This window comes from Lygodium microphyllum, chromosome 28 (assembly GCF_053477565.2).
Source record: "Lygodium microphyllum isolate KBCC chromosome 28, Lygodium_microphyllum_v1.1.10, whole genome shotgun sequence".
Classification (NCBI taxonomy): Eukaryota; Viridiplantae; Streptophyta; class Polypodiopsida; order Schizaeales; family Lygodiaceae; genus Lygodium; species Lygodium microphyllum.
In genome coordinates, this window is record NC_141162.1 from 26,354,657 (window position 1) to 26,426,745 (window position 72,089).

Genomic DNA, 72,089 nt, shown 5'->3' on the forward strand with positions numbered 1-72,089 from the left:
TCTCTCTCTCTCTCTCTCTCTCTCTCTCTCTCTCTCTCTCTCTCTCTCTCTCTCTCTCTCTCTCTCTCTCTCTCTCTCTCTCTCTCTCTCTCAAAGCTAGGATTGCAGATGAGGCTTTCCCTTGCCTCTCGAGGTCTCAAACCCTTGTTGGGCACAACCTTAATCTTCCCAATCACTCCCCTTGCAATTCCAACACATCTAAGCACTCATTTTTTCCATTTTTTTCATGTTCATGCCTTTGTTTGGGCCTGTTTTATAGCAACAAACCCTAAGCTTTTCACTTCAATTTCTCGATCCTAACCTACTCTAAATGCAACAAAAATCAAAAGTAAAGTACTGAAATGATTTCTCCCACTCAACTAATCATCAAAAACCAAAAATACTTACTTGTAGCATGGATTAAAAACCCAAAACCTCCTATCTAACTCAAGCTCCGACACCAAAGAATGAGTTCTCCTTCAATTTTTGGAGTTTATATAGATGCCTTAAAATCCCTTGGGTACCCATCCCTTTTTTACATGACCAACCATTATGGCAAGGTCCCCTTTTCCATTTCCATTCTATTTGCCCTATTCTTTAGCCTATGCCCACCTATCTCTTACATTTTGCACAGGAGGGAGCCTGGCACTCTTTTACAACAGTTTTTAGGGCGCCTTGCATTTAAACATGTGCTTTTTGCCTTTGACTTGATTTTTTAGGAGGCCACCCTTGTGCCTTGCTTGTTCTCCACCGTGTTGCTTCTTCCATTGCATCCGTATTTTACTTCTTTTTTCTTCCGTCTTAGGCTGGGGTTAACACTTGGCTAGTTCTTTCAAGGAAACTTGAAAGAATTCCATAGGGTACCCATCTATGCTAGGGGCCTTCTTTCTTTTTCATCCTATGAACAATGAATTCATGCTCTTCTTCAATAAAGGGCCTATTTAGTAGCAATTTCACCTCTCAAGGCACTCAAAATGTGATGTATCCAAATAGGAATCTAACTCTATATTAGGGGTTAAAGGTTGCATGTGCATGGCTACCTACATTTAGTTGTATACAATACCTACAAACCTGTACATTGCAAGTGGTGGGCACTCCTCACTATCACTTTATTCTTTATTCTTTTAGTAACAATAGAATAAGGAAAGGTGGGTCACACATTGTGACTATTAGAGTTCCCACTCACTAGTCTCTCTCTTATTTGCTTGAAGCTTTATAGCTCTTGCTTCCACCTTCCACTCAACTTTCAATTAGTATCAAAGTGGATATCTGAGGAGCTTCATCATCACTTAATTCAGCCCAAGAAGAGAGCTTGACTTAAGCTTTCATGGCAAACCCATTTTAGTCCATTTGAGGTATGCATTTACTTCCCTACCTTTAGCATTTGTTCTAGGCTAGTTCAAGAGCTTTCAAGGACTTAGTTAAGCCTTGTTGAGTACTCACTGAGCTAAGAAGTAGTCATTCTATCTATCTTAAGTGGATACATAGTATGCTACAGAAGTCATGGACAACTATGGCAGCTTGACAACACTTTCATACATAATTTTTGCATACAATATTGGATTGAGGTATTCTATAGCTAGAAATAAAGAGCGTGACAATAAATATAGACATGAGCACTCATAAAGTTTATTATGTACAATTTTCAATTCTCTATTTTACACAAAACATAATTGTTTTGGTTTAGACAGTAAGCTTATAAGTTACAAAACTTCATGTATTGCATGTCTACATGCTATTCGAGTCTTCTATATGCTTATGTTAATGCTCGGATATGTTTATGGTGGCCTCTGAATCTTGGATTTGAGTTGTTTTGGATGTATTTTGATGTTAGCCATTTGCTTTAGTGATTCTTCACTTGCAAATTGAAGACATAATGGATGTATATGCTCTCGAATATATCATTTATGCACTTGGGCTTCCTGAATGTTATATGCTTGATGCATTGAGCCTTGTGTTCTTTAATGATCTAGATTTTCTTCCAATGGGAGACACTTCTATCTACTTTTTAGAGCTTGATAATTTAGAGAAAATAGGAGTCTCTTGGTCATGTATATGCTCAGTTGATATAAGCATATACTATTCTTGCAAATTATGGCTCTTGTGGGCTAATTTGATTTTGAGAATTTGGCTACCTAGTACCTATCATTGTCGATGGGTTGTTAGTGGAAAAATGCTTGATATGTATTGGTTGTATGCATCTATGTATGTGACATTTTGTATGCTTTGACAATTCTTGGTACTCGATTGCTACACAACTAGTTGTATTCTATGTATGTTGCATTGTTATTTGAATATTTCTGGCAATGGGAGCTTACTCCATTGGTCATTTTTCTACTAATTTATGGTCATGTACTATAGTTTTATGGATAAAAATGCTGAATACTATTTATGAGCAATTTCTCTAAGAGAAAACACCTTGTTTGAGAACTCTACTACATACTACATACTATTTATGAGCAATTTCTTTAAGTGCAAACACCTTGTCTGAGAACTCTACTACATACTATTTGTGGACATGTGCATACACTTTTGTTTCCACCATTTGTCCATCCTTTTGGCTTAGTTTTGGGTCTATTTTGTTGTAATTATAGCAACCTATACTCTCATCATTTGCAATTGTTCGTTGTCATTATGGCAAGTGCTTCTCATGCATCAATTGATAGTGCTATTTTCAACTTTGAAAAGCTTGATAGTAATAACTTCTAATACTGGAAGATGCAAATATGCCAAGTATTGGTATAGAAGAAGCAAGTTAGACCATTGAAAACAAAGGACATAATGCTAGAAGGTTGGGATAGAGATGATTGGGATGAGTTTGATGAGTTATGCAAGTCCACTATCATACTATCTTTGTCTAACCATGTGTATTTCGATATAATCTCTATATGAGGGTGGTGTATATAAGTTATAGAAGAAGATCCTTGATTTTGATAACAAGTAGAGCCATGCACCTTAGCTGTATTGGTTGAAAAATCTTGTGGATCTTTGCATGAAGGAGCGCACCCCATGTCTACTCATTTGAATGAGTTCCACTCTATTTTCAGCCTGCTTATCTCACAAGACAGCAAGTTTGAAGATAATTTAAATATATTTTTCCTGCTTGTCATACTACGAGAATCATGGGATACATTTCATACTACTACGAGTGCTAATCCCCCTGAGGGTGGTTTTAAATGTAGTGATATAGAGAGTAATTTACTCACAAAAGAAGTAAAGTAAACATGAAGAATATTGATGCAGTCTGGACATTTCATGCACTTACTGTTAGAGTCAAAAATGGTGAAAATGGTAATAATAACTGTGATCGAGACTTGCAACTCAACAAAGGCAAGTCTTAGCTTGGTGGACAGTCCCGTAGTAAGTCCCATAGTCATAAGTCCTCTTTGACATGTCATTATTGTGAACAACATGGTCACATTAGGCCACAGTGCCATAAAATGCACAATGACAAGCTCAATGAGAAAGACATGGGGAAAGTAAAGGAAAATGTAAAGTCCACACCAAGATTGTACTTAAGTCTATATGAAGATTGAGGAGATAAATGCATTGGAGTATATTTCTAATGACCACATTCTTGCAACTTCATCTCTTGATGCCACTCAATTGACTGATGCGCCCTCCACTCACTCTCAACATTGACTTCTTGATTTAGGGGCTTCGATCCATGTTATCTCACATCACCATTGGTTTCATAGCTACCATACTATTACAACTTTTGTTAGATTGGGAGATTACATTGCATTGGATATCATTGGTATAGGTAATGTTAGACTATAGTTTGGTACCGATGCTCCTTCTGTGCTTCAGGATGTACCTCATGTCTAGCTTTAATAAAAATCCTTATTTCAATTGAACTGTTGGATGATGACAAATACTATGTATCCTTTGGTGATTTTTCATGGAAGATCACCCATGGTAGCCTTATTTTTGCTAAAGGTGTTAAGGTTGTCTGCCTCTACCCTTTGCTTGTTTCTAGGTCTATTGACCATATATTAGATGTGACCAATCTTCCACATGTATCTTTATGGCATTGTTGCCTTAGACATGTGTCTTTGAAAGGAATCAAAGTATGAACATATTTGGAGTATCTCCCACCATTGGATTATTCTTATTTTGATTCATGTGATCATTGTCTTTATGTTAGGCAAACTTGTAATTCACATTATAAGTCTAGTTCTATGCATGTAGATGAGCCTTTAGCTCTTTTATATTCAAATGTTTGTGGCTCTTGCCCATTCTTGGGTAGCATGAAGTATTTTGTTACATTCATAGATGCTTATTTGCATAAGGTTTGGGCCTATCCTATTAAGCAGAAATTGGATGTTTTGTCTATATTTCAATGCTTTTGCCATGGTTGAGAACCAATCTAGATATAGATTGAAATACCTACAATCTAATAATGGGGATGAATATGTCATGAAGGTTTTTGAACAACTATGTGATGAGAGGGATATCAACCATCAATTGATCACCCCATACATCCCACCTTAGAATGGTATTACAGAGCATATGAACATCAGTATTTAAAAAAGAGTTTGTAGTATACTTAACCAGGTAGGCTTACCATAGTAATTTTGGGCTAAGGCAGTTATCATCATTTTGCATCTCATTAATAGATCCCCATATAGTGCTCTTGGTGGTAGATTGTAGAGGAGGTATGGTATGGGAAACCTCCCTTGCATGCACACTTGTAGGTCTTTGGATGTGAAGTTTTGTGCCATATTCTCAAAGACAAGCACAATAAGTTGGATCCAAAGTCCATTAAATGTATCTTTCTTGGATATGGGGATGTACGTGATATGGGCTATTGTCTTTGGGATCTGTAGGCTCAAAAGGTTATCCACAACCATGATTTTATTTTCCATGAGGATAAGATGCATATGAAACCAAAGCAGTTGATTGAGGTACACATGGTAATCTTCTAGAAGGAGCCTCCTATCACAGTAAAACCAACTGCAATGAGATAACATGCTGTAGTTATTGATGATGTAGTGGCCCAGGAACCACTTGTTGTGCAGAGAGGACATGACATCCTTGTCCCCCATCCAGTTTTAAGGGGCACTGTGCTAGATCTTCACATCCTCCTAATGGCTATGAGCCCTCTATAGATTATGCCATGCTATGACTGATTCTACTAAGCCACTTACCTATGAGGAGACTGTTTGTAGATGCGATTCTCACTCTTGGGAAAGGGCTATGTAATCTGAGTTTGATTTATTAGAGAAGAATTTATACGGGACTTAGTTTCCTTGCCTGATGGAAAGCATGCATTTTCATACAAGTGGGTGTACAAGTTGAAGATTAGCCATGGTCACCCTAAGCTAGCATGTAAGGCTAGATTGTTTGCTAATGGATTTAAGCAAGAAAAGGGAAATATTTTGATGAGTTCTTCTCTCTTTGTGGTCAAGATGACTATCCTTCACTTGGTCTTAGCCTTGGTTGCTCATTTGGAATTGGATCTTTATCAAATGTATGTTAAGATGGCTTTTCTACATTGACACTTGCATGAGGACATTTATATGTAGGAGCCTAAGGGCTTTCTAGAGAAAGGCAAGGAACACCTAGTGTGCAAATTGAAGAAGAGTTTTTCTGGGCTTAAGCAGGCATCTAGGGAGTGGTATCACAAGTTGATGATATGCTTATTACTAGGAGTGCTTATGCTATGATGGATGCTTTAAAGACTCGGCTCAAGAAAAGCTTTGAGATGAAGGACATGGGACATGCCTTACACATGCTTGGTATATGCATTACATGCAATCATTCTAAGGGACTTCTCTACTTGTCCCAAAAGGAGTACATTTACAGAGTACTTGAGCGATTCTATATGCAGGATGGTATGCCTATTGGCTTTCTTTTATCTTCTCATGTAAAGGTTAGTCAGGTCAATTGTCCACAGTCAGATGATGAGAGGGCCTATATGGCTCTTGTTTCCGCTTGTGCTTTCACCTTCTACTCACCTTTCACTCTAGCCTCCACATGCCCGTAACCTTCAGAGGCAGGTTCCACTATCCTAAATATATAATCATATCACATCCATGGAAAGTGGTCTTGAGTGTGCAAGGTTGTAAGATTGCAAGAGAGTGAGGGAGCTGGTGTGAGGTGAAACTCTTCTCTGTCTTCTTTCTATCCTTCTTCTTTCAACATTGGCTTACCTAGTGCTGAATGCAAAGGAGCAAGGTATCATATTGTGCTAGTTGGGCTTTAGAACCATCTTTGAGTCTTTGAGCTTTTAGACTACAACATGGGAAGGTAAGTTGGTGAGTTCACTACACCTCAAAGCTAGTCTTGTATTTTTGCTTTCTTGGGTTGGAGAGAATGATGCATGGTTAGCTAGAGTGGACTATTGAGAAGACAAGGTGAGATGTTGTCATTAAAGTGAGTTGTAGCTTCTAAAAATAATAAAATTTTGCCAATGGCATGACTATTGTATATTTAGCGTAACATTTTGGTTCCATTGTCGGGACAAGATATGGTGCATTTGTTGAGGTTCTCACACTCCTACCATGTGATGAAATAGGAGACTTGTCTACTTTAGTGTGGATAGGATTGAGGGAATATCGATAATCTAGGTTCTCAACTTGCATACTCCGAAACACATGCGACTAGTTTAAGAAGATCAAATAAAAAAGAACCAGTTCATTTGATTGAGATTAGAAAGATTAGATTTGTTAGAGTTGAAGAAACACACAAAACTCAAACTCAATTATATAAAATTTAAAAAAACATGCACACATACCCACAAAAACGTAAAAATGCAAAACTCAAAACTCAAACTTTTATTGCTTAAACTGTGGATTTAATGATACATTATGCTTGTCATGATTGTTTGGTTGTGTGTGTATTGAAGCAAAAACAATACCAAAGTGCAAACCACAAAACCATAAAATGCAAAACTCAAAACTCGACGCTTCTTACATAAACAATTCGTGCATCAATATTGTAGATGCATCTTGCCTATTCTGTGTGATTGATAATGTGTATTGAAGGAATTTGAGAACAACTCCCAAAAAAAAACTCAATCTCCCCCCCCCCCCCCCCCCCCCCTCAACACACACCACCCCACCCCCCCCCCCCAACACACACCACACAACCCCTCCCCCCCCCTCAAAAATTCCCCGCCCCCCCCTCAACACACACCACACCACCCCTCCCCCCCCCCCCTCAAAAATCCCCCCCCCCCTCAACACACACCACATCACACCACCCCTCCCCCCCCCCTCCAAAAATTGCCCCCCCCCAAAAATTTCCCACCCCTCCCCCCTCAACACACACCACCCCACCCCCCCCCCAACACACACCACTCCACCTTCCCCCCAAAAAAAATTCGGCCACCCCCCTCAACACACACGACACCACACCACACCACACCACCCCTCCCCTTCCCCCCCTCCAAATTTCGCCTTCCCCTCAACACACACCACCCCACCCCTCCCCCCCCCCAAAAAATTCGCCCCCCCCGTCCAAATTTCGCCCCTTCCCCCCCCAAAAATTCGCCCCCCCCCCCCCCCCCTCAACACACACCACGCCACACCACCCCACCCCACCCCCCCCCCCCCCCCTCAACACACACCACCCCACACCACCCCTCCCCCCCCCCCTCCCCCCCTCAACACACACCACACCACCCCTCCCCCCCCTCAAAAATCCCCCCCCCCCCCCCCCCCCCCCCCTCAACACACACCACACCACCCCTCCCCTTCCCCCCCTCCAAATTTCGCCCCCCCCTCAACACACACCACCCCACCCCTCCCCCGCCCCCGCCCCCAAAAAATTCGCCCCCCCCCAACACACACCACTTATCACAAGCTCTCGTCATACACTCTTGTCACAAACTCTTATCACTAGTTCTTGACATAAGCTCTCATCATACCCTCATCACAACCTCTCATCATAAGCTCTCCTCACAACCTTTCATCATACTTGCTCATCACAACATAGTGTCACAAGCTTTCATCACAAGCTTTTGTCATACCCTCTCATCTCACAACTTCTCATCACTAGCTCTCATCACTAGCTCTCGTCACAAGCTTTTGTCCACTAGCTCTCATCATAACCTTTCATCCACTACGGCTCGTCCACATTCACTCATACACTTACCATCTTACACCTATTTACACGAACACATACCCTTGTACACCATCATCCAACTCTAAACCATGCTATTCACCACACCATAGGACATGAACTTAATATCCACACACTAGCGATACATGCATTTCAATTGCATTTAGGAGCCCCATCCTTGCATTGCATAGTAGCACCATTCAACATAGGCTAACATCTGCAAGGTCAAAGCCACAAACATTGACCTGAAAGATGATGAGTTGATACCTCGAGCATCCCATAGGGTTAGACTAACTACTAACAACAATGATGCTCTCGTTGGCAAAGGTTCACATTATAAAATTTGGAATGAGATCAGTCAACTTCATCTCATTATGACAAATGCAGCTATTAAACAATATGGAGGGTCACCATATTCTCTCCTAGGAAGGTGCAAGTGTCTCTTGACTAAAGAGACTAAAATCATACACCTCATGTTATATGTCCTCCCAAATCAGGAAGATATGGGAAAGGAAGTTCTAGTTGAAAGACATTTCAAGTGTAAACCAAACACAAAGTGAACTATGTAGCACATTGGATATACTTGAGCTTGCCAAGCATCAAGCTAATCACTGCTTTCAACAAAGGTGACCTTGTCTCTTCTCTAGGGAAAGGGAAGAAGCCTAACTCAAACTCAACTAGGAGCCTTAGTGAGGACAACCAAATGATTTTTGAAGGAACTACTCAAGGCACATGAGGGCAAGAGGGAACTACTCGTAAATAGAAATCCTCTTGGAACCAACATAACAACTCAATAGCTACTAAAGCTATCGATAATAAAATTGTATCTACAAGATAGAGGACACCTAGGGCATATAATTGGAAGCATAGACAAAGATTTAACACAAAGCTATGATGGATTCCCAAAGCATTTTTATGTGCTTAAGGATTTTATACATGAACTTGTTAGATATGGCTGTTAAAACCACTTGCACAACCACCTATGTTGATGATAGCCCAAGTCCCATCATAATCAATAAGAAAGAGAAAGCAATCCAAACATAAGTCTAGGTCAAGGACTAAGAAAAATGACAAGACAAAACCAGTACAATCAAGACCAAGAAGCTAGTCTTTGAGATTGAAAAGTTATTTCTTATCTATCAAGAAAGGACACTTGAGTCTACAATCTTGGATGTACAACATCATAAGGCAATCGCTAATCCATGTGAGGAACCTATGGTGTAGGAGAAGTCATTAATCCAAGATAAAAGAAAAAATAAGTCACATACTAGTGGCATTGCTCGAGATGAAGGAGGCAATCCAACAAAGGAGAAGATAGATCCATCTAGTCTTAATAAGCAACAACCCAAGGATGTTGCTGAACTATCCAAGTAGTCAAAGTCTCTCAGGAAAAAAGAGCCTTTGTCGCCTAAGCCTAAATAAAAGATCCAACAACAACAAGATAATGCAACAGCTTAATCCACTAAAAAGGATCCACAACTAATAGCCAAGAAAACATCTAATGAGCAACAACCTCCCTCTAAGATCATTGTTCAAAGCACAGGTAGAAATACTAAAATTGAGACTACTTCCAATCATTCCATGGATCCAAGTATGAAGTCACCTTTTATTGAAAAGATTGACTAATCCACTAAATTAGAAGTTACTACTTCCAATTCTAAAAAAGTGGAAACCACATGGTCACATCCTTCAGCTTTGCGACCAAGACTATCACTTCACCTAAAGGCATAAGCCTCTCATGCACCTGCCTCACAAAGGAACATGAACTTTAGCAAAAAGAGCCCAATGAATCTAATGATTCACAATACATGTTCTTCTTGGCCTAAAATCCTAGCTTACTTGAAGCCTAAGCCATCTCTCACAAAGAAGTTAGGTAAGCTAGCGTAACAGGAAGATCAAGTGGAGGTTGAGCATCAGAAGGAATCAGAAGACAAAATGTTATTACTTGCTCATGCATATATTCATGCCAACATTGGAATTCAAATTGAAGAGTATGATAATCTCTTACAAAGGCCTTTGACATGGGTAAAGCAAGAACAAATCTATTGATGTTATCCAAAAATTGTGAGAGAAGTCATGAAGCAAATCACCAAGGGTGAGCAAGTGAAGTATTGCTTAATTCCTGTGTTCCACAACTGGGCATTATAAGATAAGCAAGGAGAAAGTTGTAGCATTGGCTAGAAAGTAGAAGGACGTGATGCATTTGAGCAAAAATGGCATTTTAGCTAGGATCTAGCTACAATATATGACAACCACCTAATGCCTATTACTAAGCAAAGAAAGGCCCTCTAGACTTCAATGCATGATCTCATATATGTGGCCCTTGGATCCTTGAGACTCCTTGCAATTTTTTGTGATGTCAACCTTTCTAAACTTACCCAAAAGAATCCCTTGTGTGACAAAATCCTTTTGAACAAATAGCTACATGTTGCAAGTCAATTAGGATAAGATAACACAACCCTTGATATCATTAGATGTGTCTTTTGCATCACTTGAGACTCACAAATTCTTAGTATATATGCTTCTCTTAAATACAAACCTGATTTGTATGAATGGTTTATTCCAAAGTCTTTGCTTCTGCTACCACACAGAATGAATGTTCATCAAATGATGTGAAGCAATGTCATGTACATAAAACTTCAACTAACAAAGACATAGTAGCAAGAAGCATTGTGCTTAAGACTCTAGATCCTAATCCTAGAGCTACTAATGTCCCTACTAAATCCACCCACTAATTAAACCAATTCAAGCCAAATAAACTCTAAATTAATTTAGAGGAGGTTGCCTAAAGCCACTCATTGATTAGTGCCACAAAGCTTAATGTGCCTACTCATATGGACTCTTTATTTTAATAGTCTTTGAGTAGCATGGCTACTACTGATTTGACCCTCCCCCCCCACCCCCCCAAAAAAAAAAGAGTGATTCCTCTAAAGCAGAATGGCTATCAAATTCGACTCCATATTCACTACTTATGGCAAGCTATTTGCAATGATTGATTTGGGCCTTGCCACATTCCGATTGGGAAGAGAGTGATTGAACACTTGTTTCACAAAAGCCTCCTAGTTCAAGCCGAGGATACTAAGACCCTCTCTCAAAAGCAATTGTAGTCATAGCAACTAATTCCTTATTATGCTATTGTGACCAAAGTCAAAGACCAATTAGTACTTGATCAACTAACTGGTCAACTTGCGCATAATTGTGATTTCTTGAGCCCATTCTTGTAGAAGTGGTTTTCTCATTAACTTATAGAAGTTCTTATTGCAGTCCATCAACTTGAGCAATTTAGCTTCTATAAGAATGGTCCATCATTCTTATTACCAATCAATGAGACTTGTAAAAGCTCAAATTGACTTCTATAAGAATGGTCCATCATTCTTATAGAAGTGGGTTTTTCATTGACTTGATGACAATGTGACTGAGCAATGAGGTATAATCTCTAATCTTCAATCTGACCCAACTTACTCTAGGACCACTTCACTACGATTCATCATCCTCACTCAGAATTTGGACATGCCATCATAGCTACAATATCATCCATTGATTGGTAAGATTTTAAGAGGAATTACACATAGTCTATCACTTTGCATGACCTTCCGTGCTTTGTTATTTGATTACTTACCTTTGTGGACTAGCTATCAAACCAACTGACTTAGATGCTTTTACTAAATTGGAGCATAATTTGAATTTCTATAATTGGTGGATTTCCAAAATCGAATAAAAACAATTTCTCTTATATATAACTAATCTTAGTTAGTATTGTATATATTTTATTTTGTAGCTCAAAGTTTTGCACTAGCAAGAGCCAAAGCCCCTCCAACTTTTCAAACGATTCTACATCTTATTATGTAATGTCCATATTAGAGGTATGGGCTCTAAACTTGTGTTCTTGGTACGATGGTAAAGTGCAGCAAATATTTTGTCACTTCTTTCTATCTTTTTCAATGTATGGTGTTCTCAAAGTTTCACCAAGTGAATGTAGGAACATGATAGATCACATTAGTGACAAAGCCCAACCATGAATATCTAAGATTTGATGATGGAACTAGCATTAGAAACTTACCTAAAAATCTAAAGTCCCAGAAGTATCCAATTTGCATATCATTAAAATATCAAGCTACCAATATCATTTAAGAGACTCCAACAAGAGACAAAGGCATCAAAAATCCATTGACCATGATATCCCAATTACTTCAACCATAACATATCTGATGGTAGTATGGTCATTCACTTCCGTGGGAGAAGTTCAAATTGCCCCATCTATGAGCACCCAAGCCTTTATCGACAATTCAGTTATTCTTCAATAATAACGATGCATTGTGCCTTTAATGTCCAGGCTTAATATTCAATCTTCAACACGTACACTTTAGTGCACAACTTCACTATTTGTGCACAACTTCACTATTTGGGCCAAATTTACTATTTGTGGTCAACCTTCAAATCTTTCATATATCAATTTATATTTGTAAGGCCACATGCCTAGTTGTATGGTAATGTGTTCATTCATAGTAGTAATAAGAAAGGAAAGAGAAAAAAAAAGGAAAAACAAATGAGAAACTTAACAAGAAAAAGAGAGAGGAATAATAGGGTAAATTTTTAAAAAGAATTTAGGAAAAAGAAAAATGCACTCACCTGCACAACTGCATTGCACCTAGGGGTCCTCGAGTTGGATGCATCTAGTGACCTTGGTAGGTCCATCTCTAGTCCCCCTAGCTTTCTCTCATTTTCCCTCACTTCTGCTTAGGGCACATCAAGGTCAAGATATACATAGGGAGTCTCGACTCACCTTGGTTAGACCTGTCTCCGTGAGTTGCACTTTTTCCCTTCTCCCTTCATCATCTCATTTCCTCAGTACCAACCACTCATTCAACTCCAAAACAAGGTGGAAAAGATTCTTTACCATAAATGTTGCAATTCCATCAACTACCACATGTGGTTGATCTCATGAAGAATCGTGTGCTTTAAGAGCTTATTGGATTGGCTCTAACTTATGTCCATCTCATGATTGGTGTCTCTCTTGCATCTTCTTCAAAAACTCCATTTTCCCTCATCAATAATATTTTTTTTCATTTTCATAAGTTCAAGGTTCCTTGCTTTATTAACCATCGTCAATTGTAGACATATAGTCTTCTAATTAAGTATTATCCTATGTATGCACATGCACTTGCATAGTATTTGTACCATAATCTATATAGGGTTTTGGGCCCCCAAGTGTGGAAGAACACTTTAGGCTTGCTTGGAGTTCGACCCATCTCCCAAACTAACAATATTCTAAGTCTTGTGCACAAGATAGAATAGTAGTACTCTCCCCTAAGAAATGAATGCATGTAAGGGTTTTACCTTGTAAGTACATGGAAAATCATGAGTCGTGACTTCTTCATCACAACCGAATCTATCATCTTCTGCAACCTCCAATTCCTTTTCTTTAGCCATTTAAGCTTTATCCAACACGAAGGATCAACAATCTAGCATACCAACATCAACACCACCAACTTTTACAAGTTTTGCTATCATCTACCACAATACATACAATATCATCTGTACCATCCATAGGATATCATCATCATCAGAGCCACCACGATTATTCACCACAATAGGCATTGCTCCTCCATCAAAGCTTCCTTATTAATCATCCCAACCTTTCACGTCTACCTCTAACATGAGTACCATGGGATTGGCACTCATCTCAAAGGGGGATAATATTAATAGGAAATATGAAATGTTACAATCAAAGGCAAAGTCAAAGGTCAAATGCAATTAAAGCACAAGTGTTGGCATTGTTTTTGGAAGGATATTATTTTTACAACACATCATCATATTATTTATTGTCATGGTTGTATTATCTTGTGAGAGGTAGGCTCAGTACACCTATGCACATTGTATTTATCACCCACAGTCATAATTGTCATACTCACAATTGTTGCATGGATTGTGCACATGAATATGTAATTGCAATAGCATAGGCTAGGTCTAATTAAGTCAAGGTATAAGCATGCTTCATAGATGGATTGGCCTAAATTCCACAAAGTGGATGAGATGGCCAAAAGAGGGTGCAAACCCTAATTCACAGTTGTGAAAATCCTAAAATGCAAAGTGGGATGTGAACCCTATAATACAAATGGAGTGCCATCCTAGAGAAGTGACCTATTAACCCTAATCTTGATCTAGATAAGATTGGAAGGTCTCAATTGTATTTACCTTTTTGGTGCATTCATGCTACAAAAGCTTTGTTAGTGCAACTATTGAAGCTTTCCATTCACTTTTGTTATTCTAACATCTTGTCTCCATTGTTAAGTGTGAGGAAAAGAGAGAGTGAGAGGTGTACTGAGTTGGGGACTAAGGGAAAGTGAATCTCTGCATCTTCTTCTTCTTTCCATCCATGGTAAGAGAGTTTGAAGTTATGTATGAGGTTGTGAGATTGCGAGAGAGTGAGGGATCTGGTAAGGTGAAGCTCTTCTCCATCTTCTTCTTTCAATGTGGGCATACTTGGTGGTGGATGCAAATGACAACAACAACATCAAATTGTGTTGTTTGGGTCATGGAACCCTTTTTAAGCCTTCAAGCTTTCGAACTACAATGTGAGAAGGTAAGTTAGGGAGTTCACTACACCTTGAAGCTAGTCTTATATTCTTGCTTTCGTGGAATGGAGATAATGATGCATGGTTAGCTAGAGTGGAGTGTCAAGAAGATAAGGTGAGAGATTGTCACCAAAGTGAGTCGCAACTTTTGAGATAATAGAAGTCTATCCAATGTCATGACTCTTGTGTGTTTAGCCCAATAGTTTGGATGCTTCTTTACTTGGACATTTGCTCTATTGTTGATTGCTTATGGCTTCTAAGTACATAATCCAATAGGCTTGTCATGCTCCTTTGGGGTGCTTTGTTGAGTGTGGACATTGGCTTGAGTTGGTTGGTCTACTTGTTGCTTATTGGAAGCCAACTCTCCCTTAGACTTCTTCCCATTACAATTAGCTTATGCTATGCATGGTGATTAGAGTATGCCCATGCAATGTGGTCATAGGATTTGCACACATAGCAAGCGTTTGGGAGAAAACTTAACTTCAGTGAAAATTTTGAGCCTGTTGTTGTAGCAGCTAAGCATCGCAATGTGGAGAATAAATATTTCCCTACAGAGTCATTTTAACACAGTGTGGCCCTTGATTGGAAGGGTATACTTGAACCATCACTCAAACTTGAGCTCACTCGAAACATGCCCCACGAATTATAGATGAACCCCGATAGCAACAAAGAACAAATGAAATATGCTATTGAGCTTAGGGAGGAAAAAGGCAAAAGGTTGCTAGCATGTGCATAACTTTCTTATCAAAGCTCAAGTCCTTTATTTCCTTCTTGTTAAGTTTTTGTAGATTCTTTCATAACTCCTTCTCAATAGCTTCCATATCTATCTATTCATTGCATACAATTGCACCATAGCCCACCCCCATATCATTTCCAAGCTCTTTCAACGTCCTCATATCTACCTCATGCTAGCCATCACCATTGCTCTCATTTGGCATAACAACCTCTATTGATTGTTTGTGTGTAGATGGATTTTGTATGCAACCATGCATGGAAGGTAGTCACATAGCATCATGTAGAAGCTACTAAGTGCTTTTATAGTAATAACTATGAACATTGCCATGTTGTAGGCCCGCGACTCTCCTATCTCAAAACCTTTATGAACACAATAATCTAGGAAAGAATTTGTTGTTCCAAAAGTAGTCAACGTCTTAACCTTCCAACTTCTCAATATTATAAAAATATATGTATAAAAGTTTCTAATGTTGATAGGATGTGCATGACATGATATAGCTCGATGTATGTTTGTGCTTCCCTAGTACTCTTGTTGGCAAAAGTATCTTACACAATCCTTTTAGAATGTTACAACTTTCACATCCAAGGTCCACATATAGTCATTCAACTAGTCTAATTGAAGGAAAAATGCCATTTGAGCACATTTTCTTGGTTGTATCTCACACAATACACAATATAGGAAGTAAAAATTAAAGCATATCTATTTGTATAATTGCATAATGTGACTTTTCAAGTTGGCATGTAAACATTTTCTTTGTAAAGTTATCGAGACTAGTCATTTAAGTATTTGAGGACCATGCCATGCTTTTCTTTTTTCTAAATTACTCTTTAAAAATTCACACAAAAAGTCACAAATACATGCACATATTTTTTAGAGTGGGAAATTCTAAGATTCAATAAGCTTCATTGAATTCAAATGAATTATGACAAAGTTTTAAGAATCTATTCTTAGAGCTTCTTCTTACAAACAAAATCACTTCCAAACCAACAATTTGTCCCAAATCACCTAAACAACAATACTCAAATATATAACTTCACACTTCACAAATATATACAAACAATGTGCCCACACTCATGTAAAATATTTGAATTCATAGACACAAACACATATGCCATGCACATTGGTCCAAAGTAGCAATATAAAGATTATTAAAGGCGTGCGCGCGTGCGCGCGCGCACACACACACAACAAGTCAATGTAGGGCATTTTACACACAACACCATGGGTTAAGGCTATATATTATCTATTGTCAAAGCAACATATGTTAAGTGCATGTAAGATTGCCCCCTTACTTTAGGTCTTGAAAGAAACCTCTTGCTATTAATTGATTAATGTTGTGCATTTTACACAACACAACATGGGTTGGAAGCCTAGATTGTGGTTTGTCAAAGCAACATATATTAAGTGCAAGTATGATGGCCCCCTTACTTTAGGTCAAACGAAGTTGTTTCTACTAATCGATCAATGTAGTGCATTTTACATCCAACAACATGGGTTAGGAGTGTAGATTATCTTTTGTCAAAGCAAAAGATGTTAAATGCGAGTAAGATGCCCCCTTACTTTAGGTATCAAAACAACCCTCTTGCTACAAGGTGATCAATGTAGTGCATTTTACACCAACTGCATAAATGAAGATTAAAGCAAACATATGTTAAGTTCAAGGAAGATGCCCTAAAAAAAACCATTTGCTCCTAATAGATTGACACAGTGCATATTACACCCAAAAACACATACTAGGAGTCTAGATTGTCTTTTGTCAAAGCAACATATGTTAAAGTGCAAGTAAAATGGCCCAAAAGATTCCCATTGAACACATAGGTGGGCAACTAGAAGAGGAGGAGTAGGCCAATTTGAAAGGCAACTCCAAGTCTATAGTTGAACTTCATGCTATGGAGGATTGTGACGAAGAAGATCTAGATTGAGGATAGTTTGAAGATGATTTTGAATTTGTCCCCTTTTTGTCTATCGTGCTAGTGGGAGGGTGAAACCATTACTCTTTTTTTTTTGGAATTACCTAGAGGCCAAGGACATATGGGCTAAAATCAAGAAGCTATTTAACAAGGCTAGCTTCAATACCAATCTAAGGATGAACATAACACTTTTTGGAGAGCAAGCTAATTTGGATGAAGTGACCCTAAAAGTGTGGAATATTACGAGGGTCATTGTTTGCAAGTATATTTGGTGGAACAAGAATAGAGTTTCAAGAGCCAAATAAGGTAAATTAGATGCCAAGAAACTAGTAGCTAAGTGCAAGAATGAAGCTTTGGCAGTTTTGAAAGTAGTAAGTGGGAAAATCCAAGTATGTGATGTAGCTTACAATCTACTCTCTAGATTTTAAACAGTTAGTGGCTTTGCTTGTTCACCAATGTTGATGCTAATGCCAATGAGCCATAGCCGAGTTGATCAAGGGGTGTGTGTTTCCCCCTTAGTTGGAAGATCAATCCCTCTTAGTTGCTGCACATGGCCTCTTCGACACTTGCCACCCTTCGAGATGGTGTTTTGGGCAAAATCTCATAGTAATAAAATAGCCATTTGACAATGCATTTAAAAAAATGCTGATGTTAGTATTTGGGTTAATATGGTATTTTCACATTCACAAAAGAATGTCATTAATGTATTATTTTAAAATTTAATATTCGCAGCTTAGAAAAAAAGTAAGGTGGTCCCCTTACTTTAGGTCTAGAAAGCACCCCTTTCGCGACTAACCGACGATACTAGTGTATGTATGAACTATGTGGTTGAGAGTGGTGTTTCTGGGGTTAGGCTAATGAGAGAGGAGGAGACGAGAGACGTAAAAAAACGAGCAGGTGAAGACGAATGGTTTTATCGAGTCAAAGCGAGAAGCTGATCTTCTTGACTGTGGCGCGGAACAAGTAGGGTTTTGTTGCTTCGGCCTTAGGGTTTGGCGTCCTCCCATGCGGCGACCTTGCGTCTGCGGACTCGCCCGGCCCTAGGTTTTCAGGTGCTCTTCTCCTCACTGTTTGTTTCTCTCCCGTTTTGTCTTACACATTCTGTCGGCTATGTCGTTCTTTCATCGTCATTTTCCCTGCATTTTTGATAGATTTCGACATCTATACCAGAAGTTGTGGCTTTTGCTTTCAGCCATCTCTTGGTTTAGGGTATGAAGTCGTTGAACCGTTCAATCTAGGACATGCAGCTTCATCTAGTTGCCATGTAACATGACATTCATGGGATCATGCAAACTCTCCAGAGCTGCACCGGAAATTTCGTGCTGTACGATTATTGTCTCAGAGTCGTCGTAACGGATGATAAAGCTGGTTGATACTTCTTTTCCGTAATGAAATGTAGTACAATATTGACGTATAATTTTTTCTCTTTTCCGGAGTCAGACAGCTCACCAAGATTGCTTAATAACAAAATTTCAAGTTTGCTCAAAGAATTCTTGTTGTGGGTTGCTGTGGTAATTTATCGACTTAGTGCGAGAGAGACCGATTTTAGGAAAGTGATCCTATTTTTCATTGTATGAACTTTCGAGTTTTTCAATGTCCAATCTATTCGAAGGTTATCAAAGGCAACAATGAAATGCCCAAAATACTCACGATACAAAAAGGCTCACCAAGAAGGAGACGTTGATATGCTAACGCTAACAACGATAGAGATTTAAAAAAAACGTTGGGAGAATGCTTTCATGTTTTGAGCAACTACATGAAATGTCTTGAGGATCCCATACAAGAATTCTAATGTTTGTGGGCAAGAACGAATCATCATTCTTCATTCAACATCCCCTTAGCCATCAATTTGATGGTGTTGTGGAAGAAAGCCCTTGTTTGGCTTACTATGACAAAGATATCTGACAGGGCTACAAACAATCTTGTTGGCTAAAGGATGCATCATGATTCATGCTCCATATTTATTTCACCAAACCTTGCATGCATCATTTGCGAATGGTTGACAAAGATTGATTTTTACATTTTGTGAGCTTAATTGACTTTTGTGATGTTGAGAATGAGAGTACTTTTCATTGTCACCACAAAAGTTGTTTATAGCCTTGAATCAGATATGCTTAACAAGAGAGTAGCTGATTAAAAGGTTGTCTCTTTTGTTGCTCAAATTTCAACATGCAACAACTGTATGTGCTCCATTTTTTAGTCTCATTCATAAGCGTTATACTTAATGAGTATGTATTTATCTTTGGATTGTGTTAGGGTTCAATGGTTTAACTTGAGTTATTTGTAGTGAGGATCAAAACTTTAGCTTCTTTGTTTGGTTTACTCCAAAAGATGCTACTGGTTTTATAACATTTGCAATTACAATGTACTATTAATACTAGGATGTAAGGTGAGGTGGTAATGGGCAACTTGAATATTGTTGAATGATTCAAGGTCTCCCTCCTCTTAGCAGACATGTGGTATTTTTAGAGTTTCCTTGGGTCCTTTTTAGTGTTTCCTTTGTTCTCTTCTGCTTAGTTTTTGTGAGGGTGGCTTTCTTTTCTCATCATCACTTGCGACTTGTTACTCCCTATGTTCTATTCATGTTATCAAAACTTATGTGTACGGCACAAGGACGATACATGTGTTGTTGGATGGTGGGTTTTAGTGTTGGGTTTTCTATATATTTGGCTTGGAATAATTGTTGTCTTAACATTGCTAGTTGGCTTGAGCCTTAGCAAGCTCAACATTGCTTCGCTTTATTATTGCACGGTTGTCAATGGTGGTCATCTCATGGTTCTAGCATATGCTTTTGTTGTCTTGTAGTATGAAAATTGCCCAATATTTTTACAAATGTGTTTAATGGTCAGGCATTCTATTTGGAAGGATTCCTTAGGTTGTCTTCGTTTGGCAAGATTAGATACTACATTACAATTATTTGGCAAGCTATTGGGTTGCATTTTCTTATAGCTTGCATGTCCTTAGCCCATCTGCTCTTACAAAGAGGCACCATGGATGTGATTGCAAATCTCAACACCCCTACTCAATCACAACCAGAAGTACAAAGTGTGTAGAGGCTTTAGTGAAAGCAACACCTCCAAAGTGTGGGCACACCATAAACATGGCAAAACACCAGAGACTGTCGTAGAAACAGCTAAGTGTGGGTACCTCAAACATGGTGTATATCCAGAGGTTGTAATAGGGGCCTCACAAAGTGTACAGAGGCTGTAGTACACGGCTACATGAGGAGTTTACAAGCTTATGTCAAAAGCATTTGGGCTAGGCATTACAAGGTTGAAAAAAGTCTAGTAAAAAATTGGGTCAAGGACCGTCAGGCCCTTGCAGTTTTCAATATTTCTTTTCACATAGATCTTCAATTTATTGCAGGTCTTCTTGTTGGAGTAGTCCAGCTTGCTCTTTTTGATCTTGTACTTGTTTTTCACTTTGCTTGCATTAGCTGCTTTAGTCTTCATGTCCATGTTCCCCTCAAGCAAATATATCATTATGTTTGAGGCAATGGAAATGTCTTCAAGATCTTGTACTATCTCCAAGGTAGTAGGCATGTCTTCAAGTTCTTCAAATGAATACATTGATTGCTCTTTGGTGTAGGCAACTTCATATCCTCCTGCAAGTGGGTCAAACAAGTCTTCTATGTAATGCAAATGAGCAACAAGAGTAATGCTACTCTTTGTTGGAAGTAGCTATGGCCCATATAAAATTTTTCTTATTTGACATTCCCATGATAGGATACTAGCTCCAAATGACTAGCAAAGAGTTGATCTTGAATGTGCTAAAGAGCACAAGTGCCAAGAAACATTAACTTAGTATCAAGAGATACTATCTTGAGGAGCTTGGTGTTGATGCTGATTCTTCTTGCTTGATGATTTGATGTGAACCCTTCAATGCTTGAGTCCCCTCCTTGTTGGTAAAATCTTGTTGGTAAATTAGTTGAGAGAGAGAGAGAGAGAGAGAGAGAGAGAGAGAGAGAGAGAGAGAGAGAGAGAGAGAGAGAGAGGCAAGATCTCCAATGAGAAGAGTGGGAAGAGTGAGGTTGAAAAAGAGCTTGAGCTCCTTGTTGAGCTTGAGATATTGAAATCTTCAAAAATCCTCAAAGATTTGTCCTCCTACTGAGTGGCATTGAGTAGATGAGTGTTACTGGGGGTCCCTTGAGCCTTTCAACTAGCAAAGATAGCAAATGAAGTGAGAAATGAAGCTTAGTCAACTTTGGCTATGGTGGACTGTGATTAGGGTTTTTGACCGAGTGAATTTCTGCTTGCAGTAACCCGTACACACGATCTTATGACGAAATATTTGATGAAGATGAAGCTTATGTAGTAAGCTTCCAAAGCCCTATAGCCACAGTGTAAACCATGGTGGATGCTAGTAGCACAAAGCGTACGGACGAAGATAGGCGCAGATTCGTTAGGAAGTTCGAATTTTCACAATGTTGCCTTTTGATGCACGTAATGTTGGGATCTGTCGTGATGGATTGAAGTGTCCTAATCTGTAGAATAGCTTTCCAGAAGAAATCGACTTAAGATATGGCTTGTAGATAGAGTTATGAAAGCTCCAATAACATCAGATCCTGTTGGCTATGGAGGTCACATCGAATAGAAGTTGACAGAGCTGACAATGCTGAGCTACAGATGGCCTAATGTTGAGCTTTGAGATGAGAGAAGGGAGCTCCAGGAGCAAGAGTAGCGATCTCTAGAAGGAAGCATGTCAAGATCTTTTCTGGTTGAAGAGATCTAAGAGCTTAAAGCAAGGTGGCTATGGCTGCCAAGTAGGGTAGTGAGAAGAATAAGTGGGAGATGAGGTCCTAAGCTGGGGACTGAGCTCAAGCCAAGCTACATGACAGTAAAAGAGAGTTGGAGATGTAATGTCATGCCCGCTTGGCTGGGATACCATGTTGAAAAACACAGGATCTAGAGCATGGCAATGATTATGGAGGATGGAAGATGAAGACACAGCTCATGATAGCATGACAAGGATTCGGACTTGACAAAGACAGAGACTTGGACTAGACTAACTGACAATAACAAAGACACTAACCGAAAAGAGAAAGCATTATGCCAGCTCATGATAACATGACAAGGATTGGACTTAACAAAGACTGAGGCTTAGACTAGACTAACTGACAATAACAAAGACACTAACTAAAAAGAGAAAGCATTATGATATTACATTCATCTCATATGAAAGTGACAACCGAGTACAATGTTATATCGAGATGGGTAGGTGCCAATCTTTCTCTCTATGTCTATGGGATTCTTGCAGCTTTGCATGTCCTCAACCCATTTGCTCTTACAAAGAGGCAGCATGGATGTGATCGCAAATCTCAACAGGTGACCTTAGTGCTAGCTTAAATACGATGATCAATTGCTTGCCATTCAAGTTTTGACCAAGGTTGCTTTGATTTGGGATGCACAAAGCTAGTTGAAGAGAAAGGAGTAGGCGAGTGCTCATGCATTATGGAACAATCTTTGGTGCATACTAGGAAGGGGTAATATCTGCGGTTGTGATGCGTACCCTCCCATTGTCATGTGCCCTTGAGTTAATATTCAAGGCATTGAAAACTATGTTTGTGCGATGTGGAACCACTAAGTTTTTGAGGCAATTTGATTAGCCCTTGAGGAAGGATGGTGGCCGTTGCATGTGTTGCATCCTCTTTGCTAAAGTAGTGAACATTGGGAATCCTCCAAGCTTTGACTTTCCATTGATGCATCAACATTGTTAAAAAAGTGAGGGAGGTGGATTGCTTGATTGGTGTTAGTCTTCTCATTAGAAATAGATGTGAGATTTATCTTAGTAAGTGGAGCAAGTGACTCATGTTAAATTAAGAATATTAAGAGGCTTGAGTTGTCCTAAGCATGATTGTAGTGAGATGATGCCATCTTCATTGTTAGAAATTGAAGATAATTCGAGGTGTTTGGTAGAAGCTGGATGATTTTTAGCCTCACTACTTTAAACATGAAATTTGCTGCATTTGAGGGGTTGGCTGATTAGTAAGTGGCATGATCTTGTCTATGAAAGGGGAAGGCTATGTGACAGTTTGAGCCATGTCACTAATCTTGCATCAAAATCTTAGAGCCAAATGATTCCTATGCATGGCTTAGACAAACTTAACTATGTGATCTTTGGGTCACTATCACATCAAAATGATCATTCATACAATATAATATTAGGATTTCCATGAACATGCATTGGACTCTTGAATGATACTTAGTTACAAGGTACATCAAACTCTTCAAAATACATTTAGAGTTAAGAAAAATGCTACCATTGGGTTTTTTGTGTTGTATCACATTAAAGTGATTATTCATCCCCAATAATATTAGGATTTTCATCAATATGCATTGATGTCACTCTTAATGGAAAATTGAGTTGGAGGGTGCAATGAAAATGCCAAAATAGATATGGAGTTAGGAAAAATGTTGCAAGTAGGTCTTTTGTGGAGTGTGTTGGGAGTACAAGGAAATTGAAACTCGGCTTTAGTGAACCATAAGATAGTGAACTTTGAGTTGCAAACATTTAATAACAAGTAAAGAAATTCAGCAATAGAAAACCAATTTAAACAAGAAAGTTAGAATCCTCTTGCATCTACATATAGAAAAAGATTGGCCCTCATGATTAGTTGATGGACTAATAGCTGCTATATGAACTCTTGACCCCTTGGATTGACTCAAATGGTGGTTTTTTATTAGGGAGGAAAGGTGGCATCTCGTACGACTTCATTAGGCTGGACCAATGCTTGGTGGGTTTGTTTGTGCAAGTTTTGCCATGAGGGTCACCTTGTTCTTTGGTGCTATGTGTAGTTTTGTGCAAGTGATAGACAAATAGTTGCTATATTGGCTCTTGATACTAGCTCGGATGGTGGGTTATTAGGAAGGAAAGTTTGCATCTCCTATGACTACACTAGGTTGGATTGCTGGGTTTTTCTATAGTAGTTCTAACATCGTCCGGTCTCCATTACGACACTTATTCTCCTTTGGTGTATGACTTGGCATGGAGTGGGATGCCCTTGGGTTTTAGTAGTGGAGTGGTGCTCCTCATGTATTCTCAAGCCATAGAGGGAGGGTTGCTAATACTGGCCATTTATCTATATAATGCAATGGACCTTGATGGGGGCTATCTTCATGCATCAAATTAGTTAGTAGTTCAAGTCATGGAGTGGGTTTGACTTCAAGATCCATAATGGGATGGTTCAATGATAGACAATATTTGCTCCTAGTCTATTTCTATATGGGGAGACACTTTGGCAATCGAGTCGAAGGTGGAGAATCCATGGTCATGATTGTCAAAAGTGGATGCAGTGATGAAAGTGTGTAAATTTGTGGGCATGGACTGCATAACATAAGAGAGGGGTTAAAAGGAAAGCACTGCAAAAGAAAAGAATACTAGAGAGAGAATTTATAAGAATGCTTGAGAAATGGAATTGATATTTAAGGCAAGCTGGTAAAGAAACAAAAGTGAGGTATTGGCTAGATGGGCACTAGCATTGGCTTCCTCTCTCCAATGAAACTTGTTGTAGAAGTATGCAAAGTAATGAATGGGGAGGGAGCCATCAATCGTGTAAATATGACAAGGTCATGAACTAATCGGCTAAGTTCGATGGGTCTAGAAAATATTGGCTAGTCATAAAATAATGACCATAGGTCTCAAAATTAGGCGCCCAAAACATGTACAGACTAAATCGCGATTGGTAAAATAATGACCAGCTCATTGAAACATGCACAAACTCACACATGGATTGGCAAATCTGCTAACATCCTTTCTCAGATCATGGGTTATTTGGTACAACAATATATAATGATAATGATAATGGTGTTGAGTGAAAATACGCTTTACAACTGATTGCCTTTTTTAATAGCCCCAAAACACACTTAATTAATGAAAAACACAAATTTGGTGTGTGATTTGAGAGAGTTTTAGTGGTCCCCCAAAACCCTAATATTTTGGGGCACCCTTCAACATCTATAAAGAGATGGGCTGCCCACCATTCAACATCATCCTTTTGTACAGGTTTCTCACTCTACTGTGCAAATTTCAGCCATCAACCACCTACCTTTTGTTGTCCAACCATTACTGACTGCAACCCATCACTATCTAGCCTTAGGCAGCCAGATATGGCCTTGCTGTTTGGAGGTCTCCATTTGCTATGTCACTATAATACTCGATAAGCCTATGTTTCTAACATCTGGTATTAGACAACAGGTTGCTACCATCTTTCTCACTAGGTAATTGTTGCAGTACTTGTGTTTTTTTTTTTCCTAGCAAGCCGTCTATATGTGCAAACGCCTCTTGTGTTATTGCTTGACTTTTCTCCGCATCGGGTGATCAATTTTCAGTCTTTCTTTGATGCTACATTGTTGCGTTTACTAGGTTTCAGCCTTTGACTGTTGTGTTTTGGTGACCAGTCTACTGCCCTTCATTATTCTGCACTCTCTCATCTCTGATTGGTGGTTACTACACTTGGGATCCGTCTTTGATGGACGTTACTCTTCGACATTGCATTGCTCTACCCTCGGGCATTTTGTATACTCTTACATTCATCTACAACATTCATTCATTGGAGAGTTTTCTCTCTTTGTGTTTGAGTTTTGAGTTTTGCGTTTTGCATTTAGGGTTTGAGTTTTGCTTGTCTCCGTTTGAGTCTTTGTGTTTTAGTCTTGGTTGTACGTACACGTGTTTCCTCAGTGCAAACCCTAGTATATCTTCACATTGTATCAAAGGCGATGCTCTTCTAAAGAGTATCTTACAGTGATTGTGGAGACTAGTCTTTGTGCGAGACTCACACGCGACTCAATTCTGACTTATAATGTCTCAGGCACTTTCTTCTAGGGATCCTACAATGCCCCATCAAGCTTCTTTATCATTGGAGACTTAGAGAAGGCACTATGGTCTCAAGGAGGAGGTAGACACACCTTCACCTTTATTGTTTTTTTTTTTCTCGTTTTGGTCACCTTACAAATGAAGAGTTTGAGGAGTACTTGCGCATCACGTATTTTTTGGTTTACACTCCTCCAATGAGTACTACTACTTCGTTTGGATCGATTGCTGAGATTGACCATCTCTCTGATCTTGGAGGGTCCACAACATTCAACGTGTTTAGCGATCCATCTCCTCCATCACAACCAAGCCTCATGTCAAGTTCCTATAACCCTTTTGATATGTATGAGCCAAAACTATAGCCACATGAAATGGGAAATGGGGAATAGAAACGGGAAACATGGTTGGAATGGGAGAAGGCCCATTCTAGGAATGGGGGGAATGGGAACACAATTGGAACGAGGAGGCTTCATTCCGAAAACAGAGGGAACAAGAAGTTAAAAAAGGATTCTACATTAGACAACTATACAAGTATTTAAAGACGCTCTAGAGTCCAAAAGAATACTTTAAACATCATATTGACCATTGCATTCGCAATGGTCAATATGATGTTGGCATTTGCCTATAAGTTATATTGTATTATTAAGACCAATCAATATTGCAAATTTGAAAAATTCATATAAGACTTAAAGATATATTTCAAAAACTAAAGTGCAATGTGCACACAATTGTTAAAAACTTAAAACTCTAATGATTAAACTTTAGAATCAAAGAGTTAAGACTGAAGAGTGAAGAGCCATAATTTATAAATACTAAGTAGTAAGTACTTAATAAACTATCAAAAAGATACATCACGTGTCATGATTCATGATCACAATGGGAACTAGACTCTAGAGTCTAGTGACTAGTCTCTAGTACATAAAAAAGGATACATCTATCATCAATGATCATACATCATACATGTCTCTAGGACCTCAAGGCTCATCAGCCATATCACCAATGTTTTCCTTTACTATCTATTGTGCTGCCTCCTCAATCTCTTGAGTGTGGGATGTGCCTTGCTCTTTACTTCTCCTCCTGCTTCATTTTTCACTCAGTAAAGCAATTGACCTTCGCAATCACACTGTTGCAAAGCATATGTAAGTTTGCATTGAGAAAGATAAGATTGTTGGCCTTTTGCACGCTAAGGTTGCTCCTTTTCTTGGATGCAATGTGGTTGTAAGAGTTCCACAATTGCTCCAAACAAGAGGAGCTAACAACTTGGCTCAAAATGTGAATTGCTAGGTGCTGAAGCTCAAGGACATCATATCCATAATCCTTCCACCATAGAGGATTGCTTCTAGTGAACTTGTCTACCTTTGCATCACCACAACCATATGAACCACAGAAATTCTTGTAGTGTAAGTTGATCCTTCACTATGTACCTCATCTCAATATCAAGAACCATATGCTCCAAGATGCTCCTCTAGCCATCAACAATCTCCTTGTCACTCTTCTGTCTATAACCCTAAAGCTTTGGGTCCAACATGTATGCCATTGAATGCATAGGAGATGCATAGGCATCCCAACATGTCACACACAAGGTGCGGATCTCATTATATTGATCCTCATCTCGCACCAACTCCTCTATCCATAATCCTCCCACCATAGAGAACCTCCATTAGTGAACCTTGTCTACCTTTGCATCACCACAACCATATGAACCATGGAAATTCTTGTAGAGTGCAAGTTGACCCTTCAATATGTGCCTCGTCTCAATATTAGGATCCATGTGCTCCAAGATGCGCCTCTAGTCACGAGCAACCTCCTTGTCACTCTCTTGCCTACAAGCCTGAAGCTTTGGGTCCAACATGTATGCTACAGAATGCAAAGGAGATGCATAGGCATCCCAACGTGTCACACACAAGGTGTAGATCTCATCATACCAATCCTCATTTGACACCAACTCCTCTAGGCACTCAAGCATCTTGTCCATAGGCTTGTAGACCTTGCCAATACATGGTTGCATCGCATCTACGAGGTGCAATAAATGTATAACTGGCTGAACCATGGCATCAATCCTCTTTAGCTCATCTAAAAATTCCATATCCTCAGTTGTATCTATTTATGACATGCTTGCAAGAGTAGAAGCGAAAGGGGAGCTCTTGAACTCATCATTGATGAATATTGTCTCAATGCATCACTGCACTCTCTTAAACGACTCAGCATCAAGAAGTTGTAAGCAAAACAAGTGTCAAAGTACTTAAGGATAATCCTTTTAGACTTCTTTGAAAATTTGTGGCGAATATATTGATGGTTGAGCACAAAGGTCACCATCTTAGCAACTTTAGTAATGGTCGGCTCAATCCATGAAAGTTGAGAAGATTGTTTAAACAGTGAGCCATGCAAAAACAAATTGTAATGTGGGGATAGTAGCTCTCAACTATGGTGCCAACTGCTCTATTTGTTGGCTCACCATTTGCCATGAATGCCACAATATTTAGTGGCCCAACCATCTCAATGCTGTCTATCCATTCATGGGCAAGTACATTGGCATTCTTACATGTGCTTGAAGCATCATGAGATGAAACAAATACATTTCACCATGAGAATATGCTACTAGCTCATGAATAGATCTCCTATGGCTATCACTCCATCCATCTGCGATGAGTGTCACACCATGGTGCCCAAAGCATCTTTGTATCCTTTGTAGCCCGCTCAACCTTGAGTCTCTCCCTCTCCAAGAGAGTAGTATACAAGTGCTCCAATGATAGGGCCATATTTGGCAACCTTCTTTAGCATTTCCTTGAAGAACTCCAACCTAATTGATTTTTAAACACAGTACACATCATGATTTCAGATTTCATACACATAGTATTGGATACAACCTTCAAAGATCAAAATCAAGATTTATCATTCATCATTAAAAATTAAAATTTATTTCATATTTAGTAGATAAACAACAAACATTTATTATTTTACAAATGTTAAATTTTACCTTGCAATATGAAAGGCAATGTGATCCACATAGAAAAAGTGAGTGATAGTAGCATTGGTCTCCTGCTGCTGATTCCACGACACCTCAAGGGTACTTTGTTGTCATATGTGAGGTATATCAGAAGTAGATGCCCCAACTCAAATACACTTTGGACATAGGAGGATGAGGGTGTAGTCGTAGTCAATATTGGAGAGGATGCAATTGATGTTGCTTGTGGAACGTGTGTGACGAGATCAACAACCATACCTTGCCTCGATCGAGCTAAAGGGTCCTGATCAATTGCACCTTGAGCTCTCTCCTCTTCTCAAGCATCATTCGTGTGCAAAAGTGTATCTCTTTTTCCTCCCCCAAAAAATGAGCGCACACCTTATCAGTCCCACTTGTGTACACATAAGGACATAGCTTGCATATCCATCGATGTGCTCCACCACAAGCAGGGCGTTCTGTCAGAGTGCAGCGGTGCGGAAGCGTAGGACTGAGAGAGAGAGAACGCAGAGAGAGAAGAGAGAGAAAGAGACAGTGGAAGATGAAGATCTGCTGTATAAAGAGTGCTGAATACAAAGATATGCAGATATATACACGGGGGCAGTGCGCTGGACTGCGTGTCTCCACCTCGACGATGCAACCTGCTGTTCACCTCGAAGTCTGCTGCAGTCTGCACTGTCTCCTGTCTGAAATCTGCGAATAGAGACGGAATCTGCGCGTGTCACCGGTCTGTAATCTGCGAGCAGAGAAGTGTGCCAGACTGCTGAAAAAGTCGGGTATAAATAGCCGAAAATGGGACAAAAAACAGGGCGCTAGAAATGCCCAGTCGGCTGGGCTGCATTAAATGCAGCCGACTGCCTGCTGCAGGTCGGACTGCCACGTGGCAGTCCGACTGTGCAGTCCGATTGCCTGTCCGACTGCACCAGGCCACCTGCCCTGCTGCCCTTGATCAGGCTATGATCTGATCTCTAACACCCCCTCTCAGAGCGTGGGCAGGGCAGAAGCCTGAGGGATCTGGAATGTCTCCGAAGTAGAGCCTGAGGAAGTGCCTTCGTAAACAAATCCGCAAGATTGTCCTCCGTCTTGCAGTACTCCACAGTGATGGTCTCATCCAGAAGCTTCTCTCGGATGAAGTGGTACTGGATCTCCATGTGCTTCGTCCGGGCATGAAAAACAGGGTTCCTTGCCAAGGCAATGCAACTTTCATTGTCACATCGCAGCAAAGTAGGACGAGTCTGGGGGCACCCAAGCTCCTCCAATAATCGCCGAAGCCACACAGCCTCACATGTGGTGGAAGACGCGGCCCGATACTCCGCCTCAGTAGACGAAAGGGCTACCATGGGCTGCTTCTTGCTACTCCATGAAATAACACCTGCACCCAAGGTAAAACAGTAACCTGTAGTAGACCGCCTGTGGTCCACATCACCGGCCCAATCCGAGTCGCTCCAACCTGCAAGTACAAGATCTGAACCAGCTGTCCTTGCGGGGTAATGAATCCCTAAATCAGACGTCCCCCTCAAATACCGAAGTATCCTCTGAGCAGCCTGCCAATGCACCGTCTTAGGTTCACTCATGAACCCTGCCAAGAGCCCAACAACAAAACATAGATCAACCCTAGTGTTGAGAAGCCAAATCAAGGACCCAATCAACTGACGATAGCGGGACGCATCCGCCAAAGGAGAAGCTGAATGGGAAGTGGCCTTCCAGTTCGGATCCATAGGAGTAGATAGGGCCCGACAATCCTCCATCTCAAAAGACACCAATAGCTCCTGTACATATCTCTGTTGAGAGATAAAGATCCCCCTCTGAGATTGATAAATCTCATGGCCCAAAAAGAAATGGAGTAGACCCAAGTCCGTCATCTCGAACGTCCGATGTAAAGCTGACTTCGTCTCTTGGACCTGCTGTGCAGCATCACCTGTGACAATCAAATCATCAACATATAAGATAAAAAGCACACAATCATCCTCGGAAGTGTGAACATACAGCTGCGGATCGGCCTTGGACCGCCGATATCCCAACTGAGATTGGAGAAACGAATCAATCTTCTCGTTCCATGCATGCGGAGCCTGCTTGAGGCCATACAGGGCCTTCTTCAACCTGTAGACTTTCCCATCTGAAGATCCAAAGCCAGGAGGCTGCTCAACATAGATCTCCTCCTTCAAATCACCATTGAGGAAAGCCGACTTCACATCCAACTGATAAACATGCCATCTTCTATGGCTAGCCAAAGCAAGAACAGCTCTAATGGTCGCCATACGAGCTGTGGGGGCAAAAGTATCATGACAGTCAATCCTTGGGCGCTGTGCAAAACCTTTAGCAACAAGGCGAGCCTTGTGCTTATCCAAAGAACCGTCGCTAAGGTATTTGGTCTTGAAGACCCACTTGACTCCAATCACCTTCTTATTCGGGGGGCGGGACACGAGTGACCAAGTGCCATTCCTCTCAATAGCTTCCAACTTGGCTTCCATAGCTTTCTTCCATGGTGCGGACTGTAAAGCCTCTTTCACGGAGGTGGGCTCTCGATCCTGCATAACACGGGTCATTAAACAATAGTTGGAGCAAACAAGCTCCGAAGAATGTGTCTGGTGCCGCCGTGACCGCCGCGGACCATCCTGCGGTCCCCACTCCTCAGGAACCCCCTCGATCCCTGAATTACGGAGTGTGTCACGGGCCCAGCGAGGAGGAGGCCGAACCTCCCCTCGTCTCTCTCCATTAGCAGAAGATTCTAGAATATCCACCGGTGGTAACTCCTCAGAGGTGTCCGGTGGAACAGTAGACTCTGTGTCAGAAACAGAATCATAATCAAAAGGCACGGGCTCCAGTGGAACTGTAGAAGGAGCCCAACTCTCCCCTGGATCTCCAAGAACGGGATGCTCCTCACCTGTGGAAGTAGCCGGAACCTCCACAAACTGCACATCACGGCTAGTGTACACATCCGGCTTGACGGGATCATACAGTCGGTAGCCTTGGGACTGGGAGCTGTAGCCAACAAATACTTGTTTTCGGGAAGCTGCTTCAAATTTATCACGGTGAGCCTTGGGAATGTGAACATAGGCATCACACCCAAAGACCCGAAAGTAAGAAACATCTGGCTTTGTCCCAAAATAAGCCTCAAATGGGGTCATCCCGTCCACGGCCGAAGTAGGGGATCGATTAAGGATGTGGACTGCAGTAGCCACAGCCTCGGCCCACAGAACCTGAGGGGTCTGTCGGTGCTCCATCATGGTGCGTGCCATCTCGATCACACTGTGGTTCTTCCGTTCAAGAATACCATTTTCTTGAGGAGTGTTGGTATTGGCAAACTCCTGGTGAATTCCTCTATCTGCACAAAATCGAGCAAACTCATTAGAAACAAATTCACCTCCCTTGTCGGATCGCAAGGTCTTCAACTTCCGGCCCGATCGGTTCTCCTCAAAGAGAAGCCAATCCTTGAAGTGTGAGAAAGCTTCTGAATTTAATGCCAAAAAATAGGCCCAGGTCACCCGGTTGCAGTCATCCACGATCAGCTTGAAGTACGAGCTCCCACGCAAGGACTCATGCCTCATAGAGCCACATAGATCCGTAGATACTAGCTCCATCGGTGAAGTAGACCGCCGCGAAGCTATGTGGGGAATGGCATCCCTATGCTGCTTCCCCCGTATGCAGGAGACACATGGTTGCTGGCTCACCACTATATCCAGCAACCCTCGAACAAGCTGTCCACGTGACGCCCTCCGAAGATAGTCATAGTTCAGGTGACCAAACCGAGCATGCCATAACTCGGACTGTGACTGAGAGGTAAGAAGAAGAGTAGAGAGGGCGGTGGAAGACTTCAGTTTGTAAATGCTGTTCTCCTCATATCCACATGAGAGAACCTTCCTCGATCCACGATCAAGGACTCGCACCGTAGTACTGTCAAACTCCACCAAAAGACCAAGGGAGCAAAGCTTATGAACTGAAAGAAGATGGTACCCTAATCCTGGTACATGCAAAACCTCTGAGGTATGGGTACCACCTCGTCCATCGGGAATAAGCTGCATCTTACCCCGACCTGCAATAGATACTGAAGAGCTGTCTCCAGTGAGAATTTGCCCACGCGAGGGTCGCAACTGGGTAACACCATCTGATGAAGGAGTCATGTGCCGTGAGGCACCACTATCAACGATCCACTCTCGAGCTTGGGGAGCCGTCATCGCAGCATCAGAAGCATTCGGTGAAGCGTCCTCAATGACAGCTAGATGAAGAAATGCAGTTGATGAGGGTGCAGCCACCGCTCCAGAATCCTTGGTGTCCTTCTTCTTGGTGTCCTTCGTGTCTTTGTCAGGGCAATCCTTCTTCCAATGGCGAGTCTTTCCACAAATATGGCATGTGGAGTCTTTGTCCTTGTCCTTGTCCTTGTCCTTCTTGGACTTGTTATCCCCCTTGTTCTTCTTTTGGTCCTTTCCCTTCTTCTGAGAGGCTTGACCTGTCAGCGCCTCCCTCTTGGAAGCATTCTGACCCTTTAACTGTTCCTCTTGGTCCAAGACCATAGGAACCAACTCTTCCCACCGAAGAGTTGACTCTCACCCCGAAGTAATAAGGGCAGAGTAAAATGTACCGAATCGTGGCGGCAACTGGGACAAAAGTATGATCGCCATGTCTTCGGAGGAAATCGGCTTCCCCGCATTCTGAACCTGCATTTGAAGCTGCCTTAGCTTGTTAATGTGCTCCCGCAGCGAAGAAGACTTATTTACGGACAAGGTCCGCATCTGTACCTCCAAAGAAACCCGCTTCATTAGGGTCATCCGATTGTACATCTGATCAAGCTCCAGCCATATCTCCCGAGCCACCGTCAAGTGCTCGATGTGAGCGATCACGGCTGTAGTGCATGATAGAAAGAGAAAGGATCGAATCCTGGCATTCAGTTTGTCCCAATGAGATTGGGCCTTGGCCAACTCCGCACAAGCATCGGAAGAGAGTTTGGACTCATCTCTTACCGAGGGCCGGTCAATCTCCTTTTGTACCAACTCCGCCAAATCATAGGACTCAAGGATGGCCAACATCATGACGCGCCAAATGTGGTAATTGTCGCCGTCGAGCTTCTGATCTGCAGGAAGAGCCGGTAAGACAGGCACCTTCCGGTCCATAATCGCCTGGAACTCCAAGTCAATCTCTGTAGGCATCTTCACCTGCAATGCCTTCACAAACGCAAAAGCAGCCCCCTCTGACTGGGAAAACTCAGCCTGCTAAGGCTCTTCCGTGTCCTGAAACTTCTTCACCCGCCGGAGGCAATGAAAAAGCAAAACCTGCACTTGTAGGCTGAAAACTCAAACTTCCTCCGCGTCAAACAGCAGTAAACAGCAGCAAATCCACCACCTGTACTCCTTTCCTGTGCGCCCACACTCGTTTCAGCCTTGTTCCAAGGCGCAGCCCTCCTGTCTGCCCTTAAACGCAAAAAACGCAAATTTGTGTCACGATGGAAACTCCTCTTCAGGTTGATTCTGCGCTCAGTCAGCCCTCAAACACTGCTCTGATACCATGTCAGAGTGCAGCGGTGCGGAAGCATAGGACTGAGAGAGAGAGAACGCAGAGAGAGAAGAGAGAGAAAGAGACAGTGGAAGATGAAGATCTGCTGTATAAAGAGTGCTGGATACAAAGATATGCAGATATACACACGGGCGCAGTGCGCTGGACTGCGTGTCTCCACCTCGATGATGCAACCTGCTGTTCACCTTGAAGTCCGCTGCAGTCTGCACTGTCTCCTGTCTGTAATCTGCGAACAGAGACGGAATCTGCGCGTCACCGGTCTGTAATCTGCGAGCAGAGAAGTGTGCCAGACTGCTGAAGAAGTCGGGTATAAATAGCCGAAAACGGGACAAAAAACAGGGCGCCAGAAATGCCCAGTCGGCTGCATTAAATGCAGCCGACTGCCTGCTGCAGGTCGAACTGCCACGTGGCAGTCCGACTGCCTGTCCGACTGCACCAGGCCACCTGCCCTGCTGCCCCTGATCAGGCTATGATCTGATCTCTAACATGTTCAACATCCACTTCATACCACCATGACCAATCTCTAGGTGCTTGGGGCCTAGTTTTTGCATGGGAGGAAGTTTTGATAACCATCTTTTTTTAAGGCACAACGTGGGTCAAATGGGCTGATGGGTTGATATGGCACAGGATTGGGGGCAAAGAGAGAGTGCGTGCGCACTCACTAGACTGCACGGCATTGGACCCATGATTAGTTGAGAGAGAGAGAGAGAGAGAGAGAGAGAGAGAGAGAGAGAGAGAGAGTTTTTGTGTTTGAGGCAAGTGTGACAGTCTAATCATTATGACTCATTGCTTAGCTTGTGGCCTTGTCCATTGTTGAGTAGCATGCAGGTGTGCCGCACAATTTGCAAAGTCAACGACTAGGTGAGGGAGTTGATTGTCGGACAATTTGAGACGAAAACAAAAGCAGTGTTGTTGAGACGGGACGATAAAGAAACAAATGCTTTGTCTTGGAATTGTGACAAAAAAATGGGCCTTAGGGTAAAAGGGGAATGTCGCGTTCCTGATATAAAACGGCGGGTTGAAACGTTCCATCCATGGGAATGTGATAGTGTTGGTGCTGTTTCACGGCCTGTTGGAACACAACGTTATTGACATGGAATGCTTGGTTGGAACGTTCCAACTCAAGGAACATTGTGACATGGACTCCTGGAAACGTTTCTCTCTATTGAAATGCATTCCTTGTTTGCCTTCGTTACTATGGCCAAAGCCCTCTTTTGTTTCTTCTTTTGGTGTGTAGGATCTAGATGGTTTTTGGTATGTTAACTTTAATAGAGGAGGCTTGAAGTAGATACCCTTCGTCAGGTTTATCTCTATCATCTATTTCATTTGAGCAAGTAAACCACACTTCTCAGCTTCCTCCCATTCCACCACTATCTTCTTCACATTTTGATCTACTCACATCTTCATCTCGAGGGTTGGATCTTTCATCTTGCTCCTAGCATTTTCTCTTTCTTCATCCATCATCTACCTACACTTCATTCACTCCACCTCTTGGTGCATCGTTAGGGAGAATGCCACCCTTTAACATTGTATGTTTCATCTAACCTCACTTTACAACATCCTTTCATTTTGGGATAGTTGTGATGGGCATCCCCCTCACTATCCTCGAACATTCCACACACGACCTTTTTGACGCAAGGATATTCATCCTTTGCTTATGGATAGTTGTTACACATCCCTTGGGTCACTCCTATGTAGGGATTTCCATTCTTTGCTCCTTGTGTTTCCATCCCTCCACCTTGAGCTCCACAGGCGGTTACTACACCCATGCCTAGTTTACCCTTACCCACATTTGGATCTACTATGCACACTTCTCGTATGCATGGTGGGCACTTTGGGATTTCTTCCCAAGTGTACGCCGCTCTCCCACCCTATCCCCTCTATTTACCCTATCACTATTACATACCTTCTTCATCTCCTAGCATTACCACTCCTATTGCAATAGCCAAAAATGCCTTTGTAAGACTCATTTTAACAGGTAGAATTTAACCACTTGGTCGAACTTCACGCAACAAGTGCTTGAATCTTAGGGACTTTGGGACCTCGTTGATATCGAGCCTAGACCGAGCTTGATTAGCTCATCCTGATCACTTCTCTCAATGGAAAGCTCACAATGTTGCGGCCAATGTTGAGTCAATGTAGGGGTTGCTTCTTGAATTCCACTCTCAATTACAGCTTTTTTCCCTCGCATTTGAGTGTTGGAGTCATCTCATTGATTGCTATGCGGCTTGAGATTGCACTTTACGTATGAATCTCTATTTTGAGCTTCAAGAGTTTTCCATTAAGAACAGGGATGATTTGAAAGTCAAGTTGGTCAAATATTGATGGCTACTCGCTGAGTTTGCCACTGTTGGGTCCCGGAAGTCAGACGGTGATGTAGTTGTGTTCTTTTTGAATAAGTTGCCCAACAAATACTTCCATTTTATTTAGCATATTATCTCATTTCCTAGATTGTCGATCTTCTATGAGTTTGAGTGCAAGTTCTTGCATCGCGTGAGGTTGCATGATCAAGTTCACAAGAAGTCCTTCACACACATCCATTCAGAGGGGCAAGGGTTGGTTGCCTCTTCTTCAAGAGGAAAGATCACCAGTGGCAAGAACTCCCAAGATGCGAAGGCAAGCCAAAATAAGGGTGACATAACTTCCTCTGATGGAACCAAAGAAATACGACCTCTTTGGTAGCAAATTCCTAAGAAAAATAGGTTTTGTACACATTGGCAGAGGTTGGGCTATGTGGATGAGTGTTGTACCAAGGCCTAGGGTCATCCTCCTAGAAAATCACTCCGGAGTGTGACAATTGCCTCCACTCCGGGTGGTGAGTCCAGTGGCGCTATGCCTTTCGTTGCTGCACCATCCGCTTCATTTTACGCATCCATTCCTAGGGTATCCATTGCACCTTCCAAGACCCCTTCTTCACCTCGCTATATGCGATGGTGGACATACAGATACACATACACACAATCTTTTCCTTTTTAGACTTCGTTGCATACTTACATACTCATTGCATTGCACTTAGCTATGCTTTATTTTATCTTCAGTTTTGTTTTTTGGAGCATCTCACTACTCACCTTTGTGCTAGTTAATTTTGATATCTTTTGTAGGGTTTTGTATTTCCGTGTAGGGCTAACATACAAGCTTGCTCTAGTCCTTCTTGAGCTGGAGATAGAAGATGTGTGCCGTTCCTTTCATGGTTTCATCTACTTGAAGTTTTGCTCTTCTTTAGTATGGAAGCTTCCTCTCCCGCAATGAAATCATGCAGTATCTTTCTTGATGCTATTATGGCAATGTCTTCTATCCTTGCTTTTCTAGTAGGGATGCTTCATCATCTTCATCCACACGGTTCTTAGCACCACACGAAGACTAACATCCTCTGGCTTCTCTTCCTTCTTTGGCATTGACATCCAGGTTGAGAGGGGGTTCCTACCCTTCTTGGTATTCTATAGGTTTCGGCACTTGTCTTCGACATCGGCCCTTTCCTCGTATTGTACCTTTCTCTATGCATTGCATGATTTCATCATCTTTGTACTAGGGTTGCTTGGGCAAGAAAATAATTTTTCCATGAGGGACACAATCCAAGTAGCATCTGCTATATGAGCATTCTTTGGCATGTAGCATACTATGCAACCCATTGTGTAGAGTAACATTCGATGGATCGTAAACTATTTCCATCACCGGATCATACCACCATCTTTTACATGATACTTCATCACCTTTCTCTCATCGACATCCTTGAGTGGCTAGGTAAGCTTGTATTGTTTTGTGATGTGTTGGGTGTACCATCCCTACTCCCATTTTCTCAGTCATTGTTAATTTTCCATCCAACAAAAGAAAAAAAAAAAAATTCAATGTGGTTTCATCCGCCTTTGTAGGGTTGGGTAGACCATTGGGCAGTCAATGAGCACCTTTTGTCCGATGCGGCGATGCCTTGTCCTCTTTGGGGTGACTACTTGGATCCCTTGGTAAGATAACCATTGCCTCTGTAGTCTTGGTAGGCAATCGGGCAGCCGACATATACCCTTTGTCCGATGCCCCAGCTGCTTTGGGGTGGGACGCCTTGGGGTAAACATTGTTCAACGCCTTTCCGTTTAGGCTCAGTTTTCGGCTTGAGAGGGGGTGTTGAGCTAAAAGACGCTTTATAGTTGATTAGCATTTTATAACAGCTCCAAAACACACTTAATTAATGAAAAATGTAAAAACCGTGCGTGGTGAGAGTTCCAATGGTTCCCCAAAACTTTAATTTTTTGGGGTCCACCATTCAGTCTCATCCTTTTGTGCAAGTTTCTCACTCTGTCGTGTAGATTTCAGCCATCACATTGTCCAGCCATTGTTCATTGCAGCCCATCACTATTCAGCCTTAGGTGGCTAGTTTTCAGCCATGGCCTTGCCGTTCTCCATTTGTTGTGTCATCATAGCAACTATTACGTCTACATTTTCAGCATTTGGTGCCATGCCACAAGCTACTGTCATCTCTCCCACAAGGACCTTATCACCGTCTCACACTCTCTACCATTCGAGAGTTGTGAGGGATGATTGCATTACCTCTATTTGCAAGTTGGAGGGTAGGTGTGTGTCATTGTCGAGGCTGCATGGTTAGAGCTTGAACCTTGACTTGTAAACAATGAGGATTCTTCGATAGAATGGACACCCTTTTGCTTTGTTCGCTCCTCCTTCCACAAAGTTGCTAATGTCTTGCAGTCTTTTTAGAGATGTCCATTTTTGCTATAATAATAGCATTGATGCTATTGCTTTTTTCATATGTCGCCTTGCCGTCTTTGTAGCTTGAACATGTAGAGCACCTAGAGATAGCACCCTTGAATAAAACCTGAATCGAAACATAAGTCTCTAACAGAATACTTATAGATGAGTGAATAATATTTGCATGCTTTTATTAGTAGAAAAATCGGGAGGAGCCATTATAAGGTAGAGATAAAGAAAATGAAATGAAACAAGGGAAAGTGCGGAATCAATGCGTGCCAAGAATTGTAAGTGCGGGAAAGAATGCGGGAATGATAATACTTTGAACTTAATCAACTTGAGCATCAATTATGACCATGAAATGTTAGAAAGAGACAGAGAGAGAAAGAGTTGATATCATGTTGAGAGGGGAACCTGCTTCTCCCTCTTTTCAAGAATTTATTGAAACAAAACCACGGGTCCCAAGTGCTTGAACCATATACAAAAGGGCTAATTTGTTGTAATTTTGAAAACAATGGACCCTAGTTTTTGTAAACTCTAGGTAGCAAGTTGATTCTCTTTTTTAGTGCTTGAATTAGATTAAGCTAAGTAGAAAGTATTTCTTGGATGATAGATAGATAGGAGAGTACAAAGCATGCGGTTGAAATTTCAGTATGAGAGCTTATTTTAAATGAAGAGAGAAATCTCCAATATATAAGTGTGGGCTTGGGTGCTCAAAAGTGAAAAGTAGAGGCCACAAATGATAAGTGTTAAAATGACAAGTGTAGGGACACTTGTCTCTTCAAAATGACACATGTTTTCTTCTAGATGCCACACAATACTTTTCTAGAGAAAGAAGCTTCTAAAAATCTCTCAAGTGGTTAAGAATTTGAGATAACTGAAGACAAAATTATTCTTTGCGAAATTTCGGAGTCTTTGACGCAAACAAAATTTCCATTTGAGCAACTTTTAAATTTTAGAAGTTGCCAAATTTAGCTTTTGAAGAGCTTTATTATGAAGGTTTATTGGTTCATGGTCAGTTTTTTCGACCATGAGTATCTGGTTTCACTTTTTGAAACCACTCATTATATAGGCTTCTAGTTAATACGACTATTTGAGTGTAAAAGTCTTAGTCACCTGAGCTTTTTGGTTAATGTGATTGCTCGACTAAAACTTTAAGTTTCTCTTGGGGATCTCGTCAATAACGACCCAAGTATAATTATAGGGCGTTCTGGCCATTGGCTCCTTTAAATAGAAAGATGAAGATTTAATCATATCTTGAAATACTTAAATAATACAAATCGCCTTTCAAACTACATGAGCATCAAATTGATTTGGAATCATTGAGCCAATATGTCTTGGTAATAATTGATATACAAAAGGTTTGTTATAAGAGTACAGAGTTTCAAGAGTTCAAGCAGCAAAGAAAGCTCATGTAGAAGGGGTCAACCATATGCATGCAAGGTGATGAGTAAACAAGAAAATTGTTGCACAGAGAGAAAATAGGAGGATACAGACGAAAACACAGCCAATAGATGGATCATCACAAAGATGATGGCCACTAAATGAAGAGAACAACTCAAAAACATCGCTGCCTAACCTTGCACAGGATCAAAACATGAAAATGTAACGTTGATGCTGAAATCACAAGTAGGACATGCATTTAATGCAATCGTCTAGGCTGAAAATTGATTTTTCCAGCATCAAAATGTAGGTTTTGGGGGCTGTTAAAAGAGAACATTGCTAAGGGAACTCAAAAGAATGCTTGGAAAATGAATCCATATACCAAGACAAAAGACAATACAAAACCATTTTCCATATACTAAGACAAAAGACTACAAAAATAATTGTGGTTCATTGGCTATGTAGGGACTAGCATCAACTTTCTCTCTCCAACGGAATCTATAGTAGAAATATGCAGAGTGATGAATGAGAGGGCCATTAGTCCTATAAATAAGATATGATCATGAATCAGTGGGCCAAATTTGATGGGCCTAAAAAATACTGGTTGGTTGTAAGAGAATGATTGTTGGCCTTAAAATTAGGTGCCAAACAACAAACACAAACCAAATCATGTTTGGTAAGTAATATCCAATCCATTGGAACATGCACAAACTCACATATGAACTGACAAACCTGCTTATAATGATGTGTTTTTGCAAGCTTGCTCATGGCACTTTTATGCTTTAGGTTTGAGTATGAATGACATTGATTGGTTCATTTTCATTTTTTGGGTTTGGGAGTCATGACCTAGAGTTGGAGACTTTGAGTATTTTCAATGGTGCAATGTGGTCCTTGGAGCATCTTCTTCGAGCATCACTTGTCATTGTTGCATGTGCTATGATGCTATATGTTTCTAGGAGATCATTGTTGTGGTATGGGACAATGATGTGAATGGATTACCATGATTTGAGAGGGGTATTGCTGCTATATATTTGATGTGCCTAGATAGAAGCACCATGTCAATGTTGATCATGCTCCAACCTTGATTGTAGAAAGTGGAGATAGTCAAATCTCTTAATCTATCATGAAGAGCCCTATAGAAGCACATCATGGCTAGGGATTCTACATCTCCAACCATCTTACCAAAGGGGTCCCTCTTATGAGAACCAGCTAGGAGCAAAGCTAGCTCGTTGTTGTATCTTCCACCATGGACTTGAAGGCACACGATAGCTTCAAGGTTTATCAATTGCTAGAAAAGCGATGCTTGTTAAACGTTTCACCACATTGTATATATATTTGTTATGGGTAAGCATACCTAACCTCCACTCTCTCATAGTTCTTCTTTTGCCTATAAGACATATGACGAGTGCCACTTTGCTCTTATAGGACAAGTGCACACCCACTCCTTGCCAGAGCATGCACCAAAGGAGAATCAAAGTTGACATAGATGTGAACAAAAAGGTCGAATGCTCATAGTAGCACCAAAAGTTTGGGGAGTTGGACCTACCTAGATATGGCAAATTTGTTAAGAGTTATGATCATCCCTTGGACAGGCATGTCACATGTGTCAGATTAGGTAGTGTTCGTGCTTTTTCTTGTCAGATAGGCATTCGAGAATAGCTTGTGAGAGGTTGTGACGTGTGTGCTGCATATGCCACATGGCAGGCTGTACAATCATTGCAGGAGTCACATGTGGCAGTCACATTTATTACAGATCAGATTGCTGTGCTGATGTGGCAGTTTTGCCATTTTTGGCAGGTTTTTGTGCAGTCGACCAGATTTAGCAGGCTGATTGCTATTTGGGCTGGGCCATATTTAGTGCTATATACAACAGATCTTCAACACACATTCACACACTCCAGATTGCAGATTTCAAGCTGAGATTGTGTAGAGATCGTGCTGATTGCAGTAGACTTTGAGATGTACAGTAGGGTGACATCATCGAGATGGACATATCAGACATGCACTATGCCCATGTACATATCTACATTCTTATTCAGCATTCCTTCATTGTAGATCTTCTTATTCTTTTGTCTATTTTTCTCTCTCTCTCTCTTGTTTGTGTTCACTCTATCTCTTAGTCCTGGTCATATGCTTCTGCACCGTTGGACTTGGACATGGTATTAGAGGAGCAAAGGACTGATTGAGTTAGAACCTACTTGAAGAGGAGATTTCGGTGATACCAATGCTGTGTTTTCAGCGTTCAAGGGCGAGCAAGAGGGCTTACTGCAACAGACTTTGAGGTGTACAACAGGGCATATATCTACATTCTTATTCAGCATTCCTTCATTGCAAATGTTCTTATCCTGTCTCTCTCTCTCTCTCCTCTATGTTAACTCTATCTCTTAGTCTTGGTCATATGCTTTTGCATCGCTGCACTCAAACATTGCATTAGAGAAGCAAAGGACTGATTGAGTGAAAACCTACCTAAAGAGGAGATTTCGGCGAGACATTAGGCAGTGTTTTCACTGTTTGAGGGTGAGCAAGAGGGCTGCCCATCAGAACATGGCTGAGGCGAGCATGGGCATGCGGGAAAAGAGCAATGTTGCTGTTGATTTTTGCTGATTGAAGAGGAGGAAGATTGCGTGATTGAAGAGGAGGAAGGTTGTGTTTTTGGCCTTCAACTGTAGATTTCCTCAAAAGAAGGGGAAGAATCAAAAGGCGGAGGAGGAGGACAAACCAAAGAAGGACAAGGAGAAAGAGTCGACATGCCATACCTGCGGCAAGGATTGCCCCGATAAGTAGACAAGAAGAACACGAAGAAGGACAAAACCTCCAAGGATTTAGGAGCGGTGGTTGCTTTTTGATCGGTCGCTTTTCTTCACTTGGTGGTGGTTGAGGCATCAACAACTTGGGTTTTAGATGCAACTTTGGCGGCCCTACGTTCTTAAGAGTGGATCGTGGATAGTGGTGCCTCTCAGCATATGACTCCTTCCACAAATGGTGTTACTCATTTGTGACCTTTGTATGGGTAGATTCTTATTGGAGATAGCTGTTCTTTGTCGATTGAAAGGCAGCGTGATATGCAACTGATTTTAGATGGATAGGGTGACACTCATACTTCGGAGGTGCTTTAAGTGCTAGGTTTGGGTTTCATTTATTTTCTCATCATAAGATTTGTACTCTTGGCCTTGTGGTGGAGTTTGGTAGTGACTCTTTTGAGTTCTTGATTGTGGATTGAGGAAAGTTCTTACTATCAATTACAGTGAAATTGACATCTGTAAGTTGAAGTCCTCTTCTGCCTTGATATCGCTCTTTCTATCTTCTTAGTTATAGTCGGAGCTTTGGTATGCTCAGTTTGGCCACCTCAACTATGAGTATCTTCGAAAGGTGTCGCGAGGACAGCTTATTCAAGGTTTGCCGAACATTGGGGTGAGTAAGCAGCTATGTGTATCTTGCATTCGAGGGAAATGACATCGTGATGCGACTCCCAGTAAGGCTTTGAGGTGGTCTATAGCACCTTGGGAGCTTGTTTTCATCAATCTTTGTGGACCTATGTGGACGGAGCCTAAGGAGAGTCTATATTTCATGCTAATTGTTGATGATTTTAGCAGGATGACATTGGCGTATTTTTTGTAGTTCAAGTCGGAAGCCTTTTCCAACTTCAAGGATTAGTTTCCCTTTGAGGAGAACCAATGAGGTTGGAAGCTAAAGTCCTTGCAGTCAGACAAGGGAGGAGAGTTTGTGAGCTTGCTAGATTTTGTGTATATTGTGGTATTCACCAGGATATCTACACGAGTTGTGATGTGCGATTTTTGGAGGTTCGAGCTTCAGAGGGGGGTGAGGAGCACTCTGTACTTGGAGATCCTAGAGATAGTTGGGCGTCAGAGACTGTTTCCTTGGAGCCAGTGCCTCTTGGGGATGCTTCTTTTGTAGATGAGGACTCTACTTTATTACTGGCTACCCCACTTGAGTCACCACCGACAGATGTTTCAGAGACTTGAATAGATGGATAGTGATGAGGAGAGATCAGCCTCCTCCTCGTTGGGCACATGATACACTGCGTGATATAGGGATTGAGGGAGTCCTTGAGAAGTGGCAACCACAGGATGATTCATGGTGTTCTTGAAGGAATTGGGCACACTCCACCAAGCTTGTTTATTCTAACTATTGTTTGATGACCCGTCTTATGCAGGATAGAGAGCCAATCCTTGTGAAAGAGGCTTTGCAGTTTGAGCATTAGCGGAAAGCAATGGAGCATGAGTTGGAGGCTATTGAGAGAAACGACACTTGGTACCTTGTGTCCCGTCTTACTTATCGGAAGGTGATTGGCATCAAATGGGTCTTCAAGATATAATACCACAATGATGACACTCTAGATAAGCACAAGGCTTGCCTTGTTGCTAAAGGTTTTGTGCAATGCCAAGGAGTTGATTTCCATGATACTTTTGACTCCACTGCTCGTATGGCAACTATTTGATTTGTTCTTGCCTTGGTTGGCCACAAGAGATGGCCGATACATTAGTTGGATGTGAAGGAGGAGATATATGTAGAGGAGCCACTTGGCTTTGGATTGTCAAATGGTAAAGTCTACAGGTTGGCGAAGGCCTTGTATAGTCTCAATTAGGCTCCTGTGCTTGGGATGAGAAGATAGACTCGCTCCTCCAAGAGAAGTTGGGATATTGGTGCTCCAAGGCCAATCCATAGCTTTATGTGTACAATTCCGATGGAGATCGTGTGTTATTTGTCCTTTACGTGGATGATTTGATTGAGACAGGTGACCATGCCTAAATGGTCAAGCAGACGAAAGTAGCTCTTCATGATAAGTTTGAGATGATGGATTTTGGACTTCTCCACTTCTTTCTAGGCCATGAGATCTCTCAGACTCCAAGGGGGATCTTCATCTCCTAGCAACGGTACATGCAGGAGCTCTTGGTTACATTTGAAAAGGAGGGATGGAGGTTCATTTCTACTCTTATGGATTTGAACTGGAAGGCCATTGCCTATGCAGATTCTCCTTTGGCCGATGTTACCCGCTAGCGACAATTGATTGGGTCTTTGATTAGACTCCTCAACACTCATGGTGACTTATGTTTTTTTGTAGATTTGCTGGTTGGGTTCATGAGTGAGCCCAAGATGGTGCATTGGCATGCTGCTCAGAGGATATTGCAGTTTCTGAAGGGGATCCTTGATCTAGTAGGTGCAGATGGTTCTTCTGCTTACATATTGGAGTGATTCAAATTGGGTTGGAGATGTGAACCACAGGAAGTCCATGATAGGCTATTGCTTTGCCATGGGTGCAGGTGCTGTTTCTCGGAGCAATAAGAAGCAACCCACAATTGCCTTATCTTTGACCAAGGTAAAGTATCATGCGGCGTCTTCTACGACATGCGAGATAGAGTGGCTTTGGAGGTTGTTAGAGGAGCTTGTCTGCCCTTAACCAGGTCCTACTACTCTTCAGTGTGACAATGAGAGTTGTATTGCCTTGGCATGGAACCCAATGTTTCATGCTTGGATGAAGCATATAGAGATGCAATACTCCTTTATTCAGGAGAAGCTTTTGCATTAGACCATAGATGTACGCACTCCAGATTGCAAATTTCAAGCTGAGATATTGTAGAGATTGTGTTGATTGCAGTAGACTTTGAGGTGTACAACAGGGTGATATCATCGAGGTGAAGACACAGATATATGCACTACGCCCATGTACATATCTACATTCTTATTTAGCATTTCTTCATTGTAGATCTTGTTCTTCTGTATCTCTCTCTCTCTCTCTCTCTCTTTCTCCTCTCTGTGTTCACTATATCTCAGTCTTGGTCATACGCTTCCACATTGCATTGTCGAGAAATTGGATAAATTTCAGCCCAATTCTTGCATGTACATGAAAAGCCCCAAAAGTCGGAGGCAAAATGTCACAAATTCTTGCAATATCTGAGACAAATATCATTGTTGTGTCTTGCTCGTATCAAATCCGGACAAATCCCCAAATTTCTCGGGTCTGGTGTGCACAAATTTCAGTGAAATTGAAAAAAATTCAGTAAAATGTGAAAAACCCCAAAATGCCCAGCAAATGTGCATCAATTTTGCAATTTCTGAGTTAGATTGTCCAATTTTGCATTAAAGTTCCCAAATCTGAGAAAAGCCCCAAATTTTCAGCAGCAAATGTGGAGAGATTGTTGTGCTTGTATCCGCTAATGTTTGGTAGGGAAAGGAAAGGAAAGGAAACCTCCTTTAAATATTTTTTAAAAAAAAGGTTTAAGGTTGATTGGCGAATGGGTTTGTGACCCGCCTGGTCACGGGTGACCTATTGAACAGGTCACTACCTGTCCCGTCGGATTAGCCCGTTTGTTGGTTGTCATGTCTTCTTGTCACGTCCGTGCTAAGCCCGGTTGCGTGTCTCCTGGACTTGGTCGCCTGCAACGAGGTTGCCTGTAGCGTGTCACCTAGGCTTTTGGTTGCCTTCAATGTGTTGCCTAGGCTTGCTACCCGTCGAGCTTGTGTGCAATTCCTGCGACACCTGCAACATCGCCCGCTAGTCCGACTGCCTCTCTTGCACCTGCCAAATACTAAGGATTGGTGCCTGAAGCTCTTGCTTGCCTATCACTCAGCTTGATGACTGTTACTGACTACGAAAAGCGTGCACAACTTGTGAGCTCTGATACCAATTTGTTGTGTAGGTATGGTCGCGAGTTGAGCTGAGAGTGCAGGTGCGGAGAGTTGAGAGCAGTAGAGAGTGAGAGTTAGAGAGAGAGATGCACAATGTTCTCGGGTGCAATTTGTTGTGCGTACCTCTTTAGGTTTTAGATAGATATATATGAAAGTACAAATGTGCTAAGGGTGTGTTCACAGCTGTGCACATATAAAAGGCACAATGGCCCTTTATTCGCAACATTTTATACATGGTTTGCCTCGTGTAATTGTGTGGGATTACTTTGCACCCTTAGTGTCACTTTTGTAGGTAATTGAATTGTGGACATGTATTATTAAGCATTTCAGTTGTTAGTATGAATGGACATATTCGTTGTGCATTTCGTGAAGATTGGTGGAGCAATTGGCAAGCTTGGGTTGATTAAAGAGCAAGGCATATGGGAATCACTAGCATTGAGAAGGTGTTGGTAGATATGACAACAAGTCACTTTTGATTCATGCAAGCTTTGAATAATGACAAAGAAATATTGAAAGGGGTGCCAACCTTCTGGGGCTATCTATTTATTTCATGTGTGAGTTACTTTATGATCACTACCCTTTAGATTATTTTCGAAGGCCGATTTCACTATCCATAGATTGAACGCATGAGAATAGTACATCCCATGAGGGTAACCAGCACACAGTGCGACCAGCAATGCCTCCAGTCTCCCTATCTTTAGATGATGGTACAACACACACACACACACACACACACACACACACACACACACACACATATATATATATATATATATATATATAAGCAATGCTTGAGTGGATCAATGGAGTGATACCCAAGAGAATCAGTTTGCCCAGTGAAAATGAAGCTGCCTTTGGGCATAAATGTGGCATCCAATATGCCCAGTAATAATGGCTCTTAAGCCATGACATATACATTGCTAACAAGTTCCTATAGAAGATATGCAAGGTTTTGTTGGGAGCATGTAATGAAAACAAAAACACACAAACAAACAGTCCTTTTTTTTTTCCGTATGAAGTGGCTACCCTAGTGGTAAGCCACTTATTTTATTAATCCACTGACCTGGGTTCAAATCTCCTTTTTTCTACACCTATACTAAATGACCATGCGGAATGTAGGAATTGAACTGAAGGTCTTCTGGTCACCATATGTTCAACTTAACCAACTGAGCTACATCTGTTTAGTCACACACACACACACACACACACACACTCTCTCTCTCTCTCTCTCTCTCTCTCTCTCTCTCTTTCTCTCACTACTCTCTCTCAACTGATGCTTGTTCTGTTGTTGGGAGAAGTCCCTTGGTATGTGGGCTCATAATCATATTGCCACATGTACAAGCAGAAAGGTCCCTGGACAGATAAGATGGTCATACAAAAACTCAACTGGCAAGTAGCCAAGATTAAACAAAGAGATTGCTATTTTGTTGGACATTGAACTAGGTTAAGATTAAACACAGTTTGCTAGACACTAAAAACAACTGTACAAATGCTGTATACAGAAAGCTGACAGTAAGTGGGCCACGGTTAGCTCTTGCACAGAATGTAAAGAGGGCTCACAACGTCAAAAGCTAATAGAATCTAGAGGAAATGGAAAATACAAGGAGGAGGAACCAACAGTTGATAAAGAATTTGGACAAGAGCTGTTAGCTGTTTGTAATGTCTTAGTAAGGAAAGCTGCTATGTGAGTGAATATTGTTTGTGTGGGATGTATAAACTCCAGTAGGTGTTTTTGGTGCCTTCTGGAATGTGTCAAGGGTATGGTCATTCATACACTAATTTTTTGATGCTGTGGTTATTCTGTAGGACTATATATGGAGTTCTTGTTTTGCTTGATTGAGCTATCTGTTCATTGTTTAGATATTCATCTGCTCTGATTCACTGACACGTCTACATTTTAAGACAGATCCTAGTTGGGAAGAATGAAAACTGAAAAGATAGTAAAAGCAGAGAAGATGGGGAAGGCTAAAATGAATCCAAAGGTTTTCTTTGACATAACAATTGGTGCCGAGCCAGCTGGTAGAATTGTTATGGAAGTATGTGCTTGTGCATGCTTAAGGGCATATTGTAAGTTGATCTTTTTTCTTCAAAAACTCTGCTTTACTGAATCTGTGTTGCCTTTGTCAGCTGTATGCAGACACTGTTCCCAAGACTGTTGAAAATTTCCGGGCTCTTTGCACCGGTAGTGATTCTCGCTCTGTCAAAAAATAATACCACTACATCATGGGAGTATGCAAACCGGTCTATGGGATGCTTTGTGAAATGTGTTGTGAAGTTCGATTTGTTATTGCTAAGAATTTGGCTTGTGTTTCCAACTCCTGGAATTTAACATCTAAACAAGCAATATTTTAAAGTGTATGAGTCGCGGTTCAGCAATATTTATGTTTAGGCATGTCTAGAGTTATCATATGGATGTCATACTGCAAACTCCCAAGTGCAAACTGCAATCCCTAGTCTGCTGCTTTAAGTGACACTATGAGCAGGACGGTCTCATAAAAGCAGGCTGTCAATGAAATCTTTAGAAGTGGTATGACAAAATTGTCAGTGAATTAAACTGTATTGTTACCCCCTTCTGCTAATTGCAGGTGAAAAAGGTGTTGGGGAGGTGACGAAGAAGCCACTACACTACAAGGGAACTATTTTTCATCGTGTTATCAAGGGTTTTATGGCTCAGGTCACTGATATTCCTGATTTTTGATTGGTCACGGGTCTTCTCACAGTTGGTTGCTTTCAACAAGCGCACATTTTTATAGGATTCCTGTTTTAACATTCTGTTGCGTGTGCAGGGAGGTGATTTTTCAAAGCAGGATGGTAAATAACTGAACCTAATGTATTCATAAAGTAGAGAAGTAAAGTGGCAAGCCAAAGCTTCCCGCAATTTTACTAGGGCTTGCAGATTGATCTTCTAGAAACATAGCAAAGCTGTTGGTTGGTTTTGCCTCCCAGTAAAGCTTGTCATTGTTTGATTAGTGTTTAGAGTTCACATTATGTTCTGAAATTTGTTTCGTGTGTTTTAGACCCAACCTGATGATCCTGAATGCAGGGACTGGTGGGGAAAGCATCTATAATGGGAAATTTCCTGGTATGTGTTCATATTTTGTTAGATTTCTTCTTTCCATACCTGAAAAATAGATCAACAGTATAATCGTTTGTCTTGTAACTCCTGCTGTCTTTATTTTACAGATGAAAACTTTCACCATAAACACTCTGAGCGTGGGGTTTTGTCCATGGCAAATGCTGGACGCAATTCAAATGGTTCTCAATTCTTCCTAACTTTTGCGCCAGCCCCACATCTTGATGGGTAGGAGACTCTTTAAATTACTACTTTGATTTTTGTGACTTGGAAGAGTTTCTCAGGTTTCCTCATCTATATATGTGTGCAAAGTATGATTCTGTTTTGTATGCCTGAGTTTGTTCCGAGGAACCTATTTTCTGGTAACATGATGACTACCTTGTGTGGTGCCATGCCTTCCTCCTTGTCATGCGTAGATAAAGCTGAAAAGGCGATGCTATTCTTTGATTTTGTGCATATTCCATTGAGTGACAGTTTCAGTGTGTTGTTTTGTGTTTTGAACTAATTTTTTGAGTTTGGATGTAGTCAGCGAATTTCTTTATGTGGACTTTGCTTCAACAAGTTCTGATCTTAGGATTTTCCTTGTGTACAGGAAGCATGTGGTGTTTGGCAAAGTGGTTGATGGAATGGATGTTTTGAAGAAAATTGAACAAGAACCAACTGGGCCAAGAGACAGACCGGAGCAGATGATCAAAATTGCTAACTGTGGGGAAGTTTCTCGGGGAAAGGACAATGGTGCCAATGAAATGGGTATCTTTTTGTGAAGCACCTCCTGAATTTGTGAAATCATTGGTTTGATTGTGCAGTCCTTATGTGGTACTCTTTCATATCATAGAAAAGAAGAAAGGAAAGAAGTCACGAAAGAAAGAAATCCATTCCAGTGAAGAAGATATTCAGGAACCAAAAGGAAGAAAAAGGCATAGGAAGGCTTTTAAGGAGAGGAGCAAAAAGAAGAAAAGGCGCCACTATACGGACTCTGAGTCAGATAGCACTTCAGACTCAGATTCAGAATCGGAGGACTCATCAGATAGTAGCACAGAGTCAGATGCAACTTCATCATCAGATCTGAGTTCATCTAGTGATGGTTACAGGAGAAGACGCAAAAAAAGGTCATCCAAAAAAGTGAAAAAGAAGCACACGAAACGGAGAAAGGATAAGCGTAAGGACAGAAGTCGTCGGCGAAAGGGAAAAAAGTACAAAAGACGGCACAAGTGGTAAATATCACATATTTGTCCCTTTTTGAGGAGACCTTTCTAGTTTTCATTCCATATTGATTGTGGTCTTGTTTATTTTGTGTGTGCAGGAGTTCTGAAAGTGACTACAGCGACAGTGACAGTGAGAGCTACAGTGAAAGCAGTACTGATAGTGAAAGTAGTGATGATTCTAGAAGTGTTAGCAGAGGTGCTACTAGTGACTTCAAAGTGAAGCAAAAGGCTGGAGCTAAAATTCGGGAAGAAAGTCAGCCTGGTAAATACAACAAAAAGATCTGAGAAAATTCTCAGCAAAGGTGTTTTAGATTATTGACATCTCTCAAAAATTTCAGGTACAACCATCTTGCCAAAGACGTTAGGACCTGCCTTGGAGAAGCAGGACACAGTACAGTTGGTAGAAAAAGAACAGCACAACATTATAAATCGGGATGCACAGGAGGAGGAAGATGGTGAAGTTCGGGAAGATGAACAGGAGGCAGCAAAGGAAACTGAGAGGGCAGCTGCTGTTGATATTAAACAGACTGTGACTCCACCAAGGAATCAGCATCAAAGCAGATCAAGGCATTCCACTAATTGGGCTTTTGTCAATATCCTTCAAATTCTGTTGATTTATTGCTGTCCCTCCTTTTGATTACCTACTAGCTATTCAAACTTAATTTTCTTCCTTGCAGGAGCCAAAGTATGACATTGAAGGAGAGCCCAAGGAGAAGCCCCAGGAGGAGCCGAAGTAGGAGTCCTACAAGAAGTCCAAAAAAGAATCACAGTCGAAGTCATTCAAAAAGTCGAAGTGCTAGTCCAACACAAGGAAAGAAGATTTCACCACCTACCACAGCACGGTCAAGAAGCCCAAGCCCAAGCCCAGAAGGTACATCCAAAAGAATAAGGAGAGGAAGAGGGTTTAGTCAAAGATATTCTCATGCCCGTCGCTATCGTACTCCTTCTCCACAGCGCTCTCCTCCACGTTCATACAGATATGGTGACAGATATAACGGGAGGCCAATTGATCGCGACAGGTGCTTGGTGCTTTAATCAACCTTGGCTATGTTAATTTGTGAGCGGGATAGTTTTGTTACATATTTATGTCTTGTTTAGTCCTTTGATGCTAAATTCTGGTTTCTGGAGCTAAAACTTGTCATCATTCAATTCTTTGCTATTTATGCATGTCCATGCATGAGGCACTCAGCCGTGCCAATTTTAGCACATCTAGTAAGGCTTGCATATCAGGGCATTTCACTCTCACATGTCTAATTTCCTGTGAGGTCTCCAAATGTCAAAGTAAGTGTATGGAAGGGACATCTGCAACATCTTGGTCATAATCTTATCACATACCAATCAAGGTAGATGTTGGGGGAGACTCTCAGCTTGTTTAACTCTATCTGCATGTAGGTAGGTGCATCAAAGTGTTGATAGATCATTGACAAATCACTTCTAAGGGGAACATTAAGGGAGACCGACGAGGACCTGTATGCCTATGGTCTATCATTTGAACTACAAGAAAGGGTGTCATTTTAAAAGAATTCCTGCAAAATGTGATTCACAGTATCTTACATTGCATCTGTTTGTATCAGTTGTTAAGTTTCTCTCTTTTGAGTCTCAGTACATTGTCAGTCCTTGTGGTTTACACTATGCACTAGCATCTCCCTTTCCTTTCAGAATAACTTAGCTTGTGCCTTGCCTCATTCGATCCCATGTATATTTCGTGGTTAGGTGGATTATGGCAAACAATCTACACAAATCCAAGATGTTTTTTATATGTCAATTCAGGAACTTGTTTCCTGTGGTCAAGCAGCTTCTTGGTTTCTCTAAAAAGCTAATTTAGATGTTTCTGTTGTATTTGTACATTTGTCAACGATAAGAATAGTTGCACTTAGTATCATGCTTTTCAATGTAGTTTTTTACTGTATATGGTTCCTAAAATGACATCTCACTTGAAAGCTTAAGGGAGGGACCTTGTGTTTTTTGAAGATATGGATCTTACAGGAGATATCGTGAAAGATCACCTCCAAGACACTACAGAAGCAGTCCGATAAAGAGATCTCCACCAAGGTAGGTTCTTTTTATGCTTCTTAAGAGGTATGGGGCACATGACAACTGTCTTGGATCGTGGCAGGTATAAGAGAAGTCTCACCCAAAGTCCGAGTCGGAGTAGAAGTTTGTCTCGCAGTGTTAGTCCAGTTAGCCGCCGCAATCGTGACAACAGGCACTACAGCAGAAGCATCAGTCCTAGTCCTGTTGGAGCCCACCATCGATCATCAGGACGAACTGATCGTAATCGCTCTCGCCCTGATTCAGCACGCAGTCATTCTCGAGACTTAGATGCTGGTCATGCATCTAGAGCAAGGAAACCTCGGTCTCCTACTAGTTCATCGGCATCAAAGTCTCCTAAAAGGTCACATTCTGTAAGCTTGTCACCTGAAAGGAGCGTTTCACCCCAAGGAAAAAGGAAATCTGGGACACCTTCAAAACCTGCAACCGCCTCTCCACCATCTGCAACAGGTAATCGAAGCCTGGTATCATATGGAGGTGGTACTCCAGAATCACATTCCAAGTAGAATGATCTCTTGAGTGGACCTTTGTTATTTCGGTCTCAACCCATGTAGTCTGTGATTCCCAGGCCATGTTTCACAGTGCAAGTGCAGCATTATAGTTGGCCTTGCTCTATTCCCAGCTTAACTGTTACTGATATATGATGTCCACATGGTTGGCATGTTTTTTTTTTGGTCGAGAGAAGACAATTAGTTCAGCCTCTGTTGCCATCACTTTGAGGATTGTTGTTATACTTTGATTTCTTGGAATTAAGCAAAGTTTCAGCTGTTGAATTTATGCAGTAGACTGTTGGCCTTGTATAACATATTTGTAAAAGAATGCAAATCGAGAAATCAAATTTGTAGGATAGCATGAGGGTGCTACAGGGGAAAAGGCCCATATAGCATTAGATAGCCATTCTAAGTCCTTTAGAAGCTGCCTTTTAGATCAGCCTCTTATTTCTCCAAAAAATGAATGTAGCTAGGACTTCCTGTTCATGCTTCCCTATTCCCTATTTTTTCTTGATGCTTCCCTATTCCTTACTGTTTCTTTCTTCCAACTCCATAGCTGTGTTAGTCCCGTCAAAAAGTTGACTGCTCCTTAACCGTCATATATGCCTAATAGCTATGGCACAGATTAAATTGCAGATCTTCCGATCTCTGATTGTATTTGTTCGTGTGGTGTCTCTTTTTCTTAGCGAATTTAGATCATGCATGCCCAATAGCTATAGCTCTGATTAAATTGCAGATCCTCTGATCTCTGATTGTAATTGTTCTTGTAGCGTCTCTCTTTCTTAGCGAATTTAGAACAAGACCGAAGGTTTTGGTGTGTGGAAGTGCTAGTTATGTGCTTATTGCTCTTTAAGTGATATTCAATGTTTTGCATGAAGAACTGAAATGGGCATTTGTATTGCCTCACTAGTATGGGCAGACCTCTCATTGTATTGGAAACTCTTAAGAATAGCAGAGCTCTATTTTGTGAAGGCCTCTTACTGTGCAGTTATGGAAATGAGATTGAAACCAGGCATCTGGTATTGGACTGGCCTACAGTCTGGTTGTAAGCCAACTACAAGATCAGATGGTGGTAACTTGTATGCTGCAGAAGCTACTCCATTGATGCAATCATTGGAGTGCTTCAAATGATGTTAAACTGCAGTAATGATTTGCTCATATTACACTCAGATTCAGCGATGACTCCTTTTTTTGAAGGCCCCTGAAGTTAATTTGGCGCACTAGCTGTAATCTGAAAGCAATGTTGCAGCCTAGTTTTCTTCCAACAGGAGGGTTTGTCTCTGACTACCTGTGTTTGATAAAAATTTCTGAAGATGTACTGTACCTATTCATTAATAAAGAATCTGATCCTGGCCTAACAATTTCTCAGAGGCTTACTGTCATTTTACATAATTAACAAGGTGTGGATCGTGAATTGCGAGTGCTTAACATACCAAAATGCAGATTCACATGCTTTGAAATTATCTTTATTTATGAGATCATTCTTGGAAGCAAAGCTGAAGTTTTGTGTGCTGTTATATAGCGTTGTTAAGTTTTTTCAACTTGTTTTTTGTGGTATGTGCGCTTTTATAATTGGATATTATTTCTTGGTAGTTGGCAGTTATATTTACAAATGTGCGCAACAACTGTACTTGGCATAGTACCACTACATGACTTTATTTTATTGAGTTTTGTCTTGTGATATGTGATACACTTAGCATAAGCAGTATGTGTAGGTGATGCCTGAGAAACTGCTGACCACAGAATTCTGAGCTATGTAGATATCTTTGTCTAGGTTGTTTTGGAGGAAGTGGGATGAGGCACATTGCATTTACATAATCTCCTTTCACGTGGGATTTGAATTTATAGGTGTTGTAATAGTTGTAAAATTTTCAATGACTCTGAAATTGTGGGTGGTGACGTATCTGTGTGTGTGTGTAGGTAGGTATCTATTTATGGGTGTGTGTGTGTGTGTGTGTGTGTGTGTGTGTGTGTGTGTGTGTGTGTGTGTGTGTCTCTCTCTCTCTCTCTCTCTCTCTCTCTCTCTCTCTCTCTCTCTCTCTCTCTCTCTCTCTCTCTCTCTCTCTCTCTCTCTCTCTGGATATATATAGATAGTTTTGTTTTGGGGGGGGGGGTTGACGAGTGCGAAAATTCACAAAAAAATATTTTTTGATCTTTGATATTTACAAAGCATCCATTAGTGTAAAAGTATTGCCATCAACAACAGTCGCTAAAAAATTTTCAACTCCTTTGACAAGATAAGAGGAGTTATTGGCACATGTTATAGTAATGCCCTTAGGGGCATGCTCAAGAGAAGTGAATAGACTATGCAGAGAAATAATATGCATTGTGGCACTACTGTATGTCAATGTCGTATATTTGAGTCCATGATAGATATGTAAGGATCGTGTAAGGAAGGGTTATAATTGCATTGCACATTAAATGCCCATTTTGTATCATGCACAAGATTTGAAGATTCTGACCTAGAAGGAGAGGCATTTGTAACATAGCTTCTTTCTTCTTAGTCTCTTTTGTAGCAAATTTAGGATAGTCATTAATGACACATTCTTTATCTTATAATATTTGCAAAACATCTAACTCTCTTTTTTCTTCTCATCCTTAGCCTTCTTTGTTTGAGCATCATTTGTAGGTTTTTGCTTTTACCAATATATAGAAGAGGAAAATTTACCATCACCTTTCCAACTAGTGACACAAGCTTAGTCCACAACATGCATAATGGACTTGTTTTGCTTAGATTGTTCTTGTAGAAAAATAAAAGCCAACTCATCAAATGACAAAGCATTTGGTTGCCTTTTATTGGCAAATGAAGAGTAGATGCAAGACTTTGATAAGCGTCAGAAAGACCATCGAAAACAATCTAGATAAGTGCATTGCTGGGAAAAATCTCATCTATATCAATCAATCGCTCTTTAAGATCTTTGATCTTTGTCTAAAAATTGTCTATGGAGTCACTTTTATCCATATGTTCACTCTTTAACTGCTTGTGCATGTAAGTAAGCATGCCTCATTTCTTTCTTGATATAAACATGCAAGAGTATCCCAAGCATCCTTAGCTGTCTTACATGAGCAAATATGTGGATCTTGATTCATTTTATAGAAAATAGAATCAAAGCATGATCATCTATGTCTTTGCCATCCCAACAAATTTGTTCAGGAGTAGGTGGTGGTGGTGCTCTAGCATCCACTAGGATGTTTGTTGATTCCATGTATAATGTTCTAAAACCCCCATTGCAACCAATACACGACGCATCATATAAGCCCACAATGGATAGTTGTTTCTATTCAACTTATTTTCAAAAACTAACACATGGAATACATCATTGTTTCCATCCATGGCCATTGATTGTATTTGATGCCAAAGTTACATGTATGTAGAAAAATATGCACAAGACCAACATGTGCTATGTAGCACATTATAAAAGAGACTATAAGGGCTCTTACTTGCAAAATTGACTTATATAAAAAATTCTACACAAAAGGATAAAAATAGCTTGCATAGTATTGGAAGGAGTGCAAATGGAGGCCAAAATGGACCCAAAAGAAATATCTGTAATGCAAAGCCCTTACATGCATATTGACAGTATTTGTTGATATGCAAATGCTCATCAAATATTTTCCCAATCTAAGAAACCAAGCAGAGGGTGTCGAAGACCCTATCGAAGCTCGTTCTGATATCAATTGTTGGATTTAGGGTTTCAAGAATGCAATTACGTAGCTTGGGGGAGAAGAAGAAGCTTGAGAGAGCACAACTCATAGTGTATTGAGAAGTATCAATAGAGAAGATTTACAAGATCAAGTATGCCCTAAAAGTGAATAGGCATATATACGAGGCCTAGGGACAAAAACCTCCTAAAGAGGGAAAAACGTGATGTGGTAGTTCTAAGTGTGTTCACACACATCCTACCAAAAACCTCCTAAAGAGGGAATAAAGTGCTGTGGTAGTTCTAAGTGTGTTCACACACATCACTACCAAAATATGGTAACAATCCCTAAATATGCCACAAGTACAAAGTTTGAAACCAATTACACATGGAGGGAGAGACAAAATATAAATATTTATCCATTAAAATCTCTTTAGAGCGGAAATAAACTTTTGAATTAAATCAAAACCTTAACAATATATCTATAAAAGATATAGGATATGACTATCTTTTGTCATGGTTTGTATTGTGTTGTTAAAAATTAATAAGGTTGATTAATTGGTGTTGGCATAAATTCCTCTTTATGTTCTTATTTCTTACCATTCATTTACTAATCAAATAATTGTAGGAGAGAACAAGGTTTTGCAAAATGCTTTTGTTTTTTGAATTATCTTGAAACTTGTAATTCAAGGGGAAGCATGTGCATGCATTACCAAATGTTTTGGGCTACACTACTTAGGGATGGATTGAACTTGCAAATGTTTGAATAAAAATTTCCACTCCAAGCACATTTGCTAGAAAATGATGTAAAATAACATAGTTTTAACATAAATAGCCAAAAATCAACATGTGAGTTTTCCAAAATATCAAATTTAAAGATAGCTAAAATCATGTTGGTTTTCTATCACTTTTTATTTATATAAGACCATATCTTGATATGATAAATTGTGTATATAATACAGTCGATCTAAGGATTTTAATGGCAAACCTTCACTAGTCAATTGGTATACCATATAGTTGTTGAGTTATGATGAAATGTTTGATACTTTATATTTGTCTTTAGATTGAAGTCTTATATGTAATCTAAAATTATAAACTTTTGTTATGGTATGGATTTTTCAACAAACATCTTTGCATCAACACACTTCTATAACATTAAAGTTACTTCAAGACATCATACAAAGTTTAACATTCCACATCTTTGCTAGGCATGATGATAACTCTACATAATTTTAACAAAAGAAAATATTACAAGACATTTAAATTTGAAATTATAGTTTTGTGCTATTTTGTGGATGTTTCGATAGCGTTATTTGAATAAGCAATTTTAAATAACATTATGTATATTACAATTACATCGAGTCATTAGACAATGTTTAACATTCAATAGCTTTGGTAGACAAGAAGATAAATCTACAAAGTTTTAACAAAATAAAAATATCAAGACATGCTTTTAACAAAAGATAAATCCATATGGCATCATAGAGATTTTAAATTTATATAACATGAAACTCAAATCTCCAAAAACAAAAAGTTTTATTGCACTCCAATGTAATGATGAGTTTATAACATCTATTGAGGCATGATGCACATGATGTTGATAAGGTATGGATCGACTAGTACACATCCAAACACATTTGGATTCAAACGTAGGGGTAGTCTTGTATATGTTTTGATGGCCTTATGGTCGGGGTCTATGGCCACCTTGATGGTAGTCATTTGACTTGATGGTTCAATTTTTTGGTGCTTTCCATGGTTTTCACTTATGATTTCCTTGATTACTATTAATGATTGCTATGCAATAGACATCCTCTTGATGTACAATGGTTGTGATATCTTTCAATGCAAACTTTTTTGTGGTATTTCTAACATTTTTCAATGCACTCATTGCTCAAAAATTGGATACACCATAGCTGAATGTGGAATAAAGAATTAAAAAAAATTCATGGAAGAAAGTGACAAAGAAGCACCATCACAAAGGCACCTTTTTTGAAGATGAAGACCCAAGAAGATGAAGAAGAAGCTAGCCACGTACTAACAGTAGCCAAAGTATGTGCCTAGAGAGTGGGGACACGACAAAATCAAATTGATGTAATTGTATGGGCGTGTGTGTGCGTGCACACACGAGTGCATGAGTGTATGTGCATGTGTGAGATACACCTTCATAAGACAAGTATGAATAGTCACTATGAGTGTGGAAGGACAAGTATGAATGAGTGGATGGATAAGGAAAGTCAAAAGTGTCCAAGTACAATGTGCTAAATGTGCATGAGTGCATGCATGTGTGTGTGTGTGCACGTGCACATGTGTGTGACACCTTCATAAGACAAATATGAATATTCATTATGAGTGCAGAAGCATAAGTATGAATGAGTGAATATATAAGGATGGTGAAATGCCAAGTCAAAAGTGTCCAAGCACAATGTGCAAAATGTAACCATTTTCCTATTTAAGTGGCATCTCTTATGCAATGCAAGTATGCTATTCTCTTATTTCTCAAATCTATGGTCTATTTGATATTTGACCCTCCATGATCTTTCTCTGTCAAAGAATAGAAGCATACTACTTATTGACTATTGACCATTCCTTGACATGCTAGTTGGATGAGTTAAAGGCATGGGACAACCTCAAGAGAAAGTAGCTTGAAGGACTTGTGGCTAGACTATTAGGCAACTTGGCCGCATTTTTTTTTGCAATTCCCTGAAAAGTAGAAGGTAGAGAAAGCAAAATAAAGGCAAATCAAAGAAATCCAAAAGATGGTATTACCCACATGTACCCTAATTGTTTGAAAAAATGAGATTCAATGAGTAAGGTCACAATACCCTTATCACATCTAAGCCTCCTTGGAGTCAATATAATTATAAATGATTCTAGCCCTATCCTCTAAAATGCAAACACTTGAGCTCAAAGAAATGTGGGAGATGTAAGTCTTCTTGGTCCAACTTTGCTTATTAGCTCAACCATCAATGATAAAACCTCCAACAAGGAGTAGAGAAAGACATCTAAGAGGATTAGTAGAAGCAAGACCACCCAATTCATTGTGCCAACTACACTTGATACAATGAGTACAACCAAGCATATTTCATTAGGTGATAAGATACCCATTAAGGTAAGATAAACCCAAAACATGAGTATGCATTGAAAACCATAGATAACACAAAGGAATGGGTCAAAGACCTACAAAACAAACTCACACCATTAGGTGAGGGGATAAAAGTGGCATTCGTAGGCTTGTGAGAATTAAATCGACAAGAAGTATGATAACAATCAAGACTCTTGACGTCCCAAGGGCCATTCCTCAAGAACACAAAAAGCATTATGTTCAAACTAAACCACAATCTAATTTGTATAGATAGCCCTAGAACAATATATTTGATGATATGGATGCAACTATTATTGTAAAGGTAGCCTTGAGAAATGTTAAGGTGCCCTTGGAAATATTTCTCAAAGAAAAATCTAGCCAAATGGCAAAGTTTCAAGGATTTTAGAAGGAATCAGTGAATAAGGAAAGAGAGATAAACATTTGGACTTACTAGCACATTCAATAATGGGAAGGAGCAGAGTGACAAGTCCTGCAATGCTCCTAGTAACAACCCTAGACGATTTAGCCCATTTTTAGCATGATAGATATGGGGGTAGGAGTGAATATATTTAACTTCAAAGAACTTCAAGCATGGGAAAGCCTCCTAATGAGAACATACAGTACAACTTGATAGTCATTGATGGATCCAAAGTAAAAAATGTCGGTGTTCTAAAGGATTTGATCTATAGATGTGTAGTTTTAAATCAAATTCATAATTTTTAGAGGGGCCTCCAAGGCAAGCCATGGATGAAAAACAATTGAACATAGAGGGTTGGAATGTTATTTTGGTACTTTTGACAAGAAAATTGAAACAATGAGAGTTGAAATTGAGAAATGGAAGACTCTTCTATAGATCTTGATGCAATTGCTAATTTTCTTATTGGAATTGGGAACAACACCATAACCTCCAATCCCATTTAGTTATCTTCACATGAGGATTGGAAAAATTGTATAAACATCCTTGGTAATACCAAATTTTTTGTTTACAAATGAAGGTGAATCCAAGCTTTCTAGCTATATGCTTGACATTCTGGAAGTCCTATGGATAAAATCAAAGGGTGTCAATGAATCTTATCATCAAAGATGAAGAGGCACATGTTAAGAGTGAGATAAGAAGCATTCACTTTGTTATGTCTAGTTTCTCTTGTAACTTAGGCAAGGAGATGGCCTATCAAATCCCAAGGAATAGGTACAAGCTAGATAGAGCACTAGCAATACTCAAATGGTGATTGAGACATAATGGTTAGTAAAATTACGATTGCTAGAATACATCTTAAAGATTAGAAGGTGGGAATGGGGTACAATCCAACATGATCTCAACTTCCAATACAAATACACATTTATGCAATACATGGAGGTCAAAGAAAGTGAATGGCCTTCAAAAGAAAAATCCTTTGCTAGCTCATCTAAATGCAAAATGGACAATGAAGAAGGACAAAGAAATCAAAATGGGACTAATTTTTTCACTTCTGAGCAAAGAGAGGGGAAAAGACACGAAAAGATTGAAGACAATCAAGAAAGAAGAGCCCAAGATCTCCCCTATGCTTTACCAAATACAAGAAGGGAGATAAATTAAGCACGATGTTATTGAGATGGCAAGCTCAACATGTGCAGACATTGATAATGGTCCGCCTAGTTAGATGGGTCCAAATGTCTATACTTAGCATGTTGGTGGTCATTATGATCCTCACATGGCCATTGACTTATCACTTATTATATTTAGTTTATTGCACCTACCTACAGCTGGCATAGTTATAGCACCAGTTGATTAGTATAGTTAGTTTTGCATTGTTTGAATTAGTAGGCCACTTTTCTTTGTATTGTATCTTATCTATACTTTGTGTACATTGTATTGTGAAAGGAGGAAGAAGAAAAAGCAAGCTAGAAAACATTTGGCCTCCATCTTTCTTCTTGTGTTCTTAAGAGTGAGCTTCCCTTTGTGTGTATGTGTGTGTTTGTGGCACATCAACTTCCCCCCCTGCGATTCTTGACATGGTAGTAGAGCAATGCCACTGAGAGAGGTTGGTTTTGAAGGGCGAAGCGAAGGAGAAGAAGCAAGGATTTGAGCAAGCAAGCAATAGGTAAGAAGCTCTCCAATTCTTCAACTCTTTCTCTTGGATAGTGCATGTGGAGGCACCATAAGCAAAGCACTGTATATTCTACAAATTATCCCTTGAGGATTGTCTCGCTACTTTTTTGGCTATTTGAGGCTGTTTCGGGCCCTATTTTAGACATGCAAGGTTGGAAATAGCAGTTTTAGGGCATATGGTGATTTCGATTGTGTTGAAATCGAAAGTGGGTGCATAGGGTATATATTTCAAACATGTAGGGAAGCAAACATAAGTTTATATGTAAACTAGTTACATATTACATGTACTATTGAGCAATCGATAAAAAAGATTTCTTGGTGTATTGCTGTGTACTTGTTGTGAAAGGTTGCAGAAGAGTTATTGTTTTGTATTATTTTTGTGATAATGGAAAAGAATAGTGGAAACCCCATCATTGAGAAGCTAGACAAGAACAACTATCTATGATGAAAGTTCAATGTGATGAACTTTCTTATTGGAAAGGGCCTTTATGAGTTTGTTTTAGGTGAAGAAAATGAGTCAGAGTTGAGTAACCCTACGATTGTAAATGAATTAAAGGCATGGAAAGAATGGAGGAAAAAAAGGTGATGAATTAGCTATTTGCAATCATTGATAATACTATGCTGGGGTATATTAGAAATTGAGAAACTTCATATGTAGGTCAGACAATTTTTGAGAACATGTTTTTAGTAAAACAAAGGCACGAAAGATTCAACTCAAGCAAGAGTTGAATACTTTGAAGAAAGGAAAATGTCTGTTAATGAGTATGTTTTGAAGGTGAGGAGTATCATAGATGCTTTGGTAGCAATTGATGCAATGCTTGATGATGATGATTTGGTTTTATCTACTTTGGGTGGCCTTAATAGTGGCTTGAAAATCATTTGTCACTTATGTATATGTAGGGAAGCCATTTGTCACTGAAGAGATCAATATGCAAGGTAAATTATCTGAAAGAAGTGGTGAATAGGTCCAAGAATTTTACTCAATTTCAAGGAGGGGACGTGGCAGATGTTCTTTAAGAGGCCATGGTATGGGATGTACTGTTGATAACTAGCAAAACATGTTAAATTAGCAATTTGATGAAATACAGGTTTTAGAAGATTGTGAAAACTTTAGAGGTAGGGGAAGCTCTAAAGAAAAAAGTGGATGGAAAAAGAGATGTTCTAGCAATTCTGGTATTGTTTGTCATTACTGTGGAAAAATAGGTCATATTGTAGTCCATTGCTATTCTAAGAAGGATAGTACCCATAGTGATAAATTGTAGCTGGAAAACTATACATCATCTTCATGACATAATGAAGACAAGAATGAGCGTCTGTTTGTTATGTAACATATGATAAATGCTGTTACAAGAAAGGGGACACGTGATGATGTATGGTATGTCAATTCAGGTGCATCTAATCATATAACTAGTTATGTTAAATAGTTTGGAGAGATGTAGGATTTACAAAATCTAGGTTATATGTAGAGGGGTGATGATTGATATAACCAAATTTCACACATTGGAAAGGTTTCCTTATCTTGCATGACGGCCAGACAAAGAGTTTATCAGATGTATCATATGTGCCATTACTCAAAAAGAATTTAGAGTCTATTGGGCCCAAATATTAAAGCAAGTGTTATAGGTTCCATTTAATACAAAAGGTTGTTTTGTAGAAAACTTTAATGATCAATGTATATTGGTCACAAAAGGAAGTAGAGTTGGCCATATATTTACTTTAGATGCTAAAATTCTTGTTATGAATGCTCCTATGTATGCTAACGGAGAAGGACTGGCTGCAGACAACATTGGAATATGGTACAAATGTATTGGACATGCAAATGAGCAAAGGCTAAAATTAATGTAGTCCAAATGGTTGTCTGCTTTTAGAGTTGCAAAATTTTATAAAGTGTGTGAAGCATATCCGTTTGGTAAGTAGACAAGACAACATTTTTTGCATGATAGAGATGTGAGCAAGAATATACTTTATGTTGTGCGTACAAATATTTGGGAGCTTGCACAGAACATATCTCTTGGTGACAACAAATGTTTTGTCGTATTTATTGATAATTGTTTAAGAAAACTGTGGGTGCATTTCATGAAGGAAAAGAGTGATGTGTTTGAGCACTTCATAACTTTCAAGTTGCTGTTAAAACAAAAATAGGCTTGAAAGTTTAGTGCTTGAGGTCAGATGAAGGGAAAGAGTACCTCTCTAATGAGTTCAATGAATTTTTGAGGTCTTAGGAAAATAGATTGTAAATTCCCAAAGCTGCAAAAATGATTACATTGTCCAAAATTCTACATAAAAGGAAAAAACAACTTGTACAATATTGGTAGTATCCACAAACAAAGCCTCGAACAGAAACCTGAATAAAAAATTCGACAACACTAAGAACTATTATCTTTTCTTGAGTGGTAGTTGACCTGTGAATGCTCGTCAAATCTAATCTCAATTGAAGGAGATAAAGTGGAGGATGTTAACAACTTTTCCTAAGAGCTTGAAGCTCTCTCTGATACTAATTGTTGGAAATGCAAAGATCTTACACAGAGGTCAACCATCTTAGTACTATTGGCATAAATATGCATTGAACCAAAAGATTTTCCAATTAGTTGTTTGCGAAATGACTCTATGTGATTAATGTACTTCAGGAGATTGCATGGCACTCATTCCTCGAGGAAATCCTCAAAGCTGATGGTATACCCTTGAAGGTATGTATTCATGTACTCAATAGGGTATTATAGGCTTGGATTATGCCACAATACTGTATTGTAATACTTGATATTGGGACAAAAGATCTGGTAGAGATCTAATCTCTTGATAAATTTTGTGCCCTTGAAGGAATTGCATGAAGCTATTAAAAGTGTGATCCATTATGAGAGGAGGGGTGTAGGAGGCAAGTGCAAGGGTGCTTGGGAGAGGAAAAGTGGTTGGAGAGTTAGAAAATAAAAACAAGGCCAAGCGAATGGTTTTTATAGGCCATGGACTTACACTTTTAGTTTAAAAAAACCTATTAAATTTTTAAATAGAGTTTCAAAAGTTAAAAAAAGCACAAAACAATCTAAAATATACAATGTAGAGAATCTAAAATATGATAAAGAGTTAAAAAATAAAATCTCTCAATATATCAATTGTAAATTCCTAATACATCATTTTTCACACAAATTCTGACTTGTTATAAAGCACTTGATAGTATATGGTTTTTCTCCATTCTTTTTCCCATCTGAAAGGGAAAAAAAGTTTTGAAATATTGTGTCCCAACTAAAACAAAACAATTCTAGTATGAAATGAGCTCATATTTCTGCCACCAATATAGAAGTTAAAGCTCTCCATACGAATGCTTCCCATCAGGACAAGATGCTTTCGCAAATTTAGGAGACTACAACAATTACTCACTATTATTGGCTTGATCATTTAACTTGGCATATGAATTTGAATATCAAATGCTTGTTCCATATCTTGAGTGGACACCAAGGGAATTTGTTGGCATGCTTTCTTCATCCAACATCAGTAATAGAACCACATGTACAATGATGAAGATGACATCTTTTTGTGTAGAGATCACCATTCTACACAAAAAGATGTCACCTTTGTGTACCCCACCCATCTCATTCCATCCTTCTTCAAAATTGGAATTAAGAAAGTCCTTAGTTATGTCCTTGTGAAGTAATTTAAGAGAATCATACAAATAAATTGATATAGGCACTATATAGATGACCTTATGGAAGAAAATCTTGCGATGTAAAAGATATTGTGATGACATTTGAATCATCATTGTCTCACCCACATCCATATGTAGAGCTTTGTATATCCCAGACAAGCTTCTCAAAGGCTAATTCTCAACAAGATTTGATAGAAAAATGCCTAATAGGAGAGAATAAGTAAAAACCTTAAAAACACATGAGAGGTTAATTATATAAAAGCTGTGGCTTACAATTCAAGGGGGAGAATTGCTGAGTAGTCCCAAGAGGTAGCTTCAAGTCCTTCACACCACACACATGTTGAAATGATGCAACAAGATCACCATCTCAAGCCTCCTGAAACCCAAGCACTTTGCCCTCAATGAGGTCCTACTGAAGACTACATGTAGATTCACGAATCCTTTTTGAACAATGGTCCTTTTCATTTGCCATGCTCATCCTTTGTATTGTGTACATGGATACCAGATATGGAATCATGGAGTCATCTTTGCTTATATATAGATGCCATTAGAATGGATTTGAGAAGAATACTACAATGTCATAGAAGGAGAGGAATGGAAGTAAGAATGTAAGAAAGATAATGACTATGCAAGAAAGAGAGAAGTTGGGTGCTAGGTAGCTATGGTTGGGAGAAGTTGGAAGTTGTGTGGCTATGGCTATGCTTAGAAGAAAGAGAGAAGTTGAGTGTTTCTTGGGAGAAACTAGGGGCTGTGTGGATATGATGGCTGAGAGAATCTGAGCACTGTCTAGCTATGGTTGTTGGGAGAAGCTAGGGGCTGTGTGGCAATGGCTATGTGAGTATAGAAAGATGAGAAGATTTGTGGAATGCAGGTAAGAGAATGACCATGGAAGAAAGAGAGAAGCTCAATGCTATTATGTAGCTATGACTGAGAGAAGTTAGGAGCTACATGGCTATGGCTGAGAGAAGTTGGGAGTATTGAAAGCAGTGAGAAGATTTGTGGAATGGAGGTAAGAATGACCAAACTAGAAGTATACCTTATGGAAAGACACAAAAAAATGATCTTTTGGCTATACATGACATAAGAAGAGGATTTGGGGGAGGAAAATACATTTTTGGAGGGGTTTCAAATTTTGGAACACCTTTTTGGATGCCCAGTGGGACCCACCTAACATGGGGTGGTAAAAGTAGTGGGTGTAAAAGGGGACAGTGAGGTGTCTACTAGGCTCATTCCAAGGTGCACCTTTTTGTAGTTCATTAGTAGGTTTTCCAAATGACATCGCTCGGCACTCCCTTGGAACATCATGGGGTTTGTCACTTAGACCCCATCGAGTCTACATCGCAATGAAAGAGTTCCGGATGGAACCCACTAGGACGACCTGAATTTCCAGGCTCCTAACATCAGATGGGTCTCCTAACAACCAGCTAACGTAAGTAATTTCGAGTTCCCACTTCTACAGGACTACTCAAACTAAAGCGGACTTGCCATTACACTAGGTTCAAAGAGAATGGGAGACGGAGGGGGGTGCGGTACGTCAACCCTCCTGCCCATAAGGCAAAATCCCATTCCGGCCCCCTAAAACAATGCAAGTCAGTTCTACCTAATGACTAGTTGGTTAATTTATCGTCTTCCTATTTCTATCGCTGATTTAGAAAAGCTCCCAACTAATTGGGACCACCCTACTGTTGGACAGACCCATCGGGGGTTATGCCAACTCGCTTTTCTTTGATAACAGAATCATCTTTAGTTTCTTAATTACCTACAACACATTTATTGGAACATGTACAACCAACTTTCTTAATTAGTCCATTAAATCACAAGTTCCTTCACGTAATTTATCTCACGGACATGCATACAATTCAAAAAGTCCTTGAATAAAACAAATTTCTTTATTATATTGGAAGTTTATTACAATTTCCATCTTTTTGACCCTACAGAAGATATACAGGAATCCACGAGGGTATTTTGCTCACCAAGATTCCACTCTTGTAACTAGTATTTAGGGTTCTAGGATCCCATCCTGGGTCACGAAGGAGCTCTCGTTAGATTCTAGGAACAATGTAGGATTTATGGCCAGAGCTCCCCTTCGCACCCACATTTCCTACTTCTCGAGACTATCCCTACGGACAGACCTTTCGCTACGAAGCTAGTCTAAGTCTCTCGAAGAAGCGATAACCATGATCCCCTTGGAGTAGGGTCTCGCAGCTAGCTCGTGGGTAGCCTAGAATGGCCTTTCCTTTTATCCTATTTGTGAATGTTTTAAATTAGAGATATAGATTCTAGAAAACACAAACAATTCTTTCAAACAGTTACAATCGCACCATTGTGTAGTTCACAGCTTTCATAGCCAAGGTAGACCTTATTCTAAGGTAATCTTACATTCTAATGAGGATTCTCCTCCCCATAAAGAAGTGTTGAGAACGTCTCTTGCAACATGTTAAGAAATGCATGGATTTTACATTTGGGCTATCTTACCTAACACAATCGAAATTCCTTAAAGAAATATATTGTGCTAATAACTCAAGGAGATGACTTACAGATCCTTTAAATAGAGTTTCAATTTTTAAGCGTTAGTCAACACTTGACCTTGCCGCGTTGTTTGACAATAATTATATCGAGTTATTTTACTAATCTCAAGTGCGTAGAAAGTCATATGTGCAATAACCTCTTGCAACTATTTTCATCATGATTCTATGATTTAGAGTCTCAATCAATCTAACTACAAATCATAGCAATTGATCGTTTATGCATGTACTAGTATGCTTTCTAGATGAGCTGTCAATTCGTGTAAGTGTAAAATATAGAACCTAATATTTTATGTAATTACTTCTTATATGCATACAATCCGTGCAATCTAACAAGTAGCTCTTGTACCATTGTTGCAAAGGCTAACATTTATTTTTTTGTAAAAATTCGACATAAACCTTATTATTTTATGTGGCAAAATAATAGCCTATTAGTGAATAACCTAGTTTGGCATGATGACATTGGGAATTTTGTCTTTGCTTACGCTTGCGTTTGCCACACCCGATATTCCATTGTGGTAGTGGCAACTCTGACAACCTTGGGCACTCTCCTTTCTCTAGCAATACCCGTTTCGGTTGCAGTGGTTCCCATGGTCTTTCCATCTCGTCGCATTGGAGCCATCGTTCGCAAGTGGATTCGAGAGATAAAGAAGGAGGAATGAATTCGAGATGGGAGAGCGTAAGAGAAGATGGCTTAGTTGAAGACCGAGATAGGGGGGATTGAGCTAACTCTCTCCCTCACAGTCTCTCGAGGTAACTCCTCTCTCTTTCTCTCTCTCTCTAACTCTATCTTGTAGCCTCTTGGAGGAGTATTCTTCTATCTCCCTCTCTCCACCTCCCCCTTGGAGCCTCTCGAGGTCTCGTTGTGCTTCTCTAAATTGCTCCCTATGCCTCATATTTATAGTAGTTGAATTAGAGAAGAAGGGCCATGGCTGAGAATAAGAGATCTTTATGGAGGGGATCTTGGTAAAATTAGAAATTTGAAACTTCTAAGATGCAATCTGATGCTCAAATCACAAATCTGATGGTTCCGTTGGCTTTGAAAGGGGGGTAAAACCCCAAGACACTTGATCAAAAATATTCCAGATCACTAATTCTTCTTCTCCTTGTTCAAAGTGCTATTTGCTGTCTATAAACTGCGATCACGAGACAGATGCGAATTTGCAAATCCTTCTTTTTTCAATTAAATATTCAAAACTAGCTAAAAAAGCCACTTGCTTTTTTTTACATGACATCTTGTTCTAAAATTTTCCATAGCTTTTTAGGATATTTACAATAAATAATATCTAAAATATCAAAATATGCTAGTTTTGTCCAAAAATCTAATATTTTTGGACCATCCATACTATACACACTAACACTAATGACTAATACGGTTCATAACTCTCGTTCACATGGTAACTTCCGTGATGGGTGGCTATTGTCATTGTCAATTTGAAAAAATATTGGGTTATAATCCTTGATTTTTTATAAATAAATTATTAGTTAGTTAATTTTTACTTTAGTTAGTCTTTAGTTAGTAACCTTACTAACTTACTAATTGACTAACTAAATTTCGGCCTAACCAACTAACTTTTAAGTGCATGGAAGTATTATATCCTTAACCCCTTAGAGAAATTGAGATGTTCTCATATCGAGAGAAACTGTGGGTATTTTTGATAAAGAACATTCTCATCTATCCATGTCACATTTTTTGCTAGGATAATCCTTCTACTGGACAAGGTACTCTTTAAGGGTTCTACTCCTCAATTTTCTCTCACTTACATCAATTACTTTGTCAGGTTGTAGCTCAAGGACTCCTTAGTGGTTAGGTATTACAACTTGTTGATCATTAAGGATATGGTTTGTGTTAGCTACGTATGCTTTCAATAAGCTAACATGAAATATATTGTGGATTTTTATATTCTCAGGGAGTTGTATCTTGTAAGCGCTTGGTCCTAAGCACTTGAGAACCTTATAGGGTCCACAATATCTTGAACTTAGCTTCTTAAATTCTCCTAAAGACAAAGAACTCTTCTTTGGATGGACATGGATGAAGACCATGTCTCCTTCTTTGAAGATTCGTTCTTGCCCTTTTAGATCAGCATATGCCTTTTGTCGGTCCTTGGTAGTTTGAATATCCTATTTGATAATCTTGATTTGATCATTCCATTTTTTCTAACATTCTTCTCAAAGCTCTTAACCTTAGAGTAGGATTGAAAAAATTAAGTGGCATATGGAAATCTTGACCATATAATGCCTGAAATGGAGTCATCTGAACACTTCGATGATAGGAGGCATTATAAGCAAATTCCATTAAGGATCGATATTGAATCCGCCCTTTAGGTTTCTTGCTGCAATATGCACGCAAAATATCCTCAGTTACTTGATTAACTCGTTTTGTCTGCCCACCATCAGTTTGTGGATGATAAGTAGTGATGAAACAAAGTTGGGTCCCAATGTATTCAAATAAACTCTTCCAGAAATGTGATGTGAAAAGAGAATCACGATCACTGATGATTCTTTTAGGTAACCTATGTAACCTAAAAATCTCTTTTACTAAAATTCTTACAATATTTGAAGCTTTGCAATTGGTTTTGTTGGAATAAGATGAGCAACCTTTGTTAGCATGTCTACTATCACCATTATTGAGTTATATCCTCCTTGCACAGAAGGTAACCCGACTACAAAGTCCATGCTAATAAACTTCCATTTCATTTGGGGAATGTCAAGCGGCTGGAGTTTTCCTAGTAACTTGACACGTTCAGATTTTACCCTTTGGTATTTTAGACATTCAGTGACATACTACATCACCCTTGAGTTTTTGCCAGTAATAGCTTTTCCTAACAACATTAAGAGTTTTTGCATACCCTGGGTGTCCTGAAAAAGGAGAGTCATGTACTTCCAAAGGTATCCTTCTCTTGAGAGTTTGACTTGAAGGAATGCATAGTATCATTTTGAAATAAACAAGTCCTTTGTCTTCATCTGTAGAGAATTCTTGATATTAAGTTTGGGATCTTGTTCATTATTCTGAACTTCCCAAA

The 72,089-nt window shown here is 40.0% G+C and overlaps 1 protein-coding gene across 3 annotated transcripts; it reads left to right on the forward strand.

The window, feature by feature from the left end:
• The first annotated feature begins 18,076 nt into the window (after positions 1–18,076).
• Positions 18,077–54,378, forward strand: LOC148011266 (uncharacterized). 3 transcript variants are annotated; one of them, XM_087670988.1, is made up of 14 exons: positions 18,077–18,319; positions 49,174–49,307; positions 49,399–49,453; positions 49,857–49,945; positions 50,058–50,082; positions 50,315–50,353; positions 50,455–50,572; positions 50,937–51,094; positions 51,180–51,558; positions 51,648–51,811; positions 51,888–52,116; positions 52,227–52,568; positions 53,521–53,601; positions 53,666–54,378. In XM_087670988.1, the coding sequence occupies exons 2-14, from the start codon at positions 49,194–49,196 to the stop codon at positions 54,105–54,107; spliced, it is 2,235 nt and encodes a 744-aa protein (XP_087527114.1). In that variant the 5' UTR covers positions 18,077–18,319; positions 49,174–49,193; the 3' UTR covers positions 54,108–54,378. The 3 variants fall into 3 exon arrangements, with proteins under 3 accessions (XP_087527114.1, XP_087527113.1, XP_087527115.1); XM_087670987.1 differs by having other exon boundaries at positions 49,178–49,307; XM_087670989.1 differs by lacking the exons at positions 18,077–18,319; positions 49,174–49,307; positions 49,399–49,453 and having other exon boundaries at positions 49,887–49,945; positions 50,289–50,353.
• The last annotated feature ends 17,711 nt before the right edge of the window (positions 54,379–72,089 follow it).

Excerpts from the sequence above, each read along its gene's own strand:
- LOC148011266 (XM_087670988.1), top strand. The coding sequence starts at position 49,194 with ATGAAAACTGAAAAGATAGTAAAAGCAGAGAAGATGGGGAAGGCTAAA. Across the intron at positions 52,569-53,520 it reads AGGCCAATTGATCGCGACAG|ATATGGATCTTACAGGAGAT; the intron begins GTGCTTGGTGCT and ends TGTTTTTTGAAG. Across the intron at positions 53,602-53,665 it reads ATAAAGAGATCTCCACCAAG|GTATAAGAGAAGTCTCACCC; the intron begins GTAGGTTCTTTT and ends GGATCGTGGCAG.